This window comes from Echiichthys vipera, assembly GCF_963691815.1.
Source record: "Echiichthys vipera genome assembly, chromosome: 4".
NCBI lineage: Eukaryota > Metazoa > Chordata > Actinopteri > Perciformes > Trachinidae > Echiichthys > Echiichthys vipera.
This window is the reverse complement of record NC_139829.1, coordinates 4,683,432-4,755,520: the sequence shown is the minus strand read 5'-3', so window position 1 is coordinate 4,755,520 and position 72,089 is coordinate 4,683,432. Positions and strand designations below refer to the sequence as shown.

The 72,089-nt window shown below is 40.6% G+C and overlaps 2 protein-coding genes across 2 annotated transcripts; one reads left to right on the top strand and one right to left on the bottom strand.

Moving 5' to 3' along the window:
• Positions 1-19,201: 19,201 nt before the first annotated feature.
• Positions 19,202-51,525, bottom strand: snx2 (sorting nexin 2). Its single transcript, XM_083913079.1, has 15 exons — positions 51,298-51,525; positions 43,261-43,363; positions 42,277-42,437; positions 41,607-41,673; positions 40,923-40,966; positions 40,404-40,545; positions 39,483-39,561; positions 37,799-37,874; positions 34,939-35,052; positions 34,232-34,325; positions 33,928-34,133; positions 30,966-31,109; positions 25,405-25,485; positions 24,476-24,547; positions 19,202-23,635 (listed from the first exon to the last, which is right to left on the bottom strand). Exons 1-15 carry the CDS (start codon positions 51,403-51,405, stop codon positions 23,585-23,587), a joined length of 1,542 nt encoding a protein of 513 aa, XP_083769205.1. The 5' UTR covers positions 51,406-51,525; the 3' UTR covers positions 19,202-23,584.
• Positions 51,526-52,930: 1,405 nt separating this feature from the next.
• rnf214 (ring finger protein 214) lies at positions 52,931-60,765 on the top strand. Its single transcript, XM_083911775.1, has 6 exons — positions 52,931-53,231; positions 57,330-57,559; positions 57,685-57,818; positions 57,980-58,208; positions 58,297-58,506; positions 59,652-60,765. The coding sequence occupies exons 1-6, from the start codon at positions 53,111-53,113 to the stop codon at positions 60,450-60,452; spliced, it is 1,725 nt and encodes a 574-aa protein (XP_083767901.1). The 5' UTR covers positions 52,931-53,110; the 3' UTR covers positions 60,453-60,765.
• The last annotated feature ends 11,324 nt before the right edge of the window (positions 60,766-72,089 follow it).

Below are 72,089 nucleotides of genomic sequence, written 5' to 3'. Positions count from 1 at the left end.
AAATAAGTAACAAGGTAAAAGGAGAACGTATAAAAGACATTTAGAAAATGCTTTGGTGAACAGGAAGGTTTTAAGGTCTTTTTTAAAAGCACCTGTAGTCTGTTGGGCCCTCAGGTGGTCAGGCGTTCCACAACCTCGGAGAAGCCGGAGAAAAGGCCCGATCACCCATGCAAAGCTTGGTTCTGGGGGCTTGGAGGGTGGATCGTATCGTATATTGTATCATGTATAGAATCGTACATCGTAGGGTATAAAGTATCATATATCATATATCATATAATTTACTGTATCGTGTATTGTATCCTGTATCGTATCCTGTATCGTATCGTATTGTATATCGTACCGTATATCGTATCCTATCGTATAACTTATCGTGTCGTATCCATGTAAGAAGCCACTTAATGATCAGACTACAATAAACCCAGCTAATAGTGAGAGGTGCATGAAAGGAAGGACATTATGAGAGGAAAATACAGAGTCAGAAGCCTTTTCCACGTTCTCAAGGTTTCCAAACATCTGGAGGAAAATTTGAGAGCACATTTTGAAGTAAGGGAATTTCTTTCTTCAGTTTTTTCATCTTTCTTTAAATTTTTATACTATTCTGGTTCTAGTTTGTTGGCATCACAATTATTCTGGCCTCAACTATCAGAGACCTTATTCCCCTTTTTTTGTCTGACTCTGCTGTCTCTCCATCTGGAGAGAGATGAACTTTACCGAGTGTCCTTTCACATCCTCATCTTGTCAGGAGGGAGAGAGAAAACTTTGATGGAAAAGGTCTTTCTTTCTCTCCTTCGGCCTTCTGAGAAACAAGGCCTTCACCCCGTTTATTGCTGAGCTGCGGCGTTTTCCAGCGCCGGGGCCCCCCGACAGGAAAAGTGTCAGGCCAGTTTCTGACGTGAATTTGCATCCCTCAATGACGGCTGACAGCGCTGAAAGGCCAGGAGAAAACGGGCGCATCGATCGGCTCGTGGAAACTATTCAAAGAAACAGATGAGCCGAAGGAGCAGAGGGGTTCTCATACCTCCCCTCATCCCTCCATCCCTGCAAACCGCCACTTGCTCTAAAGAACAGAACTTCATTAAATTGTGCCACTCGGTGTTTGTATCACGGTCGTGGAGTGGGGGAGCGGTGATGTGCTGAAGGATCAGAGCTTCGCCACAGAAGAGCTATTAACTCTGTGCCGCCATCAGCCCTGTTCTCCTGCATACCAAAGCAGCAGGTTGTCACGGCGCGTTCCCACAGCGACAACCGGGAACATTGCCAGGTAACGAGGGAGCATACGCACATAAACACACGCACATAAACACACACGTACACCAATAAAAAAAGGAAAGGAGAACACACACATCTAGTGGTGGAAGTTCTTTTACTGCAATGAAATAAAAATACTCCATAACAGGTTAAAGTCCTGCAAAAAAATGAGAGAGGAGCAACGTTTAAGACATTATTTAAGAGTTATTACTGTATACCCCTTGCCTTTTTCTTCTTTTACTTAATAAGCTACAGTTCCCCTGTTTTATCTCCTTTAATTCACACCAAAAGACGACAAGACAACCGGCTTCTGCACATGTTACCCTGAGTGTGCTACACCAACACTTGTCCCCCGCAAACAACAGCAGGTAGGAACTATAGTTACTCTAGTTATTACTACTATATATTATTTACATCTATATAAAATAATAGTTCAAGTGCTTTTGCTGATTAAGTAATAATTAACTCTGTAAATCCAAAATAATAATGAATTATTCCTGCTGAAATATTCATCTGTAACACAAACATTAGCACGGTGACTTGAGAAAATAACCGAAAAATATAATGTGTTCAGTAGCTTTGGTTATACATTCTGTTGGGTATTTCCGTGTAGAAACTAAGAAGTTGTTTAGATTTTTCTGCGTGAATAAACCTAATCTATTGGTACATACTGTATATGATATGATTCAAGCTTAACCTTTAACTAGCAGTCCACGTTAGCGACACAGGGCTCACAACAACATTAAATGAACATTAAATGAGTAGATGATCGTGATAACATTTTGATTATCAAGAAACGATGAAAAAAAATGGAAGAATTCTAAAAAACAGGATTAATCTGTGAGTATTATCTCCAAATAAATAACGATTATTTAGCCCTCATACACCGGGTAAACAAAAATACACACAAATATTCATACACACAGAGATATGAGTGTATACATGCAGCGCACGCACACACACACACACACACACACACACACACACATACACACACACACACACACACAGACACACACACACACAAACACACACAGGGCTGGTCTGACAGAGCAGCTGTGCTCTCTCACTCTTCAATTAATTCTCTCTGCTGCTTTGACCTTTTCCTCCGACAGAAACAAAGAAACTGGAGGCTGCACTGCTGAGCGCACACACACACACACACACACACACACACACACACACACACACACACACAGACACACACACACACACACACACACACACACACACACACACACACACACAAAACATAAACCCTATTTAAATGTGTGTGAAGTCACATTTATCACATGTAGGTTAGTGGTGACCTCCCCGGGGGGTCGGGACGCAACAACGGGTTTTTATCGTTTAAGACGTCTCTGAACATTTGTCAGATAAAAAAGGGAAACATTGAATAGAACGGGTGTCAAACATATGGCCGGAGGGACAGAACCGGCCCGCCAAAGGTTCCAATCAGGCCAACAGACAACAGTGTCCCACCGCAGATCTCCAGGCTCAGGCCCCCCATCCTGCACTGGGACATACGGTGGAAAACCACTGCTGGGGGGCTCTCAATCGAAACTTAAAGGTTGAATATGGAGAATGAGCAGAACATCGCCATCTAGTGTCTCAAGATCGGAGTCACAGCATCAAAAAAATAATTCCAGCAGGCAGGTTGCCAGGTTGGTCAGACCCGACCCAGTAGCCTACAGGAGACCGGCATCTGTTTGAGCCTGTTTGAACCCATCCCCTCCAGAAAATCACACCATAAGAACAAGTATTAGAGGAGTTTGACTGACAGTTAGCGTTAGCGTTAGCTGTTAGCGTTCCAGCTAAGTAAAGATGAAAGTGATGTTAGCATCAAGGAGAAGCGTAGCCATTTGGGCGTGCGTTTGAATGGCGTTTCTCTCCTTTCTCTCAGTCCATGGAGTGAATGCTCGGCCTATAGTGACTCTGGTTTTTGCCCGTCTCCGCTCACTCAGCTGCTGGGACAAATAACGCCCCCTTCACTGAGGCTCCGAAGCAGCTGCAGAATTGGCAAACTCCATTTCAACCAGTGCCAGCCTACAGTAGCTGCACCCAACAACAGACAACCCTGGCAACCAGCAACACCCAACGCTGTTGGCTGCTACCATGGAAACAGAACGGGAAAGAAAGTCATTGTCAAACCCGTTAAAAAAATCATTTAAAATATTAATTCAGAATAAATATACTTTTTATGGCAGCCCTGACACAGGGAGGAAGAAAATGACTTTTCAGTATAGTAAAATGTATCAAATTAATCAAAGTAATTTATATATAGTCAAATTAAAATTCAGTGGGAACTAGAATATTTTAAGAAAACATTTTAATATTTATTATTAAAATGTATAATAATAATATATAATGAAAAAATATATAATATTTAATATTTAACATTTTATTCATGTAATAAATTCACTGAACAGGAAGAGTACATTTTATTAAACGTTTACAAATAAAATTGAAATTGGTTATAGTCACTGCAAATTAACTTTAAAATACCAATTAAATTAAACTCTGAATCCGATTCAGGACTGAATCTTTTTTTTTTATCATGGATGAGTTATTTCTACTAACTGTAACCTTTCCTTCTCATATTTGTGATAACTGTGACGTATCTTTGGAACAGAAGGCCGAACACACTCAGCAGTGGCACCGTTGGAAAGCCCGTACATGAAAACATATTTACAGATCAACTTCCATCTCTCTACGACCTTCTGTTACCGAAATACGGCTGAAAAAGTGTAACTGGAAACTCCCCTAATGCATCGCGGGATATATTTTCATCGATAAAATTGCACTTTTCTCACTATTTACGCATCATAAACACCATCAGCTATCAGAAACATATATAGAATTATTACAAATTTTCCACTGCGACATTGAAGTTGTTTACTAGACTATATCAGAGTGGAAGGGCAGCATGTGTGTCTTTAAAGCACTGGAAGGTGCCCCTGTGCTGAATAACAGCTGTGATAAAAAGAAATACTCATCTTAATAATCATTAATCATCATTAATAATCAAGTTTGTTAGGTAGTATGACTAGAAGTAAGTAACTGAACATGTCAAAATTTAAATAAAAGCATGGAAATCTTAACAGCAATAACCTTTCTGCGACAAAATGTTTTAGACTTTACTTAATTAATTTAGATAAATGTAACTTATAAGTTGATCGGAGATATGTAACATTTCCTTAATTTCTTCACAATCGTTACGCTTAGTACATTACACTTGATATTGTTGAGTGACTTACATTAAGTACTTGATATTCTGCAGTAAAATTTACTTGAAAAAATTGTTACAAGGATTTTGCAAATTTTTACAAGGATTTTATTAAGTAAACCCTACAAACACCTCAACAATTAGCTGAAACTTTGTTATGCAATCTCCTAACCACATTCGTGCTCTGCAGAGGATGAACTCAATCAAGTATAAGGTAAAGAATGGAAGAAACGTTAGCATTTTTCTGACTGTATACAAAATGGATGTAGCGTTCCCGTCGAGGCCCGTTCTCTCAACTTGATCCAATCACCCTCGCCTACGGGAGTCACCATGTCAGACTTTGACTCTGCCTCATTTCCTCTGACCAAAAAAGGGCATGTATGTGACGTTGGGGGGAGGGAGGTACGTCTGTCTGGCTGACCTTTACCTCCGAGGAGAAGAGAGGGCCAGAGGCTAGCTGTCACTCAAAAGGCCACGCCCCTAATTATTCATAAACATTAACCTCCAATAAAATAAAAACTAGTCTGGTACAAAAAAATTCACCCCCTCAGTGTTGTCATGGAGATATGACCTAGACATACAGACTAGAATGTTTTTTGTCCCAGGCCTTAAGCAGGTTTCATTATGCTGTGTAAACGGCCAGTTTAACATGGAGGTCAACGAGAAACTGCTCTATTGTGCAAACTGCTCCTAGTGGACACTCGGAGAACTGCAGTTTTTGGCACTTCTATATTGGCCCCAATCGCTGTGGTGGGGGCTTGATTTATACACATAGTTAACATTGTGAAACAGAAATTTTAGGCAACATAATCACTTGGCTAGGGTTAGGAACAGATCTGTCTTTAAATGAGTGACGGAGATAACTGTGTGATGCTGAATTTTAGTTTCAGATGGGATACAAACAGCTGTCTCCTGGGTGGACGCCCTGCTTTTGTTTGATTTTAATTTGGCACCCTTATGCTACGTTACCTCACTTCCTTATTTTCTGTCAATAAACAGATGTCTGACAATAAACTGTCTGACAATAAACAGAAATATGGGTCGTAATAAACTGCTCTACACTCTACACTTGGAAAGAAATACTGTACTATTTAAACATCAAAAGAGCTGCTTCTCATCTTAAAAAGGAAGTCCCAAATCACAATAACCATTAAAATCAGTCAGTCAAGTCAGTGACTAATCCTCCAACAGACCATCTGAGAAAAGCTCCCTCCAGATTAAAAAGGTAAGTGACTCAACTTGTCTTTTTTCTTTGAATCTCCACAGCAGAGTTCAAACTGAGCAGTTTTGTGTTATTTCATCCAATTTGTCAAAAAAGTCCGGTTGAAATTTGTTACCTTCCAGGCTCACAGCCAGGTATGGCAACACATCAGATTCTGCCTGTTAAATATAAAAAAAAGTATTCTCACTTTTATCGATCTCTGATTCAAAAGAGGCCACTTAAAAGTCAGAATAAAAGCAAATATTTCCTCCGGTCCAGACGGACAGTAATTCAAAAACGACAGTGAGCTGGTCAGATATATGTCAGTTCACGCCTTCTTCACTGAGCAGTAAACAGTTAAAACAGACACAATCCTGGTTGTTACACGTTAATTAATAAATAATGTATTCACTCTAGTCTGTCCTTAAAGAGCAGCTTCACTCAGGCAGGGCTGCCCTCGGCATAATGTCACGTCTGGCTACTAAATCTAGGAACTCACTTGACAGATCAGGAGTGAGCCGTCTCACTCCTTTCCCATCTCGGTGCCAATCAGGTATTCATGAGAAAATGGAGTTTAGCTGACAAGAGTTAATAAAACAGGAGTTTAATTTGGTGGTGTTAGAAGAACATGGTCGTCAAGTTTCCAAAAAAAGTCGTTGGAGTCAGGCTGTCACCGTTTGTACATATGGCTATGAAAAGGAATTCATTGTTATTCGTATGCAATCCACGAATTTACATTAAAATAATAATTCATATGTATGTAAAACACCTTTTCAGACAAAGTTACACCTTTTGGCATCAAAATTTAAACGTCGCTTTTTGTAGTCTAAACTTAATTGTCACCTTTTGTTGTCTAAACTTAACAGTCACCTTTTGTCGTCTAAACTTAACCGTCGCCTTTAGTCGTCTAAACTTAACCGTCGCCTTTTGTCGTCTAAAAAGATATCATATGAATTGTTGTGCATAACTTTTTTGTAAGATATCATTTAAACCTGTTGATGAGAATATGTTGCGTCAAGCTTGTTTCCCATCTCTGTTGAGAACTGCACATCCTCAATCCTGATTCGACCTGAGCTTTAACAGCAGTTTGGGGCTTTTTATGGCCACATTTGTCCAGCTTTATTAAATCAATGATTCGTGACAGGCAGCATGTGGTGATCATATCAGAGCTGAGAGGGTGGCTTTCCTCTCAGCTCTGATATGAGAAACATTCTTCCTGTCGTGCTCTGCTGCTTCCATATACTGTATCTTGACAAATATATGGTTAAAAAGCCCCACGCCACTGTTAAACCTGGCCCCGGATTTTTTTTACAGTGCAGTCTTTCATTCAGTCAGTCAGCAGCTGTCACACTTCATCAAAGCTCCATCACCAATGATAATGTGACCTGGCCGACTCAGCACCGCCACTCCCTGCTGCCCAGAATATTGGCAAGTGTCAGATAGCCAATAGATTTATGTATGCAAATGAGCCCGATCGATAGCGTCTGCCACGGCCCCAGATCTACAACCACGCCACATCGCCTGGAATATTTCCCGTCCGATAGAAACCCAGTGGCAGAGCAGAGGGAGGGCCGGGGAAAAAAAACTTAGTATGAAAGGAAAAATGATTTGGAGAAGAAGAAGAGGAGGAGAGGAAAAGTGCAGATATGATGAAGAAGGTTGGCTGTCAGTGAGACGGCAGACGGCCAATCATCCCAGAGAATAAATGAGTGCAGCGCTGTCATTGGAGGAGGGGAGAGCAGCTTTTATCTACGTGTCCAAACATGTTTTCTTGTCTTGTTTTTCTTCTGCATCATAAACGGATCAATGTGCTAATCTAAAAAAGAACAAAGTTCATTCCAAATGTCTAAATATGACCTGATATGAAACAAACAGTCTTAATTAAAAAGGGGCAAAATATATAGTTTATCTCAGGAAGTTCACAGATTTTAAAGGTTTAACTTGATTTAAACAGGAGATAGTATTTTAATATAATTATTAAGTTAAATAAAAACACATTTTTGGATATCATCCAAACTCATCTGAGACCGAAAATCTAGCTTTCATAAAACATATTTATTTTATTGGATAATTTTTATTGATATTATTTTATTTTTTTAAATGGGATTTTTCAAATATATTTTTACTTAAAGAGACTGTTAAAGAGACTATATATATATATATATATATATATATATATATATATATATATATATATATAAGCGAAAATATATATATATATATACGTATATATATATATATATATATATATATATATATATATATATATATATATATATATATATATATATATATATATATATATATATGTTTTCATTAAAATCATCCAGACACATCTGACTGGAAGAGTCTAAAATCTAGACTTCATAAAAATGTATTTTGTCATTTTTTGATTGATATTATATTATTATTTTAATTTAAATTCTATATCTGTGAGTTTAAAAAGTTATTCATAAGTAATAATAATTTCATAAAACCACCTTAGTTCTTTTTCTGACTGGAACATTTAAATTGACTAAAAATCTGTTTCAAATGAAGAAGCTGATCTAACATTTTAGGTAAGAAAAGTTTATATATTATTTTATGGGATAAGATACTTTATGTTTTTCTTTATTAAATAAAAATCTAGTTTGTGAAGTTAATCATTTTAAACAGCCTTATTTATTGTCATTTAAAAAGTAATATCTCAACTCATAAGGCTGTAATAGTGTATACTTTTTAATTTTATTTTTAAATATGATGAATAATAAAAAATAAATATGCAAAATAAATATTCTTACTCTCTTTTTAGAATGAATTATTTGACTTCCTTCGCCTGCCAAATTGTTATATTTGAATATTTTGTGAGTCATATGTGTGGTTTTAATAACTTCTTTGTGAAATGCTGATATTCTAACTATATTAGTCTTGTAAGTGTAAACACTGTAAAGACATCATACAAGAAAAACACAAATTAAACTATTACTGTATGAATGTTCTGAACTTAGTACCTGAAAAATTATGTAATTCGATTTTTAAAAATTACAAAATTACTGAAAAAAATGTCAATATTAAAATATGATTCTAAAGTCTGTTAAGGATTTAAAGTGTCAACCTTTCTAATTCAAAAAAATACGTCTTGAGAAATATGATGTGGAGCAAAGCATCAAAGATACTTTCAGACAAAATCCCAACTAACGATGATGATTACGATGCTACAGAGTTTTATTTCATAGATAATCACTGTAAGATCACAGTGGTGACTTAAACAGAGACGCTGCTGCTCCTCCTCCTCCTCCTCCACCGTCCGGCAAAAGGCCAGACTAAGCACAAGGAGAAGGGTCGGGTGGGGTGGGATGGACAGGAGCGGAGGGGGCATGTCTGTCGCCTGTCGCCGTGGAAGCAGCCGCCGTGTCACCACCTCCCCCGTGGGAACCGCCCGTCAAACGGAAAGGTTGTGCCACATCTGCATAATCATTACTGCGGCGACAGAAAGTCATTCTGGGAAACAATCAATGTTGTTTTAAGGGATCTTAAAAAAAAAGGGTTGAAGTGTCTTAAAGAAGATCAAGTGTCTCCGCCGGACGAACGGCGGTGCTGGCAGTTTTACCGGAAGCTGCGGAGCGCCCCGGAGGCTTTCAGAGACCAACGGTTGGAGGCTGTTTTTCAGTGAAAACACACAGAGAGAATCAGTGTGAGCTCTGCCAACACACGGAGGAAATACTGCAGCTATCTCCCATCGCTGAGGGGCATTTCTTCAGCTTTAATGAGCACGCTGCACGTCCTCAGATGGATGAATCGCTTTTAAGAAAATACACGGTTCTGTTGCAGCTTCATACGACTCTTATGGTTCAAATCCTTACAGTACGCCTGAAGTCAATTAAACCGAACCTTTAGCATCTGTGTAACAAATAATCAATGTGTCTGTTGACCTATAGGACACATTTTTACCCTACGATTATTCTAGACCCACAACATTTTTGGCTATTCCTTGACTTTCTAATCAATCACGTCCATAGGCTGGGTGAGAAATGGACGTAGCCTCTCCGTCAGGTCAGTTCTCTTAACTTGATCCAGTCGTACTCGCCTACGGGAGTCTCCATCTTGTCAGACTTTGACTCCGCCTCATTTCCTCTGACCAAAAAAGGGCATGTTGGGGGGAGGGAGGTACGTCCATCTGGCCGGCGTATACCGAATTAGCAACATCAGCACCACCGCAAGGAGCTAAGCTATGTAGAGGTTTTTTCCAGGACTGGGAGTCATTTTTTTATTATAACGGGAATGGGCGAGAGTGTGATTTTTTGGGGAGCAGGACAGGACAGGAGTGAAAATCCAGTGTTGTCATGGAGATATGACCTAAACATACAGACTAGAATGTTTTTTGTCCCAGGCCTTGAACAGGTTTAATGATGCTGTGAAAACGGCCTGTTTAACATGGGGGTCAATGAGAAACTGCTCTATTATGAAACCTGCCCCTAGTGGACACTCAGAGAACTGACGTTTTTGGAGCTTCCTGGTTGTGGTGGGGGCTTGGTTGTGCCCAGGTCCCCAGGACCTCGGCTCTAATCGTATGCCACCATGGTCCAAGTGCGGTACTGCAGCACTCGCCTGTTTGTATTGTGTCCTGTGCTCCATTTGCCCATTCACTCCCACACATGTGGGGAAGAGGAGGTCACCTCTGAATTGTTTTTGGATAAAAATCGAAAGGCTCATAATTATCTTCAGACCCCCCCCCCCCCCCCCCCATTCATAATTTTAGACCCTACCAAAATGGAGTTATGGGCAGCAGAAGGAGGGTGCGTGACTAAAAAGAGCCGTAGTGAAACACACTCAGCAGCTTAGGTCCCGTGTCCGTAAAAGGCCCAGAGTAAGGCTCCGGCAGAGACACAACCGGCCACAACTCTGCTGCTCACACTTTAAAAGATGGTGTCCCATGTTTTTATTATTGTTTTCTCATGGACACAGTCAAAGGTTGTTTAGCAGCATGACCTACATGTTTTTGATAGATGTGGTTTTATGCACGGACCTATTGATTCTAGGAGATGATGGTAACATTGTTAGTAGGCTAATATAAACATTTTAACTTGATATGCTAAACCTTTTTTTGTCAGCTATGTAGCCTACAATTTAAGTGTGTTACAATATTGTTATTGAAACCTCATCGTACTACATAGGCCTACTTATTTAGTTAGTACTAACTAAATAAATATATATATATATATAATTTTATGTTATATATTAATATTAATATTATTATTATTATTATCACTCCTCCTTACAGTTTTAAATCACACTGGAGACCAACTCATTGGCATTTGATTTTTTTTCTTTTTTTTAGAATTTGTTCTTTCACTTTATATTAAAAAAAAAAACTTTTAAGACTTGTACCGGGCAAAGATGGGGCTGTTTTAAATATGCTACACACATCAACTTTGCCTTGACTATATATGCTGTGTTCTAACCAATAATAGTCCGCTGAAATTAAATTCAGAGTTTGTACAATTATAACTTGCAGTAGGCCTTTACAAAAAATGTAACTAATAAAAATTATATGAATACAAATATATTTACATAATATTTGCAGTCATATTGCAAATATGACTGCAAATAGGGGCGGCTGTGGCTTGGTGGCAGAGTGGGTCGTCCTCTGATCGAGAGATTGGTGGTTCGATCCCCATCTCCCCCCGTTCCACATGTCGAAGTGTCCTTGAGCAAGACACTGAACCCCAAATTGCTCCCCGTGCTGCGCATGGGTGTGTGAATGTGGTGTGAATGGTTAGATCAGATTAGATGGTATGTAGATGTCCACTGCCATCAGCGTGAATGTCTGTGTGAATGGGTGAATGTGACAAACACTGTGAAGCGCCTTGAGTAGTCAGATGACTAGAAAGGCGCTATATAAGTACAAGTCCATTTACCATATTCAAGATAGTCCTTAGGACAGGGAAGTAAAACTAATATTACTATTTCTTTAGATGGTATTTTGGCACATTTTAGTCAGGGGATTGAAATCTAAAAAAGCTCACTGAAGAATACGAACATCACTTTGCGTGATTCATACCGTTAATACAGTATATACTATTGTTATATTGGCTTATTTGAATACATGTATAACATATGGCGACTACGTATGGGGACAACATTTACTCAATTTACTAACTACTGAGCCAAATTAGACTCACAAGCATTCTGATTCGTTCGCTCGAGAAAGACTCGTGCATGGCGCTCAGGCATGGTCGCCAGGAACGCAAAGATTTCTACATCCGGTAAGTCCTCTCGCGTTTACGAGAATCAAAAATGGCGGCGTCCTTAGAGGAGCCTGCGCCACTGAGCAGCTTTCCATAGGAATGAATGGGCACCATTTTTGGTCCTCTGTTCGTTCTTCACATCTACTACTTTACTCTTTCTCCCTGTCAGTCAACAAGAAAAGGTCTTCTTCTTTTTCTCGTGGCGTCATGTGACCGACACAGAGGGTACAGTTCCACCACGTGACCGCTATTTCAAATGGGCTTTAAAGTCCGACACACTTCCTGCAGTGGATATGAGAGCCAAGACGTCCTCTTCTCATAATTGTTTTATAGTCCACAGCTTGAGGACATGAGAAACAGATATCTGCAGATGAATCAGGCTGCTCTCTTTCCCTTTTCAATCATATAACATATGTATAAAACTATGAAAAGTAATGTGCAGTAATTCACGCGTATTCCCCATATTAAAAGCAGGGGATGTAAGATTAGACCGCTGATCTCGGCTTAAGGACATAGGTTGGGGGGGTGGGGGGTAGATGGGTCTCAAAAAACATGGAAAATGATTCTAACCACAACCTCTTTTCTCACTTAATCCACACCAAACCTAACTGTTGCTGTCATGAACGGTTCAGGGAATAACACAGTAAACCTGAGCCAAATGCAGACAAGGAAACACAGAACGGTTTAAAAAAATATTTAGTAAACAAAGAAAACAAGGGAATCCAAAAACAGGGGAAACAAACAAACAAAACGTGATGAGACGGTCGAGGGGAGGCAGGAACGGGATCACGGGAAACTAAAACGAAAGGGAAAGAAGAAACAATAGTTAACAAACAAACTACGAAGAGCGAAGGTTCAAACAAACAAAGCACGGGAGCCAACCGACGAGAAGTTACCACGTAAATGAGGACAACGGTCTGGTTCCGAATGTGTCCCACATCCGGCCTTTTATGCAGAAGAGCAGGTCATCAGTGGAACTGGATACAGCTGGAACCACGCCTACCAGCTTCAGACAAACAAACACCAAGAGGGGAGACACATGCAGGGAACAACAGACAGAGGGAGACAAACACAGGCACAATAGGAAAGGGAGAGGCTGGCAGGACAGGGGTCCTGACAGCTGTGGTCCACGTCGGGTCCGATATCCTACGATTTGTTGATGAGAACACGTTGTATGACTGCAGATATATAAGATCAAAAAGCTCCTGAGAAGCTAAACCCCCAGTGGGTTCTGAGATTGCATTTCCTCCTTGTTTGCTCTTCACATGGACTCTTTACCTGCATGCAACCCAAGCATGCTCAAACCTGATTGGTCGATACTACACGGACTACAAAGAGAAACCGGATTCTGTATTCACGTACAGAATCTGTTTTAATATTGGTTAGCAAAGGGGTGAAAAGGAAACGAAAAAAGGAGTTGAAGTGAGAAGTGGAAAAGGTGACGATAAGACGTGAAGAAGAGAAAAGAAAGAGGAGGAGAAAAAACAGCAGATCTGTGACAGAAGGAGAGGAGATGAAGAGAGGAGACAAAAAGGAAGAAGACGAAAGGAGCAGAGGAGAAGACAAGAGGTAAAGGATGGCAATGATGAAGAAGCAAAAGGAAAGGGGTTGGAAAAAAAAAAGAGGGACGGAGGAGAGAGGAGAGGAGAGAGAGGGTCCTCCTCTATCAGCAGATAAGAGGCAGAAATGGATGGATCCCATTGGCCGGCGAGCCTCTCCCAGCCTCTTATCTCCTCGCCTTGGTGAACTCAGGACACATTTCATAGAAATTTGCGAAATCAGGAAAGCTGGGTATCGTGTCATCTATCACCGGGCGACGCGGGCCCATACATCCTCCCGGCTTCACAATAAAAGCCACAATTGACACTTTTTTCTTAACAATTATATGCCGCCGCAGATACAAAGCAGTTTGTTGTTTTCAAGGTCAAACTAACTTGGGTTGCATTGGAGACTTTAAAAGCGACTGAAGGCGCTCGTAAATCATCACCGTCTGTTATCACACGTGTTTTTAAGCTCCAAATTTGACTGTTAGTTGTGTCCGACGCATCAAATGAAATTAAATGTGACACGAGGTTTGAGCCGTGGACAAGAAACAGATTCACACTTTCTACACGGAACAGAGACAGAAAAACATGAATAAACAGGGAAACGCTGAGATGGGAGAGAGGAAGACACAGAAAAGAACCACAGCAGGCCTGAGGAGATAGCATTTGTGTTATATGTGCACAGGCGCAGACATGGACGTATCTGGAGCCGACAGGCCCCTGGGCACAGACACGTAAGAGGGCCCCCCTCTGTGTGTGCACAGGAACAAGACACCCACATTCAAAGAGTTGACCTTTCATCATTTTATTTCTCTTTGTGCTCATTTTACATCCATTTTCAGTTGTTTTGTATGTCTTTGTAATTTCTTTCTTCTATTTTTAGTCATTTTGCATCTTTTTGTGGTGGTTTTGCATCAATTTTGGGTCATTTTGCATCTTTTGTAGTGGTTTTCCATTTGTTTTTAATAATTTTGCATCTTTTTGTAGTGGTTTTGCATCTATTTTTAATCATTTTGCATCTTTTTGTGGTAGTTTTGCATCTATCTTTAGTCATATTGTATCTTTTTGTGGCGCTTTTGCATCTATTTTAAGTCAAAATCAGACTTGATAATAAAGATGGTTTTCTGCTGTGAACATGGAGCTGAAACATGGTGGTTTTGCATCTATTTTTAGTCATTTTATGTTTCCTAAAATCATTTACACACATTAAAATCCAGTGAGACAAGTAAGTGAATTAGAAATAACATAAATGAAATATCAAATAATACAAATGTTTTCTCATCAGCAGTGACTGAACACACAACGTCTTTCTCTCTCTGGTTTCCTGCACAGACAGGATTTAATCTTAACTCCATGTTAGTTTCAGCTCAGCTCATCTGAAAACTTGACCGAGGTGGAAAAAAAACAGGTACGATCCACAACTATTGTTAATGGAAAACCAAAAAAGGGCAAGTTGAGTCAAATAGTGTTGTGAAAAGGTGCCAACACACCGTCCTGCTGCCACGGATACTCACTACAGCACCAAATGGGGATTAATCCGCCGCTGAAAATAGTCCCCATGAAATGCACACTGTTGGTTAGACACAAACTACAGTAAACTGCTGTTTTAGGAAATGACTAATCGAACTTATACATTTGTGTTTTTACAGATTCACGTCTTCAGTAGAGCCCTTCACTATGTCAAGTAGTTGATTTCATCGACAATTATCTTTGGTTTTCCTCCCTCCTCTGTCTGTAATATACTCTGTAGTTTCTGCTCAGGGGGTTTGACTCTTTGGACTATTTTGTATTAAAATATTTATTAACGGTATGTTTGTGAGAAACTCAGTGTACAAGTGTCAGGATGCGGAACATGTTCGAACACATTTTTCACACATCTACTTGTGAGGATTTCCTGTTTGTGTGCACCCAGTAAAGTTTGCATTAAGTCCTGTACGGAATCTTAGATGCCCGTTTGTGTGTGTGTGTGTGTGTGTGTGTGCGTGTGTGTGTGTGTGATTGTGTGTGTGTGTGTGTGTGTGTGTGTGTGTGTGTGTGTGTATGGCAGCCCTGTGCATGACAAACTGGTCCAATTTCAGGCGTGTCGCGGCGGCTGGCTGATATTTGTCTCACTGGTGTTGTAGTTGTTGTTGCGGCCCTTCCTCCTCCTCCTCCTCCTCGTCGTCGTTTTAGTTTCCCCTCAGATTTGAATCGGCAGGGGGGCAGCGCGGTCTGTTCCCCCCTCTGACAGCGCAGAAATAATTACAGTACAACCTTCCCCCCTCGCTCGCTGTTATATTAGCCCTCTTATCAGGCTGCTGAGGGGGTAGTTGATCAACTAAGGTCACTGTATCCTGACCACAGCACAACAGCTACACCGCCGTTTGGAGATATGATAAATAAAAGCTGGGGGTTACACTGCAACAACACTGTTATCTGCTACAGAGTGCTTTTTGTTTCATTCCCTCGCTGCACCTCGTCTGTGTTTGTGTCTCCAGGAAAGAGGAGAAAAGTTAAAGCAGCCGACGGAGAGAGTATGGAAGCCTGAGAGCGCGCGGAGCCATTTGGCCTAAATGATGAGCTGAAATAATAAATAACCTCTGCAGGATTTTGAAGCTCAAAGCAGAGAAGCTGCACTTTGCGTTGTTGTATTTATTCCCTGACCCTGCAGCGATAGCGCGAGAGGCCAGCTCCGGTTGTAAACGCAGCTACATTATTCTAAAAACGGGGGTCGGGGACAACGCTGTGGTGCGGGCGGAGATAATAGATGCACCTACATTATCCTGAAGTGGCGGGGAAATCGAGGGGTTAGGAGGGTGAGCGGAACAGATGTGCCTACATTATTCTAAAGCCAGATTGATAGCGACGATGGGGGGGTCGAGACGGAGAGCGTAAAAATAAATACATCTCCATTATTCCGGAGTCATGTGAGAGCAAGAGAGGTTAAGAGTGAGAGAGGAGAAAAAACATGCAGATGCATTATTCTGGAGTCACAGTGAAGGTTTTAGAGGTGGAGGTGAAGCCAGGGAGTGGGTGCACCATTACTCTTGGGTTTAAGCGTTAGCGGGAGGTTAAGGATGCAGGTTTACCGACATTATTCTCAACCTAAGAGAGACGGGAGGACCACAGGGGGAATGGTGCTGCATGTTTGCAGGACTTACAGCCTGTAGAGAGGACTACAACCAGCGCCAGGATTCGGACCAAATTCAGGGGGAAATATTAAATATTCAACCTTGATACCCAAAATAAAATCTGAAGAAAAACCTTGGTCTCCAGCAGGGGGCGTCTGTGAAACGCTGCCTCACAGTCTCGTTGCTCGTCTCGTTGCCCAAACGTCTTTTCCTGGACGTTGGTCTGTGAATGTCTGTGTTTTTCTTTTATTTATTTGATTGCATAATATTGTTGCCTTTATGTTTTCATTAAAGTTGTACTCTGTAAGAATTGAGATGTGTTGTTTCTAGCGGCCTCTGTGGCAGTAAGATGTAACTGCAGGTGAGCCTGTTCTTTCAGAGCCTCAATGTTGTCACGTTCCAGATGTGTGTTGACAATTTTTTTATTTATTTTGTGTTTGTTTTCCGATATCAAGTGAACACAGCATAACCGTTGGTGACGATCTGGGCCGACAGACCAACCGCTGTCAGCAGCATCACTTACATGAAGACTTATTTTCATTTGGAGAGGGAATGTCTCCACAGACACAGATATTTTAATACTTAGCAAAGAGACAAGTGTTTTCATTGGTGGATCACATGATCAATCACCATTGATTTAACTCACTCTGTGATGGATTGGAACTTAAAAGACAATTAAATAGATGAACATCTGAAAGAGTACAACTTTAAGTGTATGAGTGCAGTGTTTCTCGAATGAACACCCCCAGGGGGCTGCAGGAGAACTATGAGATCTTTTAAAAAGTACATTTAAGAAATATCATTCATGCATCATTCCTGAAATAATTATAGAATAATTAGCACAATAAAAGTGTAAAAATGTAAATTTAAGTTTGACAAACCTATTTTCAACCGTCAAATGTTGCAACAAATGCAAATCACAATTGTTTTTTCCACTGTCAGCGGGACAAAACAATCAAGAAAACAGATCTGTGCTTAAATACAATAAAGCTGAAAAAAACACAGAATGATAAAGATCCTCAGTGAAGCACAAACACACGTTTCCCATCAAATTAAAAACTTATTAAAGAGATGGACTTTAATGTCACTATAACAAAAAAAATGGTTTGCCATTGAATTGAATGACAGATTCTGTCGTTCAAGTGTTTAGTTTAGTTGTTGTTTAGTAAATCAGTCAAATGTTTTGCACATTTTTACACAGAGCACCACTGTGTAAAAATGTTTCACCTTCTTTTCCGGCCTGCAAGCCTTCACTTCATCTATCAAATAAATCAAATGTAGTGCTGGTGTGCAGGACTGCATGGTGTATACACACACACACAAACACACTCTAAATATTGCTCTGGAGCCTCTTCATAAAATCAGACGTGAATTTGTTCGTCTTCCACAGAAACCTGCAGAATGAATATGACAGATTGTCGATGCTGTGACAGCCATGATGCAAAGTAACGCACAGCCCACCGTCTGACAGCGCTCTGCCTATATGCTCACTGTGTGTGTGTGTGTGTGTGTGTGTGTGTGTGTGTGTGTGTGTGTGTGTGTGGTATATGCAGAGCTGATGTGAAGCCTCCTGACAGTCCCTGTGAATCGTTTCCAGTCTCTGATTATCACTTTGAGGTTCTGACAAATTGGATTCAAAGCGTAGAGCTGGATAAGAGACGGAGGACGGGTGACGGCATGAAACTGTTCTAATGTCAATCCATCGGAAACATCTTTTAAAGGGTTCTCTACTCACGTCTTTCAGAGAAACTAATAACTTTAACTGTAAAATAAAATCTCACTGGATTCTTGCTAATATTCCTGTGATGATTATAATAATAAAAAGCAGGGAGGGATAATAACAGAAAATAATATATATATTAAAACTGATCAATACACAAAAGTATATCCTACTTAAAAGTAAGTAAAAGTTACTTTAAAAGTCTAAAGAAGAGCTTCAAATATTAATGATGGTGATAAATTCAAGTTCATGAGAGCATTATGCCCTGTGCAGACTATTTTTCATCTTTAACTTGCAATTATTGTAAACCCTTTTTGCATAATTACAAAAAAACATTCATAACAAACTCTAGATAACAGAAAGGCTTGAAAAGGTGAGTTTGATTGATTCGCTGCCTCAGTCTTCAACAGATGCATGAAAGTTATATTCCAGCATAAAATCATCCAATGTTTTTTTTTCTGCACTTACATTCATCAAATAAGCCATCAGGACAGTTTTTTTTCATGTGGCTAACAGTGATTAGCTCGGGGCAGTACGGTGAAGGCATTTAAACGTCTTTTTTAACCACTAATACTGCTGAAAATAACAGCAAACCTCTGCAGCAGCAGGGAAGAGTCCCTACACAGAAAACAAAGCACCAATGGGCTCCTTCCTTTTGGATTGACTTTGGTAATCCATTTAAATGGACGTTACTATGAGAGGAGCTGGTACAGGGGCCAGTAGGTAAGTCTTTAAAACAACGCTGTCTGTGCTTCGTTCTGTCTCGATGGCTTATTCTAAGTATGTACAGTAAGTGCTGAAAAAGACCATGGGATGATTCTGCGCAGGAATTAGACTTTAAAGCAAACAGAAAAAATGAACAAATCCCAGTGCAACCATAAATGAGATACATTCCTTTATTGTTATTAATGTGTCTTCTCTGCCGCGCGGCAGGAATGTCACATGGAAACAAAAAGACTTTTTTAAAAATCTGCTCGGATAAAGAACAAAGAAACAAACAAAATGAAATCGACTGAAATTTCTCGACCATTGCACATAATTGAGGCGGAAAAAAATAAAACATGGAATAAAATACAAAAAGGTAGCAATCAATACAGTGTCATGATTCAGGATGGGGGAAAAGTGAGGATGAAAAAAACAAATCCAGTTTTAATTTGATAAGAGATGAAAATGTAGCTTCTCTGATAGATTTTAAACTCAACTGATGAAGATCAAGAACAAACTTCAAATATTTCTGCAGCCCCTCACACTGATCAATAAGAAGAGAGGCTGCTCTCTGGACGGACGCACCTGACAAACACTCACTTCCTTCACATTCTCACACTCGGTCTCCTTTAACAGGAAGTCCTTCAACAGGAAGTCCTTCGTCGGCCGTGGAATCATGAAGCTTGTCGGCTTTGCATATTTTATAGAATCTATTTCCTGCTTAAGTTAATAAACAAAAATTCAAAAGTCTTCCTCTTTGAGGGGCAACGAACAGGAGGAAGAAACACACTGAGGTTCTGTTCACACTGCAGGGTTTATAAGATATCATATGTTTTTTCACAAGATATCATCGTAAGATAACTCAACCGCATTCTCAATTAGGTTTCAAAGGGAAACATATTTTGTCCTGGATTTTTATTATTTTTTTGGACTTTCACAATACCTTTCTAATCCTTCATTTAGGCAAGAACGCTGGGTTGGATGGAGGAGTCAAACAAATACATCAAACCATTAAAAGTCAACGTTGACGCATCAAACTTAAAAAGCAATTCTTCCCTTTCTGGCATGTTTACACTGTTTCTTTTGTAATGCTCCTAATACGTCTATGGCACACTTAAATGTAAAAGAAATCCTCTAGTTGTTGAAACTCAAAATTTGGTCCTAATAAAATGAATGGCCGAGCTTCTTGCCTGTCATCGTCTCAGCGCCTCTCTGCAGAGCGACAGAGCAGACTGTGAGAGAGCGAGGAACGGCGAAGGACTGATGCGTCCAGAGGCAAGACGCCAGTCAACATGGGGTCTGTTTTCCAGAGATGGTGGAGGCTGATGCAGCTTCATCTGGAGCTAAAAAGAGATGAGATGGTGGAGGCTGATGCAGCTTCATCTGGAGGATCTGGAGGTTGGGACTTTGGAGGGAGTTGTTTTTGACCAAGTACTGTGAGACATGCCAGAAAGGGAAGAATTGCTTTAACTTACGTACATAACCTTAAGAGATTTTTTTTGTGGATTTGAATCCAGCTCTGGGTCATGGCAGTGTGGCAGTGCGGATGAAGCCACACTTTTAAATGATGTAACAAACTTACTTATTTTTTCCAAAATCAGGAATATAAGCTTAATATTTATTTTCATTAGCCATGTAAACAACTTAATAGCAATATTGTCTTTTTTGGAAAAAGGTGAAAAGCCGGATTGTTTTATGCACGCAAATGTAGTCAGTGTTTACAACTGGCCTTGATTTGGTTTAATAACTTCTAAACACTTAATATGGATTCATTAAAGTGAGTGCATCTAAGGAAACTCAAAAATCTTATGATGCATTCAAAATAAAGTCAACTCGTATCAACGATGAATATTAATAAAGCTATTTCAGGTTAAAAGAAAGATCTAAAAAAACAACAAATAAATAAAGCTTTTACTTTGGAAATCTTCATGAGACGGCAGCAGTGAACTGAACCAGGAAGTGAGATTCTTCCTTCTCTGCTCTCATTGGTTCAAAGAGGATGCAGAAAACGTTGCCTTCACTTACGATCATGCAGCAACACAAATAAGGACTCTTGTTTTGAAATCTAAGGGAGGGAGGAAGTGAGGAGCAGGCGACAGGAAGTACAAGAAAACACAAAGTAACCAAAAAGATGCAGTCAACGTCCTTCATCACTGACTCCACATCAGTTTCACAGCTCATGTTCCAAAATAAAACCGCAGATATTTGGAGTTTAAGGTTTGATTTTAGTGGTTTCCATAGTTACCTGCTGCTAGCACGGTTAGCATAACAACTGAGTGTGTTCAATAAAAATGTTGAAACGTTATTTATGGATAAAATACATCAGCCAATTGCAGAGGTCGGGTGCAGAGACCCGGTTAACGGCTAAATCAACCGTCAGCTCGTTAACCGCCTATTCACAATAGAATGAATGAATGAACCTGGAACATTACGTTTTCTTCCCGGATCGTGATAAGCCTTTAATGTCATGTAATGTATACTTTGGGAAACTTGGTCACACAAACAATACGTTTTTCCTCCGTCTTTCTAACCGGCTTGATGTCACTCTCTGGTTGCCTAGGAAACGTAAACATCACACTCGAAGCTTCTATCTCATTCGTTGCCCGTTTGAAAGTTCAGCGGCAACTAGGTCAAAGTTCAACTGATTTGAGCTTTGAGCGCAGCGGTAAAGAGGCAAATCTGAGCAGTGCGCGCCGCTACATTGTCCTCCATAGCAAATGAATGGAATGGCCGGCGCAAAGCGTTGTTACCGCGTATCATGTGTAGGAGCCTTTAGGAGAGAACTACAATTCCCAGAGAACTCTGCAGCAAGAGACATCCGATCGGAGAGCTTCAGGTTTTTGTTGCCAGGCAGGAATTGGTAAAGAGAAAAGTTTGAATCAATTCACCTTAAAATTTCTCTGAATATACGAAAACTTTACAGCTTCGACTCCAAGAGCAGCAGCCGCCGAGGCTCATGGGTACTGTAGTATTTAGAAATCAGGTGTGAGAACCATTACTTTAAAGGCCTTTACACATCTGGGGACTTATTTTTAATGCAATTAATTCACTGAGAATTTGTCACGAGTGTTTCCACAGACTGTGAATATTACGCGGCAGTGAAGCAACTTTTTTTCTTCCTGGAACAAGGTCGATTTTCTGAGAATTTGCACCGCGAAATACCGGAATGCGGATTATAAAACAACACAAAAGCTCCGTGGTCCCATTTTAAGACGTTCCTCATTTAAACCTTGATCGGCATCACATACCAGATCCACTTCTTCCGTTCCTACCTTTCACAATAAAAGTCCTAGTTAAGTCGAGTTGTGCGCCCCGTCTCTACGCCCTTGCATTGACTTTGTACGTTAGCGCGGCCAAAACAGTCCCCCTATTAAGCATTCATAAGCAGTATACAAACATTTAAAAAAGAAAAGTATTTTTCAAGAATTATAACCTACATCTTATGAACACCAGCCTCCAGTAAAGGGTGCACATAGTTTTTGAAATATAACTATTATTTCTGCTTACAACTACATTATAGAGTGTTATCAGCAACGTATTAGTTGTTTAAATACTTATTATAAATGCTAAATAGGGGGACTTAAAGTGACGTTGCCTGTATCAGGGAGAAAAAGTGAATAAGTGAAGAATTTTTCATCACAGATATTGCACTTAATTCTTAATTATCTGGCATAAAATGAGGGGCGACTGTACACACTTCATGGTCAATCTAACCTAAAAACATTTTTGGAGATTGGGGATAACGATAAACAAATCAGGTATCGACATAAAGAGATATGGGTCTTTAGTGTCTTTTGGTAATTTTTTAGTTTGTCAGAATTTAAACCTCTCAAATCTTGTTTGTACAATATTTCCAGCATGATTTTCTCATAAAATATTAATTTTTCTTATCATTCCTAACTTTTTATGGCGGTAACGTGCTTCCATACATCCAAAGACCAAACCGATGAAAGAAGATAGAAAAAAAGAAAATATTTTTACCTTAGAATGTGGATATCCGTCTTTGTTGAGGGACATCGAAGTTAATCGTTAAAAAACAAACTCAAAAAACAAATTCACAGAGTGAGATTCCTCCGCCAACGTCTCCACTCACCGTCAGCTTCGACGGGGAAAAACTAAACCGACAAAGGGCTCCAAGTTGTAAAAAACGGACACCGTGTCAGAATCTGTTTAGAGAGGAAAAGCCATCACCAGGGTCAGAACTCATGCTGCGTTCAAGTCGTACGGGATTACGAGCTCTGCCTTGAAAACAACATTGCACTTAAAAAAACAAATCCCACACAAGAACTCAGATTTTGTCGATTTTAGAAGACAACGCTAGGAAGGAAATAGCATGAATAGTGCAAAAACTGTTGTTAATATTACAGTATTATTGTGAAAGCATCAATCAGGAGAACAATTATTCTGACAGGACATGAACGCAACACTGAGTTCAGCAGGAAAAAAAAGTTGGAATTAAAAGAGAGTTTTCTTGGTGATTTTTTTTTTTTTAAACTGCAGAAAAGTTCCTTGGAGCTGATTCGCTGCCGTCAGAGTTTCTTCACCTCTGGACATAAACAGGCGGAGGACCGGTGCATTATGGGTAGTGTAGTTTGACCGGAGCCTATGAGATGGCCTTGGCCTCAGGTAAGAAGGCGTCCCAGTATTTTATCAGCTGTACGAGAAAAAAAGACAATTATTTATTTATTTATTTGTATTATGTGTCACAAATGTACTCTGGTTCTTTTAATTTCATACGGAAAATAGCTTGAAATGTCATATTCCAAACTGAATGTGTTGAACTCTAGGACGGCAAATAGGGACTATTTTGATTTAAATGTTGATGATCATTACTATGAACTAAACTAGAGACAGTGATGTGGTTAAAGTGCCACATCACTGTCTCTCGTTTAGTTCATTTCAAACATGTTAAAGGTTTAAAAAAAGAAAAAAACAAATAAAATGCAGCAAACTCAATATACAAATGATCATAAACAAAAAATGTTTAATAAACAACTAAAATAAATAAAGAAGTTTTCACTCAGCTTCTCCTTTTCAGATATGAAATCAAAAATGTAATATTTATTTAGTTGTACAATTTACCATGCATACGTTTTTAATATTTATAAAAAAAAGTCTGTGGATCAATAAAGCTCCTTTTCTGAAATTTAAGTTCAGAATTTAAAGAACTTCTTGGAAAAGGTCCATTGACGTGCTTCACAAATAAAAAACATGCACATTATGGCGTCCATATTTGATTGTATTAGCTTTTCATTCTATCCTAATTTTATTATTGACTTCTCACAAAAGAGCGCTCAAGAATAATGCTGTTATGAACATTTTTATTTAATATAGAGTAAAGACTGTGGGCAGCCGTAGACTTCTGTTAGATGATTTCTATGATTTTATGTTGAACTCTAATGTTAAACTGTAGCAGTAAGAGCATATAAACAGTAGTTTGACTATAATAATAATAAAAATAATATAATAAAAGTCAAAATAATATGCTCTTTACCTGCTGTTGTGTCTGAACCAGGGACTCCAGATATTTAATAATGATTGTTTTAAAGTCCTTCACTCGCTCTTTCTGTCGGAGAAACAAAGGAGGAAATTCAGACATTTGTATTCATTTATATACGAAGAGAAAGAAGGATTCACCAGATTCATTCTTTCATTCACCAAATGATTAGTCATTGATCCAGCTCTTTATCTATCCATCCATCTGTTCATCCATCCTTCCATCTGTTCATCCATTCATCCTTCCATCCATCTGTTCATCCATCCTTCCATCCATCTGTTCATCCATCCTTCCATCTGCTCATCCATCCATCCTTCCATCTGTTCATCCATCCTTCCATATGTTCATCCATCCATCTGTTCATCCATCCATTTATCCTTCCTTCCATCTATCCATTCATCCATCCATCCTTCCATCTGTTCATCCGTCCATCATTTCAACCATCCATGCATTTATCCTTCCTTCCATCTAGCCATTATCTGTTCATCCATCCTTCCATCTGTTCATCCATCCATCCTTCCATCTGTTCATCCATCCATCCATCCATCCATTCATCCTTCCTTCCATCTATTCATCCATCCTTCCATCTGTTAATCATCCATCTATCCATTCATCCATCTATTCATCCAACCATCCTTCCATCTTTTCATCCATCTATTCATCCATTCATCTATCCATCTACTCATCCATCATCTGTGCATTCATCCATCTGTTCATCAGTCTGTTCATCCGTCTGTTCACCCATCCATCCATTCATCTGCTCAGCAATCCATCGGTTCATTCATCCATCCATCCATCCGTTCATCCATCTGTTCATCTATCCATCCATCATTCCATCTGTTCATCCATCTATTCATCCATCTATTCATCCATCCTTCCTTCCATCTGTTCATCCCTCCCTCCCTCCCTCCCTCCCTCCTGCTCACCTCAAACCTGCTGACTTCTTTACGTATAGTTTTGGAGATTTGTTCAAAGTCTCTCTCTCCTTGTTGGACTTTTCCCTCCAGCTGAAACACACAGAAGAAGAAAACAGGTTGAATTTGAAGAAAGTCCAAATAAACCAAAGTGAAAACCACCGATACCCATGTTTACCATCACTGTTTCTTTTCTATTTACTTTGTGTTGTTATTTATTCCCTCGTACAGTATGTGCAGGGAAAGAAACTCTGAGCAGCACCAACTTTAAACTAATAAGAAGTCTGTCCCTGTAATGAGCTTTAGATGGAGCTCATTAACTGAAGTGATTGTTATTTGTTATTATATACAATGAAATTAGTCACAGAATGAAGCTGCTGTTGATATGACTTTCAGAGAGCGTATCCAAAAGGAAAACAGCTTCATGTGACGCCAACAAAACATCAAAAACAAACAAACCTTAGCATGGAAATGTTCAAACTAACAGAGCAAAGAAGCAACAGAGAGGTGTGAAGCAGACTGACGGACACACAGACAGTCAGACAGATCTACAGACAGACAGACACAGAGACGGACAGACAGACACAGAGGTAGACAGAGAGAGCTGTGGACAGACTGACAGACAGACACAGATACATACAGACAGACAGACAGAGCTGCAGACAGAAAAAGCTGCAGACAGACAGACAGAAAGAGCTGCAGACAGACAGACAGACAGACAGACAGACAGACAGAGCTGCGGACAGACAGGCAGACAGAGCTTCAGACAGACAGACAGACAGACAGAGCTGCAGACAGACAGACAGAGCTGCGGACAGACAGACAGACAGAGCTGCAGACAGACAGACAGAGCTGCAGACAGAGCTGCGGACAGACAGACAGACAGAGCTGCAGACAGACAGACAGTGCTGCAGACAGAGCTGCGGACAGACAGACAGACAGAGCTGCAGACAGACAGACAGTGCTGCAGACAGAGCTGCGGACAGACAGACAGACAGAGCTGCAGACAGACAGACAGAGCTGCGGACAGACAGACAGACAGAGCTGCAGACAGACAGACAGAGCTGCGGACAGACAGACAGACAGAGCTGCAGACAGACAGACAGACAGACAGACAGACAGACAGACAGACAGACCTGCAGACAGACAGACAGAGCTGCAGACAGACGGACAGACAGACAGACAGACAGGTCCTACCTCCTCCATCTCCTGGTTGCAGGCAGGCATGGCAGGGAAAATGCAACAAAATGTAAAAGAGGCAGGAAAAATAAAGTTCAGAGCTTCCAAAATCATAGAGGAAGATCCAGAGACATGAGGGAAAACCAAAGCACCGAAGCACAGGCCTCACTATTAGAGCCCAGACATTATGGGATGTTACACACTGAGACCATTTGTTTGAGGGGAAAAACTTTTATAATAAACTTTAGAGCTGGAGGGAATTCAGCAAATGTACTAAGAAGGCTGCTTTCTAAAGAAATTACTGAATATTTCATTTGAATACGATTTATTACATCGGCAACAAATGAACTGCAAATGAACTAAAGAAATAACAAAAAATAACATGAATATCTAAATTGACATTGTGGTCAGTATCGGTCAATTGTCGACAATTTAAACAATAAAAAGGGCAAAAAAGCTGAATATTACTTTACATTTAGTATCATTTGATTGCTGAACATTTAAATAAGAATAAATACAAAATAAAAAAAATGGCTTAATAAACAGCATGTTCAGTATCAGTAAATATCAGTGTTGTTGCAGACATCAGTGTTTGTTACTCTGGCTGTAGTTCCTGTCTGCAGACCACAGGGGGCAGTGTGGACTCACACTCTGACAGCAGAGACTGAACACACCGCTGTGTTCCACATCACTGACAGCACAACTACTAAAAGAAATACAAAATGACTAAAAATAAATGAAAAATGACTAAAAATAAATAAAAAATGACTAAAAATAAATGCAAAATGACTAAAAATAGATGCAAAATGACTAAAAATAGATGCAAAATGACTAAAAATAAATACAAAATGACTACAAATAAATACAAAATGACTACAAATAAATACAAAATGACTAAAAATAAATACAAAATGACTACAAATAAATACAAAATGACTACAAATAAATAAAAAATGACTACAAATAAATACAAAATGACTAAAAATAAAATACAAAATGACTACAAATAAATACAAAATGACTACAAATAAATACAAAATGACTACAAATAAATACAAAATGACTAAAAATAAATACAAAATGACTACAAATAAATAAAAAATGACTAAAAATAAATGAAAAATGACTACAAATAAATACAAAATGACTAAAAATAAATACAATGCAAATCAGAAACATGAAGAGCCTGTTTCATGTATCAGGAACTATATTTAGTTATTTTGCATCCCTTTGTAGTTTTTCTGAAACTATTTTTAGTCATTTTGCTTCTATTTTGTCATTTTGGATCCTTTTGGTTATTTTTGCTTCTTTTTTACTCCCTTTGCATCCATTTTCAGTCATTTTGCATCCCTTTGTAGATGTTTTGCATCTATTTTTAGTCATTTTGCATCCTTTCGAAAAAAAAAGGCATCTATTTTTGTCATTTTGCATCCTTTTAGTCCCTTTGCTTCTATAATGTCATTTTGGATCCTTTTTAGTTATTTTGCTTCTGTTTTACTAATTTTGCATCCATTTTCAGTCATTTTGCATCCATTTTGTGGCCTTTTTTTAAAGAAGTTTTGCATCCCTTCCTAATTGTTTTGCATCAATTTTTTGTCATATTGTGTCCATTTTTAGCCCATTTATGTTTCCGGACCTCAGACCTTACAGTCATCTCTTTGGTCAGATGGCAAACACGTCTAGAATAAGCTTAATTGAATGTATTATGGAAAATGTTGAGGACTGAATCAGATTTCATCGTATAGTTATATATTCAAATGTATCGTTCCCTGAATCGGATCATAGCTCATGTTTGGGATTGTCTCCTAAAGGACAGATGGACACCTGCAATACACAGTATGACAGGACCAGCACAATCCAGCCTGAACCATCCAGGTCAGGTGTGATCAGGTTTAAACGCTTTAGTCTAAATGCATTCTCAGTGTAAAGAGGTCTTTCTGTAGCTTCCTTGTGTTGCAGCTGTTCACCACCAGCAGCAGGGTGAAGTAAAACTCTTTTTTTTTTTTTGGGCTTCAGAAAAAGCCTGTGTGTGTTTTCTGTTTGCTGTTGTCAAAGCGTGAACCGAAAGACGACTCCTGACAGGCGGCAAAACTCTCGTCGGCTCCAAATAAATGTTGGTTGTAACTCTACTGCGATCTGTCCTCGTCTGCAGCTTCTGACAGCCTCCACCTCCACCCCCCCCCCCCCCAAAAAAAACCCCCACATCTGACAGCTCCTCTGCTCTAATACCAGACCCCCGACCACGCTGGCTGAGTGTGTGTGTGTGTGTGCGTGTGCGTGTGTGTGTGTGTGTGTGTTGTTTCCTGACAGAGAAGATGAATTTGTGTGGTGACAGCTTCAACAGACGCTCTAATAAAGTACTTTTCTACTCTCTCCTGCTCTTGTTTGTCGTACCGACTTCATGTGAAGTCTGCAGACTGGAAGAAAACAACATTTATATATAAAAAAAGTTTTCACATGACTGAGCTGCGAAGGTGCGCTTGTTTTATCTGACTGGATGCACCGACAGACAGAGAGAGAAAGAAAGAGAGGGATTCAGAAGAGCTGGATTTTACACCACACTGTATATAAATGATATTATTATTATAATGATATTATATTTCATTGACTGAGCCATCTTCAGATGACACAGAAAAATATTGTTTCTTCTGATTTGCTTGCATAACTTTCAGACTATAAAAGTGAAAAGAAAACATCTAAAACACAGATTAAGTGTTTATTTTACTACTTTGACTACCTGTTACAGAGGCCATGAAGGGTCATGGCGAGAATCTATTTTGGGAGGATTACTGTGGCGCTCCCTCACAATTTATCTCAACATTTTCTGTAACAAATGAAAATAAGCTGATTCTATAAAAGTGTCACTGCTGCTTTCCTGCAAATTGATATATTTCATCAAAGTCTTTTTGACGCTTTACATTCTGGCATGGGAAGAAAATGGAAGAACATGTCACTGTGTTTTTTACTTTTCCAAAAAGGCTTCTCCCCCTGTGAACAAGTGTAACGTATTTACCATGTGACCAAAGACAGGACTATAACTCCACTGTGAGGTCTGAGGTCCTGAGACATAAAACAGGCTGTAGATGACTGAACACGGACGCAACATGACTGAAAATAGATGGAAAACAACTACAAAGGGATGCAAAATGACTAAAAGGGAACACAAAAGAACTTAAAGTGGATGCAAAATTACTAAAAAATTAGATGCAAAAGGATAAAATTAGAAGCAAAATTAGAAGCTAAAATTGGCACAAAATGAGTAAAAACTTACACAAAATTGAGTAAAATAGATGGAAAACAACTACAAAGGGTCGCAAAATGACTTAAAAGGGACACATAAAAGACTAAAAATGATTGCAAAATGACTAAAATGGATGCAAAAGATTAAAGGAAAATGACTTATAAGGAGGCAAAATTACTAAATATTGGTGCAAAACAACCACGAAGGGATGCAAAATGACTAAAAAAGGAGCAAAATGAGGGGAAAAAAAGATGCAAAATTACAAAAAAAAGTATGTAAAATGACAAGAAATGGACACAAACTAATTACTAAAAATAGATGCAAAAGTATAAAATTAGAAGAAAAATTAAAATGAGTAAAAATGAGTAATATAGATGGAAAACAACTACAAATGAACTCTAAAGAAGTAAACTATAGGCAAAATGACTAAAAATAGACCGACAAATTGGGAAGGGACGCAAAATGACTAAAAAGGGACACAAAAAGACTAAAAATAAAATGACAAAAATAAAAGCAAAATCAGTAAAAAGGATGCAAAATGACTAAATATAGATGCAAAACAACTACGAAGGGATGCAAAATGACTCAAAATGGTGCAAAATGAGTAAAATGGATGCCAAAGATAGAAGCAAAATGACTAAATATTGGTGCAAAACAACTACAAAGGGATGCAAAATGACAAAAAATGGTGCAAAATGACTAAAATGGATGCCAAAGATAGAAGCAAAATGACTAAATAATGGTGCAAAAGAACTACAACAGAATTACTGTTGAACTACTACAAAATGGTGCAAAATGAGTAAAAAAAGATGCAAAATGACCAAAAATAGGATATAAAATTACAAGAAATGGACACAAACTGACTTATAGAAGCAAAATGATAAACACTGTAAGGTCTAACGACTGTCGGTGCCGTGGTGACCTCAGACCTCGTCCATTGGTGGCTTCCTGTTCTTGTGCTCGCTGTAACGTTACTAGCTTCCACATAATCCTCCTCACTGGACTTTATATCTACAGATCGGACACATTTTCATTCTTTCTTATCCGTACTTCATCATCTTCTCCTAACCACTACTAACTGTAACTGTCACTTCACTTGTTTACTGTTTCAGTGTACGTCCATCCCTTGGTCCCTCCGTCTGTACCGTCTCACCTCTTTGAGCTCGTCTTTGGCCTGCTGCAGTTTTTCCGGTTTGTTGTTGAACTGCAGTTTGGCTTCAGCTTCTCGCTTCTTCTGCAGGAGCATCTGACTGTCCTGCCACTTCTGCCACGTCTTCATACGGTGGTCAAACACACCCTGCCCACAGAGACACACAAAGACCAGGACAAAGAGACACTTTGAACCATACTATTTCAAGGCACATTATGGTTTCATCATGGAGGAGCAGACGCTTCCTCTGCATGAATATACCCAAAACTGTTCCCGTTTTAGCTAAAGAGTAATGTCTCAACATGTAGCTATGACAACAAGTGGACACAAGGAAAGGACTTTCCTGCCATCCATGGTGAAAATCAGGCATTTTTTAAAGAGTAAATATGAGTTCAAAGATTTTGCCCCAACCCTGTATAAAGCATCCAAATGATTTGTGTTTATAATTGTTATCATCATCATTATTGTTTCTATAAGGTCACATTTGTATAAATATGAGTGGTGTGACACGATTAAAAAAGTTTATCCAATTAATTAGAGGCTTTGTAGTTAATTAATCGCGATTAATTGCATATCAATATTGGACACAAGAAGCAATTTAAACAAATTTTTATATATGACTTAATATATCATAAACAATAAAACAGATCTTAGTACGGTTTATACAAGAAAAGTGGAAATCTAACATTGCAAAAATATTTTGAATAATATCCTTGGCATAAAATCAACAGTTTAACATAGAGTGCTTTTTCTCCATGTTTTCAAAAACAGAAACAAAAATTATCCATCAGCTAATGACAGTCCCTCAGGAGCGTTGTCTGTGCTAACGTTAGCTGCAGCATGTTCAGCGTTGTCTGTACTAACGTTAGCTGCAGCATGTTCAGAGTTGTCGGTGCTAACGTTAGCTGCAGCATGTTCAGTGTTGTCTATGCTAATGTTAGCTGCAGCATGTTCAGTGTTGTCTCTGCTAACTTTAGCTGCAGCATGTTCAGTGTTGTCTGTGCTAACGTTAGCTGCAGCATGTTCAGTGTTGTCTGTGCTAACGTTAGCTGCAGCATGTTCAGTGTTGTCTGTGCTAACGTTAGCTGCAGCATGTTCAGTGTTGTCTGTGCTAACGTTAGCTGCAGCATGTTCAGTGTTGTCTGTGCTAACGTTTGCTGCAGCATGTTCAGTGTTGACTCTGCTAACTTTAGCTGCAGCATGTTCAGCGTTGTCTATGCTAACGTTAGCTGCAGCATGTTCAGTGTTGACTCTGCTAACTTTAGCTGCAGCATGTTCAGCGTTGTCTGTGCTAACGTTTGCTGCAGCATGTTCAGTGTTGACTCTGCTAACTTTAGCTGCAGCATGTTCAGCGTTGTCTATGCTAACGTTTGCTGCAGCATGTTCAGCGATGGGGTGGAGCGGAGGCTGAAGAGCTCCGGTGGGAGGTGAATTTTTACACAGCTGTGCTGTTGTCCATGTTTCCACTTGGTTGTTTCTTAGAACTCAAATGTCGCCCACTGAAACCAGCAACAACTCATCATCTGATTCTCATCCGTTTTATTTCTCTTGTGGTACGTCCTGTGCGTCAGTATTGTGGGCCAGGCGGGAACTCGAGCAATGAGCAACGATCCGCACTGAGTGCAAAAATAAATTGCAATTAATTGCGTTATTTTTTTGTTGTGTTATTTTTTCTGTAATAAATTAATCTTAATTAAAACGTTAAAGTCCCAGTCCTGATAAATGTCTTTAACTGGTTGTCTTGGGTAAAACAAGGTTCAATAGCTGCCGTTAAATACAACCACCTATCCATTATTCTACTCTACTGCAGTTCTCTCTACTCTAGTTCTACTCTAGTTCTACTCTACTCTAGTTCTGCTCTACTCTAGTTCTACTCTACTCTAGTTCTACTCTACTCTAGTTCTACTCTAGTTCTACTCTACTCTAGTTCTGCTCTACTCTAGTTCTACTCTACTCTAGTTCTACTCTAGTCTAGTTCTACTCTAGTCTACTCTACTTCTACTCTACTTCTACTCTAGTCTACTGCCATTCTCTCTATTTTCCTTGCACATCCTGTCTTGTTCGTACCTGTTCTCAGGTGTTTTGTGTTCAGCAGCTCAGTAGTTCAGCAGAACAGACTTTTACTTGTTACTGGTTTTAAATATGCACGTATCAATGGCGCTAAGCTAAACGCTAACAAGAGAAACTTATACTGATCTTCAACTGACCAGGAGATCCAGGTGCTGGTGCAACACAGAGCTGGTTAAAAATCTGCAGTTTCCCTTAAGTTACCAGCTAATGCTAGTGCTAGCTAGGTAGGTTTATTATCAAGGTGCAACTGAACGCTGATCAAGACATTTTCAGGCAACCAAAATGTTCAATTGAAGTGTGCTGAATTGAAAACACACAGAGAAAGGGTCAAATTCCTGAGACTTTAGCACAGACAACACCCAAAAACAAGTTCTCTTGTTCTATTTTAATGTCCACCGTTGCCGTGGATACACATTACTAAACCTCTATCCTTATTGACAGGTGGCCGTGTAGCCCCGCCCTAAAGCATCCCCTGATTTCTGGTCTATTTGACTCTAAATGGAACCATAATTTACTAAATGAACATCATGCTTTATTGAAGAAGACTTTTTCTCATTGACTTCAATACAATCACACTTTAAGTGGATTCTCCCCCTTCTGGACATTAGAGAGAATGCAGCTTTAAGTGGAGTCTCCCCCTGCTGGACATTAGAGAGAATGCAGCTTTAAGTGGAGTCTCCCCCTGCTGGACATTAGGGAGAATGCAGCTTTAAGTGGAGTCTCCCCCTGCTGGACATTAGAGAGAATGCAGCTTTAAGTGGAGTCTCCCACTGCTGGACATTAGAGAGAATGCAGCTTTAAGTGGAGTCTCCCCCTGCTGGACATTAGAGAGAATGCAGCTTTAAGGCACTTCACCATTGACTTCACTTTTCAAAGCTGAAGATACATCCATTACCTTGACGGCGGTGATGAGGCGGACATAGTCGCCCAGTAACTCGGAGAAGAGGTAGAAGTCTGCGTTGGCTTGGTCCTGGTGCAGCTGGTCGATCTTCTCCTCCACCTCGGCCAGCTGGGACAGAGCTCGGGACAGAGCCGTGTGGTCCTCGCTGTTCCCCAACATGGCTGCCGACTTGGCGAACTGCGCCGTGTTCACAGACAGCTCTGAAGAGGAGACGATGGGGGAGAAATTCAAGGATCTGGCGTCAGAACATCATATCTTCTCTTTTAAAAAGAAAAATGAATAGAAATATGTTTCGTACCTTTCCTGTGACAGACCAGAGACTCCACGCTGGCGTGAAGTTTCCTCAGCTGCACATCCAGATTCTCAAAGTGCTGCTGCTTCTCCTCAAACCACTGAGACACACACACGTTTAGGTTTTTAAGCTATATTTAGTCATTATTATTTTATAATAACTCTTTAGTAATGGACTCGGTTCCATTGGGCTCTCACCCTCCTTGCTTCCTTATTTCCCCCTCTCCTTTTTTTCTCACATACTTTCGTAAAAAGAAGTCATGATACAAGAAATTTAAAGTTTGATACGATACTTGTATGAAAAAAATGATTCGATACCTCTTTGGATACCATGGTAAAACAAAAAAACAACCTGCACACAGATCTGGTAGAGAAAAAGTCTCTCCCGTCCTGTAGGGCCTAGAGCTTTACTATTGGTTGTTTGTTTCTACAACTCAACATCATCTATCTCTGCTAAGCTAACGTTAGCTGCATGCTGTTTTGTTTTTTATAGCTTCGGTACTTTCGATACCATCGAACGTACAATTTACCTGCAGATACTTGTGACAACTGTACTTCCTCATTTCCATGTTTACTTTCTTCTTCCTTCTCTCCACTTCCTTGGTTCCCAATTCTCTCCTTGCCCTCTTCTCTACGTCCTTACTCCTTTCTCACTATGTCTTCAACTCATATTCCCTTTCTCTTCATTTATCTTTCCTCCTCCCATTCACTCACAGCGTCTGACTCGTTCATCTTGATGGTCATCTTGTTGACGGCGTCAGCGGCCTTGTTGACCATTCGAAGAAGTCCGGCGCTGCTCAGAGCCTGAGTGCTGACTGCCCGCGGCAACTGGACGACACACAAACAAACAAACAAATAAACAACCAAAACCAATTAAGGGGCTTAACAAGCTCAAAAACACAAACTAAGCAGAAAATGGCTCAACAGTGCCCCCTGACCGTTTTCAAAGTAAAAGCCATAACTCTTAAATTTGACATGTAATATGTGAAACTAAACGGCATACAACAACATAAGACAAAATAGTCTCTTGGAGCCATACCCTGAACCAAACAGAAAGTCGGCCATTTTGAATTTACGGTTCAATTTTAGTGCATTTTTTGCGATTTAAGGGCTCTGCTCTTTAATGAACTCCTGCTTGAGATTTAACCCAATCGACTTTAAATATCTGTCGTCTAAAGGCCTTTGTGATGAAAAACTATGTTGCTGTGGCAAAGAAAATATCGAGATCGCCACAACTTCACCATTCAATGTGCAATCTGCTCCACATTTTTCACGCTTGATAAAAGTCAAGGAAGACTTCTCCATCTCAATATCGACTCGTAGCGCCACCCACTGGCCACAGTGAGTCATCCTAATGCGACAAACATCAACTGAGCTACATGAATTTTACGGATAACTCCCTGGACGCCACTTGCAGCTTTAATTCTCATCGTTTTCTTTTCTTTTTCCCTCGTTGCTGCTTTTTTTTATTTCCCTTCTTTCTATGTCACTCACTCATTTCCTCTTCTGTTGAGTTCATCTTTTGATTCAATTTCCTGCTCTTTCAGCTTCAATTTAATTTTCTATGTTAATCTTTAGCTCATCTTTTAATTCGTCTCATCTGTTTCTTCTTTATCCCTTTTCAGTTTGGACTCCTTCCTCTTTCTTTGGTTGGTTTCTTTCATTTCTTTCCCTCTGTCTCATTTCAAATCTTGCCTGTATTTACTTTATTTATTTGCTCCCATTCTGTTGATTTCTACTTTCTTCTGCAGGCTGATTTGTTCTGTTTCTGTGTGTTCTTTGCCCCCCCCCCCGCTCTGATTGTAATGTCTCCCACATTTTAGCTCCAATCAGATTTAATTGGCCGCTTTATGTGCCGAACTTTAACGGGCCGCAAAAAACGACTCAGAAACCATCGCGTCACTCCCGGACGCCCGTCTGAAAATAGGCTCATTTTTCTTCATTTTGGAAAAGTTTACTTTTTTTCCCGGACATGCAGGGTTTTCCTCTACAGCACATTTACCCCCCATCCCACCCCCCACATCCAATCTCATTTAACAGGAGCAGCAAGGGGACAGCGAAGTCCCCCGGGGGCCTTCACAGAGAGAGAACGAGGGTAAATGAGTGGAGGCGGGGGGGTAAAAATTGCTTTCAATTGCAGCCCGGTCCCCTCCCTCCTCCTCTGGTTGTGTTTCATTAAGCGGGCCGGACGGACCGACACGCTCGGTCAAGCGTCCGAGTGATTCATCTGTTAAATCGGTGACACAAGGCCATTTATTCTGGACCAAACAACTGCCAGCGCCTTCCCAACGCAATCCCACAAACAGTTAGGAGGGGTGATGAAGAGGAAGAGGAGGAGAGGGAAGGAGAGCGGAACAGTTTGAGACAACGGGACGAAATGTTCCGGAGGATTTAGTGGGAGTGGACAGTAAAGCGAGGAAACGGGACACGCCGCAGGCCCTTAAACCCAGAGGCAGTTTTTGGAAGCAGCTGGTTCAATCTTGTCGGGACGTTTTGGCTGCTCGTTGGAAAAAAGAAGTGAAGAAAAAACTCAGACGGAGTTGTTTAGACGCTTGTTATTTCTATCAGTTATTCTGTCAGTCCGTCTCTTTGGATCAGAGTGAAACATCACTAAAGGACCTTACGGCGGATATTAATGGTTCCCAGAGGACGAATCATTAATGACCTCCTGACCTTTTCAACAGGTGTCACTCCCATGGAGCTCCACTTCTAGTAACCCTCTTAGAATAACCACATATCTTCATAATAATGACAATGTTTAGTACACAGCTGTGTTTAATACCCGATTCTCATTCTCATTACAGCATTCTACAGTCTGTTATGTATGACGGCGTATTAGGGCCAAGCATATAAAAAAAACCTGGGGGAGGGAGGTAAGATTTTCAGATACTTTGAGATTAAAAGTAGCTGATCTATGAGAAAAAGTTGCAGATTTATGAGATTAAAAGTCAGAAAAATAGTATTTTGTTTTACACTCCCTGTTGATCTACATCGCTTAAAGTATCAACACAAATGCTGCTGCATGCCGTGCAGGCTCCTATGTCTGCAGCAAACTCTGAAAAATACTGTGTTAGGAAGTTTAGAAGGAATGAACAACGCAACAGTCCAATGTCATCATGTATAACAAGCGTTGTAGATTTTAATCTCATAAATCTGCGAAATTTTTCTCGTAGATTTGCTACTTTTAATGTCATAAATCTGCCGTCGCAACTCACACATAGATTTGTGACTTTTAATCTCATAAACCTGCAAATTTTTCTCAAAATATTACCCCCTTGTAATTTTTTTGATTTATATTTAGTCCATATATGCATAAATGTAGGCACTAATCAATTGATTGACTTTGACATGTAATAATATAAATGATAATAATAAAGCACACATGTGGTCTGAGTTGTTAAAGTCACAGAAACAAACTTCTAACTTCCTTCAGTGAAGCACTAATGAAGAAGAAGTTTCTGTTGTTCTGCTGTTTGTTTGTTTGTTGTTGTTGTTAAAGCCTAGCTGGACGGTTTAAAGTGACATTAAAAAAACATCAGGCTGTGAAACGAGGAGGCATCGTCTTGTGGTTTACCTCTGAGCTCTCCAGGAACTGCAGCACGTCCGGATCCTTCAGCAGGATGGGATGCTTCACTGTCCTCATCAGATACCTGAAACAGAAGAAACATTATTCATTAAGATGGTTTCGTTACTCTCCTTGTTGGTTTTTGTGGGAAACCAGATTCAGCCGTGTGTGAAAAGCTGTAACTAAACAACGCAGCTTCCTGTTGTGTGTCCATCAGTGTGGAGTTCTGCAGCGCTGAGCTCCATCAGCTGTCCCTGGCTGACCTTCCTGTCAATCAAACACCAGCAGTAAAGGGCAGCAGAATGTCTCACACACACACACACACACACACACACACACACACACACACACACACACACACACACACACACACACACACACACACACACACACACACACACACACACACACACACACACACACACACACACACACACACACACACACACACACACACACACACACACACACACACACACACACACACACACACACACACACACACACACACACACACACACACATTCTCGTACACTTTTTGTTGTGAGGACACTCACTGGCATAATGCATTCCCTAGCCTCTTAACCTAAACTTATCCATCACAACTAAATGCCTAACCTTGATCCTTACCCTAACCTAAGCTAAATTTAATTCATACCTGAAGCTTAAAACCAAGTGTTAACCCCCAAAGACACCAAATAAGTCCTCACTCTGCTGGGAAAAGTCTTGGTCCTCACAAAGACAGTTATGCAGGTACACATACACTTTCTTTCCCTCCATCTGTTTGTAATCCCCAGTTCTGACGTTCTGTTATTTAACTCTTGTTCTCCGTGCATATGACAATAAAGATCTGAATCTTGAATCAGGTCAAATAAAACTAAAACTTGCAGGAGATCAAATTTGGGTCGCTAAATAAATGTGTAGAATTGAAATAGTCTTTGATTTCAGGGCCGCTGATGCAGAGGAAAATTTAAGAGGAAGTTCAAATTAGAGCATGTTTATTAAAAATGCATCACTTGGTGTTTAACGTGCTTTATATAGTTTTCAACAACACATGAAACATATTTCTCTTCCTGTTTTACCTGTTTAAGACAATATCAGGAAATGGCGGTAAAAAAAAATGTTCCGTAATGTTCTTTTTTTTTTTAGTGGGTCACCAGAAAAAAAGTTTGGGAAAAACTGCAAGGAGAGAAAAAAAACGCTAATCGTAATTTAATCACTATATTATTATTATTATTATTATTATTATTATTATTGTTATTATTATTTCAATCTAAATTCCAATATTTGGTGTACGGTACTATCCCAAAAATTATCTCGGTGCGTTAAAACATATAAAATGGCACTAAATCATGCTTTTACGTTACATTTTGTTAAAAACACTCAATTTTAAATAAGTATAAACAAATAAATAAAGTGCCCTAAATCATAAATAAAAAAAAAACAGCTTTTCGGTAACTGATGCCAGTTCTCAGGTGTCAGAGTGTCCCTGAAGGCACCGCATGATGAGGAAACTGATGTCACTAAATGTTGACTGTGCTATCATTCGTCTGCAAACGTAACTGCAATTTCCCAGCTTGGGATCAGTAAAGTATTTCTATTCTATTAAATATTAATTTATCACATCACGTAACATGTCAAATCAAACGGGGCTGCTTGTTAAATCCTCCAGAAGCCTCAGCAGAAACCGTACCTCTCCAGTGCCGACCTCCTCTTCTCCACAAACTCGTTGGACGACTGGTCCTCCTTCCCCACCTTCACCTTGGTCATCCCTGCAGGTGAGGAGACGCTCATTAATGCAACAGATTAACAATCAGGATAAGGACTGTTGTGGAGATGGATTTCTTCAATAAAGATAAACAAACAGGATCAGCTTTTACTCCGTGGTTTATTTTGACAAAGTATTTTCCTCTGCAGACAAATATACGTTCACCCCTGCTTCCTCATGAAGCTCAGAGTTTAGCAGGAATGACCCCGAGCCCACTGGTGCTCAGCCTTTTAGAGGAGGGGATCCCCCATCCAGACAGACAGGGTCACAAGGTAATAGATAGAACGAGCTAAGTCTTGGTTGGGTGATGTCTTTAGACCATACAAAACATGCCTTAGACATTACAATCCCCCTCTGAACTTCTCTCATCACAAGGTCTCTAAAACAGGGTCTACACAGGCCAAGGTCTCTAAAACAGGGTCCACGTAGGCCAAGGTCTCTAAAACAGGGTCTACATAGGCCATAAAAACAGTCCTGAGTTATCTGTAGAAACAGGATGTACAGAAGCACAGATATGCCATTATACCATGGCATGAGGCAGTTATTTACATTATCCATTTAGCACAAACAAGCTCTGTACTAGTCATATGATCAGGTTAAACAGAGGAGACACTGAACTGCATCTGACCTGACAGAACTACGATTATGAATTACAAATATCCAAAATTCCCACAACAGGACGCTCACGACTAATTAACATGACACGTGCAGCACGTCCATCTGTCTAACTTTTTACTATGTTCATATCCGGTCAGATGGCTGAGAGGACGACTTTATATGCCTGACTGATCTTGTACAATGTCCTCCTGGACCGCGGAGCGTTGCGTTTGTGTTTACTTTACTTACCCACAATGCTTTTCTCCGGCGCAGGGGGGACGATGTAGCCTACGTGCAGGTACTTGGAGGCCAGTTTACTGTGCAGGCCCAGAAAATCACTGAAACGCCTTTTTACTGCAAAGTCTTGAGTCTTAAACAGAGACATGGAGGTCTGGGTGAGAGACATAAAAACACACAAAGAGATACAGTTAAATATTAGATTTGATTTGTTAAAAAAAAACAAGAATACATTTAACATAATCTATTTTTGTTTTGAGTCATTTTCACTTATCTACCATCTTTTTGTAGTCGTTTGCATCTATTTTTTAGTTGTTTTACATGTCTATGGTAATTCATTTCGTATCTTTCCTTATTGTTATGTGTTCCTTTTGAGGCATCGTGTGTCTGTTTTCAGTCATATAGTGTCTCTTTGTGGTTTGTAGTCGGTGTGTGTGCGTTTGTGTTCGTTAAGCATCCCTTTGTGATCGTTTTTATCTGCAACATTTTGTGAGTCGGGGCCCCTGACTGTCACGGCCCCCAGGGCTTTACCTTGATCGACACTTTGTAGGCCATGTACGCATTCATCCCGTCACCTGAAACACACGCACATCATTATTGACACTAGGCAGTGAAATACACTCACAAACATGATCACACCTGTATCTAAACAAATACATAGAATAAGTGACTTTAAACAGGAAACACACCCCAACTGGTTCAACTGGTTACTTGTGCAGCAAATCTTTGACTGTTTCAACGGTTTTATTTACAGTCTCTTTGTGACCTTGTGCATATTTACATTAGGGGGTATTTACATAAAGGGACAAGTCAAGTGAGTTCAGTATTTAACAGCTACACCGCCTGATGAACAAATTAATAAGCACATTGTTTCTTCTGGTACATTTTAAGTTTGTTTCCTGGCCTGCAGGGGGTGCTGGCGGTGGTCTGGAAGTGTGACGACAGTGTTGATGACAGTGTGAGTGAGCAGAGCGCCTGTCAGTGTCGACGCTGCATTTTTATTTTCTGCTGACCGAAGACATGAAGAGAGGAAAGCTTATGGAAAATGTCACCTCCGACACGTTTATTATTTTCAAGGGGGGCTGATGGGAAATGTGGTGTGAAGTTTGTAGAAACCCTGAAACTTAAATTCAGGATCTCTGTGATCTTTCCTATCCGACATACGCCTCTCATCGTTCCAGGATGATCCAGGAAGATGGGGCAGTGTGTACTCACCCACTTTCTCAGGGTCGGACACTGATATGTGCATGTTGAAGGAATCGCCGCCCTCCTCCTCTTCGATCTGCACAAAACAATTATGAAAAGATTCACTGCAGGTGCACTTTTGAGAAAGTGAGAAGGTTCAACAACAAAGTGGAAAACAAGCAAAATCTTAAATTAGCTTAGCATAATACTTGTATATTATTTCACCAATAAACACTTAATAAAGGGGCGACATCATGGCAATAATTCACACAGAGTCTCCCCGTGTTAAAATAAAGTGGTGTGTGTGAGCGATCTTTGTGAGGACCAAGACTTTTCCCAGCAGAGTGAGGACTTTTTTGGTGTCTTTGGGGGTTAACACTTGGTTTTAAGCTTCAGGTATGAATTAAATTTAGCTTAGGTTAGGGTAAGGATCAAGGTTAGGCATTTAGTTGTGATGGATAAGTTTAGGGTAAGAGGCAACATAATGCATTATTTCAGTGAGTGTCCTCACAAAGACAAGTGTACGAGAATGTGTGTGTGCATGGGGCTAGGGATCAAATTGATCAGAACTTTGCAGGCCAAAAGAAAGGTTAAACCACAGATATTAGATACATCATTATCACAACGCGCGCGTGTGTGTGTGTGTGTGTGTGTGTGTGTGTGTGTGTGTGTGTGTGTGGGTGTGTGTGTGTGTGGTCACCTCGTCAAAGGAGGAGTGTGTGAACATGTCGTCGTGTGGGAGGCCGAGGCGAGGGGTGATGACGGAGGTGGGAGGGGTGATGGGGGTGATGGCGGGCGACGGGCCGTCAGACAGCAGGACGTCTCTCTCTGGACTGTCCAACGACACTTCCTCTGTGGCCTCTGGGACGGGACGGACACAAACAAAGACAGACGAAAAAAACATTTGATCACAATATATTTTCAAAGGGGACCTATTGTCCTCTTTATCAGGCTCATTCGTGTATTTTGTGTTTCTACTAGAACATGTTTAAATGCTTGAATGTTCAAAAAACACTTTTTTCACAAGCTGCTCACGGCTGCTGCACCTGTGGTCACCCTCTGTCTGCCTGTCTCTTTAAAGACGCCCTATTATTCTAGTTTTTAAGGTCAGCTATGATAGGTTTATATGCTTTAATCTTAACAAAACACATTATATTTATCATATTGTCCATTACTGTAGCCGAGTGTTTGGTTGGATTTTCTACTGTAAAAATAAAGCATTTTTAAACCAAACACAACACACCAGGACACAGAGAAATAAACAACAAAAGCAACAAATATTCCAGCTTTGTCTGCCGTTAGCATGTAGCTACATGTGGTAAACAGCAGCACGTCCTAACAAAGCTGTGCATCACTGTACTTCATGGGCGTGTCTGATTTTTCTTAAAACAAGTGACCATATTTGAAAATCCATGAAGGCTTGATATCAGACCGCCGAGAAAGTAGAGGAAAGTGTCTGAAAGGAGGTGTTGACAGCAGATCTGCTCATAAAGGGTTAGACTGGTTACCCATGAACACCTTTACCTCATTATTTAAGAATTTGGTCATGTTAAGCATGAACATCCATAATTTAACACGTGGGTTTTGAAAAAGTGTTGTTGACACTACAACATGGAGCAGTTGCAGAACAAAGAAGGAAAAAGTGCAGATCTAAGTGTGTATGTGTATGTGTGTGTGTGTGTACCTGCGAACAGGTCCTCTGGGTCGTCGTCGAAAAGTGAGTCCTGTTTGGGTCCATTAGAGTTGGTGCTGATGTCTTCAGCAGGCAGACTGGCTGGTTCTGACTGCTATACACACACACACACACGCAAAAACAGATGGAAATTAAAGTCATGTTCAATATTAGACAGAAACGTTTAACTATCGTTGACCAGAAGCATCATTTCAGCTCCACAGTAAAGATCTTAACTCTTAGCAGTGGAGCAGCGGCCACATCTGTACAGTCTCTGTGCAGACGCCACATATTCCACAGAAGAAGAAGAAGAAGTGTGTGTGTGTCATTTGTCCTGCTGAACCACCGAACCTCCTGCTGCCTGCCTTAGAGGAAACCTCCAGCTGCTGCACAGACCATTGAATCCACTGACATCACAGCCTGTTCAGTGGAATCAGCAGCGTTATTAGCATAGATAATATATAAAAGGGATGAAGCCTCTACGTCCATGTCACTTATTTCAAGTTGGTCAGATCGTCCTCGCCTCAAGACCAAAAAAGTCGATCATAACACTCCAGTCCTCAGATCTTTACACTTGCTTCCTGTCTGTCAAAGAATTGATTTCAAAATACTTCTGTTGGTTTACAAAGCTCTGAATGGTTTAGGACCAAATTACATTTCAGATCTTCTGCTCAGCTACAAACCATCCAGACCTCTCAGATCCTCTGGGACAGGTCTTCTCTGTGTCCCCAGAGTCAGGACTAAACATGGGACAGGTCTGCTCTGTGTCCCCAGAGTCAGGACTAAGCATGGGACAGGTCTGCTCTGTGTCCCCAGAGTGAGGACTAAACATGGGACAGGTCTGCTCTGTGTCCCCAGAGTGAGGACTAAACATGGGACAGGTCTGCTCTGTGTCCCCAGAGTCAGGACTAAACATGGGACATGTCTGCTCTGTGTTCCCTGAGTCAGGACTAAACATGGGACATGTCTGCTCTGTGTCCCCTGAGTCAGGACTAAACATGGGACAGGTCTGCTCTGTGTCCCCAGAGTCAGGACTAAACATGGAACAGGTCTGCTCTGTGTCCCCAGAGTCGGGACTAAACATGGGACAGGTCTGCTCTGTGTCCCCAGAGTCAGGACTAAGCATGGGACAGGTCTGCTCTGTGTCCCCAGAGTCAGGACTAAACATGGAACAGGTCCGCACTGTGTCCCCAGAGTCAGGACTAAACATGAAGAGGCAGCATCCAGTTTTTATGCTTCTCAAATCTGGAACAAACTGCCAGAAAACTGCAGGTCTATATGTAATTTTATATTTCTTTCAAAGGTTTTTAAATGTTCTGTGTGAAGCACTTTGAATTGCCTTGCTGTTGAATTGTGCTATATAAAAAAACTTGACTTGACTTAATTATTCATAAATATTAACCTCCAATAAAATACAAACTAGCCTGGTACAAAAATAATTCACCCCCCTCAGTGTTGTCATGGAGATGTGACCTAAACATACAGACTAGAATGTTCTTTTGTACCAGGCCTTAAACATGTTTCATGATGCTGTGAAAACGGCCTGTTTAACATGGGGGTCAATGAGAAACTGCTCTGTTATGAAACCTGCCCCTAGTGGACACTCAGAGAACTGATCTGATTGGATCAAACAGAAAGTCACTGTGGTCTGGGGCTCGGTTGACTAAAGGTGTTGCATCCACAACTTTTGTCTCTGAGGAGTCCAACAGGTTTACGAGATATCTTCTCTCCGTGTAGAGACTTTTGTGCTTTAGTGGTGGGACAATTTAAAGAACTAGCATGTATTGAGCAGCCTGTTGCAGCAGGACATTAACAGAATAAAGTTATTCTATACTATATTCTAACATCATTTAAAGTGGAGACTCCTGGATCCACTGAAGACTTCTCTTCTTTCTCTGCTGCACATCTGCCAACAGTTACTGGATCACATGTGCAGTGTGTGTCGCAACTTTATTACACACACACACACACACACACACACACACACACACACACACACACACACACACACACACACACACACACACACACACACACACACACACACACACACACACACACACACACACACACACACACACACACACACACACACACACACACACACACACACACACACACACACACACACACACACACACACACACACACACACTTTTATGAACAGTTGTTACGAGTGTCGCTCTCACAGAAGTGATTCTTGTGACTGTAAATGTTGGAGATGATTCACTGAAGGAACTCGTTGCATCAGATGGATTTTGTGCGCTGAGAATGAACTGAAAATGGAAATGATGGGTCCGTTTTCATTTCTCCAGAATCATGTTGCAACATCTCCTCACAAGTCAGGGTATGACCGACTGGGAATCTACAGTCAGCTACGTTGAAATTCCCTTTTGCGAGGATTTGCTTTCAAGTTTACAGCCTGAAGAAAACACTTTTCAATACCATAAACTTATAATAAACGTTAGGGTTGTATTGTATAAGTCCAGTATGTCATTTTTTTTCAGAACAGTAGCCAATTAGAGGGAATACTCTGGAACATGCACGGTTCCTGCACCTTTTCCAAAGTCAAATTCAAGCACTTTTCCAGGTGCATTCTCCGTCTTTTCCAGCACCTTCCAGCTGTGGTAAACTCCATATTTGTATCCAGAATTATCCTCAGTATTCAGTGAACTTATTATTGCACTTGTTCATCACATTAAACTAATGTTATTGTCCTTTAAACAACCAACATGATGTTTGGAGGAAAACTAACTCCACGGAAATAGAATCAACTATTCTGATCATCTGTTCATCAGCAAAAGTGATTTTTCATGACAAAATGTCACTGAAGGTTGTTTTCACTCTCCCATATGCAGATCTGCTTTTCTCTTTTTTATATCATATATGACATCATCATCTAACACAACATTAAAAGCACTTCATTCAAAATCAAAGCACTGAAAACAACACATTAAAATGCAAGGAGCACCTGTAAGAACCTTGAACACGCCTCCAATTAGTCTCCCATTTAAAGACTACTTTATTTTGGAATTTCTGCAGAATCTAAAGAAAAAGGCAGAAACCCGTGAGACTACAGGGATGTTAACAGAAGACAGCTTGTCAGAGGGTTGACCAGACTGTTGGTTTTCCTGACTTTTTATATGTATTTTATTCAGTAGTAACATTGCAGCAGCACATATCTTTCTATGATCTTCACTTATTTATTTCAGTGAATCACGTTTTCTTAAAAAAACGACACGATCATCCAAAACATGCAGACATTGCATCTGGTCTAAATGTGTTCAAGTACACTTTGAATCAGAAACTAACCAGTGTTGAAGCATGAAAGTGGGCGATATGGCAAAAATACCATATCACATTTTTTTTTTTTTTTTTTAAAGACAGTGTTGATACAATCTGACAACCGCGTGCTGTTAGGACGGATGTAACTCCTCCGTTCTGTTGAAAATTTCAGCCATGACTTCCTTCTGCTCTCTGAATCAAACAGGATAGGTGATGAGAAATCCTCCTCACTGCCAGTAGTTCGCTATGATTGGTTGATCGGCGTGTCTTAGAGGCGAACTAGCCAATAGTGTGATTTGGCTGAGGAAAAAAAAAAACCTGCTGCGTCTGTGCAGAGTATAGAACAGCAGTGGATAGAATGTGTCCTACAGATGATGTTATGAGCTCTGTGCTTTGGCAGATCGTCAGCATGCTCCAATGTAACTGTATTTAACTTTACTGTATCACCGGTCGGATGCCGTTTGCTGGTATCGTCCCTATCTGAACGGATCCGGTCTGACGCAGTTTCCATTCTATTCGTGGTGCTTTTACTGGGTGATCGCCACCGAAGTGCACGTAGAATTTATTTACACACTTCAAAGAATCTATAGGTGAAATTTCATATTTGTACATGAACATTTATCAAATTAGTAAATGAAAGTGACCTTGATGAGAGAAAGAGGTAAGAAACGTTTGGGCGACGCTCAGCCTGAGCGGCTCAGGTGGTGGTATACTTTAAAAATGGAAATGAAGAAGACTTTATGGTATATTTTGGAGCTGTTAGAGCCCCTGAACCCCCACACAGGTGTTTTCAGTTGCCCTGGTTGATTGGACCTCTTCTCAGGTCTGTGTGGGTGTGTTTACTGTGATTGACTGACATCTTCCTGAGTCTCCTGTTAGCTTTGTTTCACCTGTAAAGGCGGGACAAAGTGCACCTTTATCATTCTTAGTAGTAGACGGACATTTATGACATCATAAATCCCCATCAAATTCTCATCAAAGCTCCGCCCACCTTCAACCCAAGCTGGGGTCTAATCAGCCAGAGGAACTGAAAACACCTGTGTGGGTGTTCAGGGGCTTTAACGTAATTTTATTGTGAAGGACTGAAGTATGTTCCCAGATTTGTTGACAGCACTGATGTTAATGTGGACGACCAGCAGCTCCCAGTGTTTACAGCGAGGAGGTTGGGGTGTTCGACTAGAGAGAGGCACACGGATAATATTGGTGTTAGCGTCCTTTTGACCACTTGTGTAAACACAAAGATAAATCAGGGGGTTAAAACAATATTTGGTTGCAAAGATAAGAAGTTAGACTTTAGTTTAACACCATTAAATTAACTCTAAACATTATAACACCATTTATATTTGTAGGTTCAACAGAAAGTTTGATAGAATTTAGACAAAAACTGTCCGACTGGAGACACAGATCTGTTAATCCTTCATGATCCAATATCATCTTATCGGCCACCCCTACATGAATGCGTCCATTATTGCATTTATATATCTGCAGTATGTGGGGGAATTAGCAGGCTAGCTAGCGCGACTAAGCCAGCCACTCTTGTCACAGCAATCCACCAATCACAGCACAGTAGGGCGGGAGTAGGCGGGACAAAAAATCAATACTAAACTAAACTAAACAAAACAAAACAAGGGCCACACAGCGAGGAAGTAGTGACAATCACCTGGGTAGTTTTAGACGGCGAAGTTAAGCTTCTTTTTGTCCTCATGCAACGCTGTATCCAGCTCTTTTATCCTTCTGGGGCACGTCCCCAGTACAGTGGAGGTGCAGTTGAAAAAAATCTGCTGTCAGGGTTCTGGCTCTTTGGGAGAAATTATTTTTCCAGGAGTTTTTCTTTGAAGCCCCAGTTTTATTGACACATTTAACCTGTTTGACGAGTTTCAAACTAAATACACACACGATATTTGGTCTTTGTAACCATTTCCACTTGTTTCTAAAGCCCTGTTCCACTGGAACACTACATTTCCAGGTTTTCCAGCACACGCCGCGCTGTCTAAAAGGTAATTGTGTAACTGATTTTGTAACTTAGCAAGATCCATTCCTTGTTTCTATTTAATTTTTGTATTTGTATTTTAATGTCATTTATATGTTTCTTTACAATGCCTTTAAAGTTGCACGTGAAGCACTTTGAATGACCTTTTTTATTGAAATGTTTTTTTTTCAGATTTTCTTTTGCTAGTTATCTGTTTAGTTTCATTATTTTCTTGTATGTTTCAGTTTTGCATAATAACTACAGGCAGGTAGAGGACCAGCATGCACCTGGGTGGGTGTTTGTGCCTTTGTTTGGAAAATAAATGAAATGGATTTATTTCCCTGGCGTAAATGTCCACACACACCCAGGATGCATCAGTGAGCGTTGCCACCAAATGACCTCTACAAATGTATTTACCTCATTTATGTTTAACTTCCTCCAGTAAGACTGAGAAAACAAACGGAAACTTACAAAGACAGAGTGTGTTTGTGAATAAGTTTCTCCTCCTGCGAGTGGGGGAAACTTTCACCTGAAGACACAAACTGCTAAAAGTTTCAGCTGACAAAGAGGAAATGAGTGAAGACAGAGAGCAGCTTCCTTCCTGCTGACTCAGCAAACAGACACACAGAGGTCAGAGCGCACACACACACACACACACACACACACACACACACACACACACACACACACACACACACACACACACACACACACACACACACACACACACACACACACACACACACACACACACACACACACACACACACACACACACACACACACACACACACACACACACACACACACACACACACACACACACACACGATGCTTTTGAATATCAAGTTAAAAACATTTTGACGGTACTTTACCCAGAATGCAACGTTATAATTAAAAATCCTTCTTCTTACGATCGTGGTGGTGCCTGCTGCGATGGTGCTGCATGCCGCTTCCTGCTACTATTATCACTATTACTATTATATACTATCACTAGTCCAGTAAACTATAAAATTTGTAGCCATAAAAACACCATCAGTAGTATGTCTCGCTGTATCATAGCTGTTATTGCCGCTACTCATCATTGATCATGTTTGCCACCATAATTATTATCATTGTCATATTAAATCACCTCAGCTGTGCTTGTTTCTACTATTCTGCTGTATTAACTGCTATAACATATAAGTCATATTCACATTACTATAAATATTATTATAGTAACTGTTACTTTTGTGGTTGCTTGCATCTCTGTCTTTGTGTCTTTCTTTGTCTCTCTCTGTCCATCTGTGTGTCTTTTTTCTCTCTCCTTTTCTTCCTCCCCAAAACGTGCAGACAGATGTCCGTCCTCCACAGAGCTGGGTCTGTCCAACGTTCCTTCCTGTTATAGGGAAGGTTTTCGTTGCCACCGTACTCTACAGAGGAATTGTTGGGTCTCTGTAACTCATAAATAAGTCATAGAGTGTGGTCTATACCTACTCTGTAAAGTGTCCTGAGATCACTTTTGTTATGATTTGGCACTATAAATAACATTGAATTGAATTAGAGCTGTGACTAAGGATCATTTTTCTCCATTCCTCCATGTATTTGCTTGGTCCATAAAACGATGGACAATGTGTAGCAGTGTTTCCCAAATATTGGATTTTTAAAAAACATTATTCACATTATATTGTGATTTTTTTACCCTTCCTGACACTGAAGGAGGAAACAGGAGCCAAAGGTCATAAAACACTCCACTTCACCCCGATCCACCTTTTAACATCCTCCATCTGTTTATTGGTCCACATACACACACACACACACGCACTGACACTGTTGTGACACTCGAGGAAGACAGTCATCACCAGGAATGAGATCCAGAGTGCTGACATGAGGAAAACAGAAAAACCTGTGTGTGTGCGTGCGTGCGGACAGTTTGTTTCCGAGCTGAAGTTATGAAACGGCTGAAGAAGAAACTTTTTTTTCAGAATAAAAACACTAATAATTTTCCTGCTGCTCAAATCTTGAAAAGGCCTTTACTTTGTAGCTATGGATTTCCCAGAGATTCTCTATGGGGTTCAGATCTGGACTATGGGCTGGGCATTTCATCGTTTCAGTATTCTCAGCTTAACCTGTTTGCAGTGACAGGGAGCATTATCTCATACAAAATATTATCAACACATAAAAAAGGATATATTGTTATACATTAATCTACACATACAATTAGCCCGAACTTTATCAGCTGCAACATTTACATTAAAATCTCAATAAGTCTACTCTGATAATATAACATCGTGAAACTGGCCACTCTGCATAATGAGTACTTAAAAGTAAAAGTAAGTAAAAGCTCTGAGTACTTCTTCCACCGCTGTCAAGAACATAACAAAAGAAGACACTCAAAATCTCTCGTTTGTCCGTTTTTCCACTCTGCCCTGAATGCACCACCCACACCTGTGTGACTGTCACCTGACGTTGAGCGAAACACACCTATTCTGCGTCTTTTCTCCGCGCAAATATGACCCTCCCGGGCTCCTGTAAGTGTGGCTCTGAAGGCCACCGTGATGACTGTTGTTTCATACTGTGCTTTCAGGTGCTGTTTAAACGGCTGACAGTGCAAGGATGAATACAACAGAAGCTTACACACACACTCACACACACACACACACCGATCCCCATTCAGAAAAGAACCGTTTTTAGGGTCTCCTCCCCGCCTGCTCCCCCTCTTCCATCTGTTGTCAGCCGAAGCATCACGCCCTGCCTGCCTGTCTTCCACAGCTCCCTTCGGCCTCCCTTCATCACCTCCCCCTGCTCCTCCTCACCTCTAGTGTGGCGGTCGGCTCCGGGAACAGGTCCTCCCCGTCCTCCAGCTCATGGAAGTCGGTGTGCTCCGGCGGAGGGTCCCTGCTGCTGGCTGCTGTGTCCGCCATGGTAACACGTCGTTCCTGCGGCTGATTGTGACGGTGGCTAACGGCTGGCTGGCTAACAAGAAACACACACAACACGCACAACACGCACACACACCGACAGACAGAAAACAGTCGACTGACAGTGAGGAGAGCGGGGGAGGAGGGGAGGAGGGGGGAGTCAGGAGGTTTTCCCAGCTCTGTCATGTGACTAACAGAGTCCTGGTGGAAGTCAGAGAAGAGCGGAAAAAGACGAAAGCTCACTCTGTCGCATTTTCACCGCTGGTTTGACCTGCTAATTCTGAGGGTTGTGAAAATGTGTGGGGATGTTTCGAGGCTTAATCTGCTCTGCAATGCAGGCTTGAATGGGTAAGAAAGAGTTCAGAGTGAAATAACATTGTAAATATATATATATAAATATATAATATCGGAACAAAATATGAAAAAAGCTTAATTTTCGGAAAAATATGTAAAGTACTTAATATTTTAAAAAAGGAAAAAGCTTAATATTTGTAAAAATGTTAAAAAAAAACTTTGTATTTAAAAAAATACTTGTTAAAGATTAACATTTGAGAAATATGAAAAAGCTTAACATTTGAAAAAATATGAAGATTTAAAAAAAAAAGTTATTGCACATACAAAATTACATGATAAATATGACTTGGAAATATTATTGCACTTGAAGTATTTCACATTTACACAATTACACTCAAATAACAATATATTGAAATTAGAATAAAATATATAAATCCAATAATTGAATTTAATTATATTCAATAAACAAATGTGTGAAATGTCAAATAAAGCAGCCAAAGGGGACATATCTTTCTGCATTTGACTTTTAATTCTGTAAATAGGGCTGCAACTAACGATTATTTCCATCCTTGATTAATCTGCTGATAATAAGATAAGATATTAATTAATAAGTCCCACAAAGGGGGGATTTCCTTATTACAGCGGAGAAGTGGATCGCCAACAAAGAAGAAGCCTCAATAAGAAACAGTAAATCGTAACAAAATGTAAAATAACACAAACAATATACACAATCATTTAAAATATTATAAATTTACACCATTATTAACACCAACATACACCATTGTATTGGCCATTATTTGATTTATCAATAATACAACAGGAACAGCTTCTCCTCAGTCCAATGGGATGTCTTTAAACGTCTCAAAGATATTCAGTGTAATATATAAAACGGGGAAAATGAGGAAATTTCATTTTTTGAAAACCTTTTCTTTTCAAAACACTTTTGCATGAAAACATTTTGAGCATGAAACGCTCAATGATCAAAATGTATTTTCTGTTTACCAACTAATCGATTATTCATCATTTATAGGCGACAGAGCATCTTTTACAGTGTGGTGATAATAATAGTTTATTCAATTTTACATCAATAACTGTTGTTGTTGCCTCCCTTGTTCGTGTTCAAAAAAAGTTTTCCCATGCTTTGCCTCCTTCCAATAGACGATCTTTGTTTTGTTTCAGCCGGATGAAATCCAGCGACGCACGTTTATTTCCGCGGAGCGAATCAGTGGCGGCAGCATCTGTAAACGGGAGTTTAACGATGGCTAATAAAGATAAACGTTTTATGTAAATATCGTTTTGGCTGCCGGGGTTCACCGTTTCTGTTGATATCTATCTGTTTAACGAACAGGCGGAGTTTATATCGGCTCTGTTCGGCAGAGCCTCACTTCCGGTTTTGTTTTGTACTTCTGTTAGCATGGCTGCTAGCGGGGACACGGCTAGCGTCATACCCGCAGGGCAGGAGCACGAAGTCGGACATTGGACCCGGGAGGAGGAGGAGGACCTGGAGCTGGTGTTAGCAAACATGACCGTGGAAGGTAAATAACGAGAGCGACGTTACAGTGGAGGAGAGAAGGACTCACATGCTTTACCGCAGTTTGCTCCTATTTAATCAGTTTATATATGTTTGTGTTTATTTATTATTATTATTATATATTTAGCCAAATGTATGTTTATGTATGTGTTTATTATCATTATTAGTATATATTCAGTCAAATATAGCTCAAGTATTACATGTTTTTTAGTGAGAGCAGTATTTTATGTATGTTTATTATTATTATTATTATTATTACTATAATTAATAAAATGTTAATATATATTACTATATTTTATCTTAATAGTAAATTATCAATGTTGAAAGCAGTATTTTATTATTTCTTTATGTATTTCTTTATTATTATATGAAATAATGATAATTTATTTGTATTATTATAAAGTCAATGGACAGTAATCTGTTACAGTAAACCTTTTATATATAATCAATCAAACATAGTGTGTGTATTACAAGTATATATTGTCATTCGATCGTTTTTACTCATGCCTTAGTGTGAAAGCCATATTTGTAATTTGTATGTATTTATTATTAATATAATAATTAATTATTATATTATTATTATTATTATTAAATAATATTTTATTTTTGTATTATATTATTTTGTCTAATGATTACTTGTAGTATTTATATTTATACAATATTTTTGATGCAGTCAAAATACTCTGTTACAGTAAAATCTTCATATTTAATCAGTTAAATATAGTTAAAGTATTACAAGTATACTGTACTTATATTAAATCATTAGATAATCATTCACACATGCATTAGTGTAAAAGCAGTATTTAATCTTTATTTATTGATTCGGCCCACAGTGTTTGTTTTGCAGTTTCACATTAATTTCACTTTGGTAAAAGTATTACAAACCCACTGTGATCATACTCTAAGTGTAAAATGTAATTAAGACAACAGAAAAATGACAATAAAAGGACCCCCAGAATCAAAATGATTAAAAAAAATACTTGAAATAATCAAAGTGAAATGTTTGTGTAATGAGGGAAACAACTTCAATCATCAAAATAGTTTCACATTAATTTTCGGTCAATAGATTCATATGAATCATTTCATCTGTAAATTTTCACATTTTGTGTATAAAATTTTAACGCGTAAAGTAACACATGGATGTAGCGTGAACCGAAAGCACCCAAGTAAAGCACCTCACATGTGGAAATGTTCTCAATTCTATCCACTGAACGTCTTTAAACCTCATTTTTACTTTGATCATTTGAAGAACTTTCTAGTTGTTAAGAATCAACAGTGTTTCCCTTAGGTTTGCAGCTTTTGTCTTTCTAAAACGCAGACGTGGGGCGAAACTCCGCCGTGCACGATACAGAGAGCAGAGAATTGTAAACGTGCGACCATATAGAGACAGAAAGCACATGCCGTCATGTAAATAAGAGGCTATTAAGTTTGTTTAAGGACAAGATCTAGACCTGTTCTATAGGAAAGTATCCTTTATAGATATCCTTTATCCTCCTTAAATGACTTCTGTTGTGATCTGGTGCTGTTGGGCCCCTGAAACTGCTGAGTTAGATGTGATTGTGGCCCCTACAGGGCTCCAGTCAGAGGGCCCCGGTCAGTGAGTCATCAGTTGATTTAAGTCTTTTACTCCCAGAGTAACAGTAAATACAATTAGTACAGAGGATAAGCTTGTCAGTGCACGTACAGTTTCTGAAATAAAACACAAATAAACAAATGCATGAATATATGATTTATTTCTTATATCCAGCATTATAGAAGCATTCAAGGACTGTAGCTTAAATCTGCAACTTCTCCACATCAGTATTAAACACAAAAGGTAATAATGTCCCCTCTTATAATGTTATAAAATCACACTGAAACACATTACCTGAACATTTACAGGAATACAAGCTAGCTATAGGAGCTAGCCAGTTAGCTTATCACATAGTGCAACTAGTTTGGGACCAGACTAATTACTGAAACGTGTGTCTTAGAGCAACACAATGAGCAGACTTAGCCCAGTGCATACACTTATGTAAAACAACATCATCATAAAATAGTCATGTCATTGTGCTAATCTTGTCACAGTAACATCATAACTTCCATCATCACCGCGGTCGTCTGCAAGAAAAGTAATGGGACACGCGCATTACCACGAAACGGAAATGCAGCGCGACTTCACAACAAACAGTTTCAAAGTAAAAGTCTCTGAACGCGAAGAATTCACGACACGCGCTACAGAGAAAATAAGTAATTCAAATAACGTGACCTCCAGGGGGGGCTAATATAACCATTTCAACTTGATCAAGTTCGCCCGAGAAGTTTTGACCACTATTAGTCGTTTTGTAGTCATTTTGATTCTTTGTGCTCATTTTACCTAGTTGTTTGCTGTTTTGCATCTATTTTGAGTCATTTTACATCTTTTTGTGCTGGTTTTGCATCTATTTTTTGTCATTTTGCATCCTTTTGGTGGTTTTGCATCTATTTTTTCTCATTTTGCATCTTCTTGTGATGGTTTTGCATCTATTTTTAGTCATTTAGCATCTTTTTGTGGTGGTTTTGCATCTATTTTGAGTCATTTTACATCTTTTTGTGCTGGTTTTGCATCTATTTTTTAGTCATTTTGCATCTTTTTTGGTGGTTTTGCATCTATTCTTGGTCACTGTGCATGTTTTTGTGGTGGTTTTGCATTTATTTTTTGTCATTTTGCATCTTTTTTGGTGGTTTTGCATCTATTTTTGGTCACTTTGCATGTTTTTGTGGTGGTTTTGCATCTATTTTTTGTCATTTTGCATCTTTTTGTGATGGTTTTGCATCTATTTTTTGTCATTTTGCATCTTTTTGTGGTGGTTTTGCATCTATTTTTAGTCATTTTCATCTTTTTGTGGTGGTTTTGCATCTATTTTTGGTCATTGTGCATCTTTTTGTGGGGGTTTTGCATCTATTGTTAATCGTTTGGCATCTTTTTTGGTGGTTTTGCATCTGTTTTCGGTCACTGTGCATGTTTTTGTGGTGGTTTTGTATCTATTTTTTTGTCATTTTGCATCTTTTTGTGATGGTTTTGCATCTATTTTTAGTCATTTTGCATCTTTTTGTGATGGTTTGCATCTATTTTTAGTCATTTTGCATCTTTTTGTGGTGGTTTTGCATCTATTTTTAGTCCTTTTGCATCTTTCCGTGGTGGTTTTGCAACTATTTTTAGTCATTTTGCATCTTTCTTGGTGGTTTTGCATCTATTTTTGGTCACTGTGCATGTTTTTGTGGTGGTTTTGCATCTATTTTTAGTCATTTTGCATCTTTTTTGGTGGTTTTGCATCTATTTTTGGTCACTGTGCATGTTTTTGTGGTGGTTTTGCATCTATTTTTTGTCATTTTGCATCTTTTTGTGATGGTTTTGCATCTATTTTTTGTCATTTTGCATCTTTTTTGGTGGTTTTGCATTTATTTTTGGTCACTGTGCATGTTTTTGTGGTGGTTTTGCATCTATTTTTAGTCCTTTTGCATCTTTCCGTGGTGGTTTTGCAACTATTTTTAGTCATTTTGCATCTTTTTTGGTGGTTTTGCATCTATTTTTGGTCACTGTGCATGTTTTTGTGGTGGTTTTGCATCTATTTTTTGTCATTTTGCATCTTTTTGTGATGGTTTTGCATCTATTTTTTGTCATTTTGCATCTTTTTTGGTGGTTTTGCATTTATTTTTGGTCACTGTGCATGTTTTTGTGGTGGTTTTGCATCTATTTTTAGTCATTTTGCATTTTGTGGTGGTTTCTGCATATATTTTTAGTCATTTTGCATCCTTTTGTGGTGGTTTTGCATCTATTCTTAAAAATTTTACATTTCTTTCGTTGTTTTGTTTCTCTCTGTGGTCATTTTGTCGTTTTGTGTATACGTGTGGTCATTTAGTGTCTCTTTGGAATCATTTTGAGTTTTTTTCAGTAACATTTTCTTAGTCAGGGCCCCTGTGCCTGGTAGACCCGTTCAGTAATCATCTATGGATGCAGCCTGTTCTTGTCTCTGAATGCTACAGTACCTATGCGCCTCTGTAGCTGTTCCTGTCTGTGTCTGGAAATCTTTTGTCCACAGACAGTGTTCTCTCCGTGTTTTAAAGCCTCTCTTGTTCTCAGAGCTGCTGCAGATTGTTCCAGCTGTGCAGATGGAGTGCACCGCCCAAGAGCGTGGCGTGAACACGGAGGCGGACTGGGAGAGGCAGGTGGTGGCCATGTTGGAGCAAGGCTCCATGCTGATGGAGCAGTACAACGGTCTGACGAAACAGCAGGAGGAGGAGGGCGTGGCCCACGAGAAACAAAAACAACAAGTGCAGAAGAAGAAGGAAGAGGCGATCCGCCAGCACCAGGTGACACACAAACACACACACACACACACACACACACACACACACACACACACACACACACACACACACACACACACACACACAGGTTCAACAGATGGTCGTTCTCACTGTGTCTGTGTTTTCAGGCTCTTCTGGACAAGCTGGAGTCTGTGCGAGTGAAACTGCAGCTCAACAACTCCAAAGCCACGAGGAAGAACTTCTTAGTCAAGAAACAGGAAATGACATTAGAGAAGAGCCGAGCAGAGGAGGAGAGGAACAGGTAACTGCAGACAACAGTGGAGATAAAGGACTCTAATATCTGCTGTACAAATGTTTATTTAGACATTAAAGTAGAGATAAATGGAGCAACAGGTGACTGTTCCCCAACACCACCCCTTCATAATAAAAGTCTCCTTCTCCGTCTCTCGTCTTCCTCCTCAGGTTAGCCAAAGAGCTGGAGGAGAGCAAGAGGAAGCTCTCCTCTTTGCAGGAGGAGCAGAGCGAGGAGCAGCGGCGGTGGCGTGAGGAGCTGGACGAGCTGAGGCGGGAAATGGAGCGGGCAACGAAGGAGGCGCAGGAGGCGGAGCTGCGCGCCTTAAAGGACGAGATCGCCGCCGTGGAGAGGCAGAGGGACGTCTCCATGGCTCGCATCGAGGCCTGGCTGAGAGAGGTACGCAAGCCGCCTCGATATAAGTTTCTAAAGCATGAACAACCGCTGCTGCTCTGATGCTGACCTCGTGCTCACCTGCTCCCTGCAGCTGGCTCAGTACCTGAACACGCTCAGGGTGGAGTTCCCGCAGCAGTACCCTCACGAGAGGCAGAAGTGGGAGAAGAAGGAAGGTCTGGTGCGGAGGAACCAGGCGGAGCTCCAGAGCCGCTTCCAGGAGGTTCTGCAGCAGCTGCAGCAGGGCCGAGAGCTGGAGTCCCTGCCCAGGATCAACGTGCCATCTCTGCCGCAGGTCCCCATGGTGAGATCCTCCAGAGAGCAAGGATTTATCATAACGTTGAAGCTACTTAACGGGTTCTTTTTAACAGCAACAGTTGAACTCTGACCGTGGTTACACTCGTCTTATTCATTAACTGTGAAATCTGCACGCAATCCAATCAGGCAGACCACAACCCAGACTGTTTTCTAAGTGTTACAGCAAAGTTTTAAAAGTGGTCCCAGAAACTGAAAATATGGTTGACATTTAATTATATTGAGAGCAATCACGTTGGCGTAATAATTGAAATGTGACATGCTTTAACACGGTACAGATTCTGTAAACGTGTCCACCTTCAGTTTCTGAGTTGCGGAACAGCTGTTTTTTTCACACATCCTTTAAACACAAGTTATTCTGTGCTTTTATAAATGTCTCTCGACACTGGCGGCAACCAAGGGTCAAGAGTTAGTTTCTTTTTTAAATTTATTTTTATAGAATTTTCTTCATTAATGGATCCGTTGTTTGGTTTATAAAATGGGAAGACGGTGTCCTCAAACGTGACAAACATATTCAGTTTACTGTCACAGAGGAAAGAAACCAGGAAAGATGCACATTTAACAAACTGGAATCAGAGGAGTTTGAGTTTTCTTTTTTCTATTTTTTAAATGACTTAAAACGATTTATCGATTATCAAAATAGTTGGCGATTAATTAAAAGTCATAATCCTTCAGATTTGAGATACCTTGTTTCTAGCGTCCTCTTTGGCAGTAAGATGTAACTGCAGGTGAGCCTGTTCTTTCAGAGCCTATAACATGACCTCCAGGGGGGGCTAATATAACCATTTCAACTTGATCAACTTCTGTCAGCAGCATCACTATCATGGCGGCGTATACCCATGCTCACTCTTTGATGGATAGGAACTCAACAGACAAATAACTAGACAAACATCTGAAGGATTATATCTTTAATTGTCGACAACTTATTGATTAATCGACTCATAGCAACTGAGTGAGTGTCGAGCCCATTCTCCAGATGGCTTTGACGCCATTTTAGACACGGGAATAACGTGCAAATCATATCAATCACTGTCCGATCAGTCGTGTCACATTAAAGTGTCACATGACGTCACACTGAACAGGCGTGTGTAACCACCGTTAGCGTGACCTTACAGCCTCTTCTTCCTCCCACAGGCCGACCTGAGGTTCAACCAGCTGATGCAGTCTCTGGTGCGCCCCCAGTTCCTGCCCCCTCCTCCTCCTGTCCCAGTGACCCGGCCCCTCCCTCCCCAGAGACACCCACACTATTACCAGCAACAGTTCCAGCAACTTCCTCCTCCCCACCCACAGTTTCGCCACCGCTACCACCAACCGCCGCCCCCGCACCAGTTCCAGCCGCCTCCCTTCCCGCCGCAGCACCAGCCTCAGTTCCAGCCCCACATCAGAGCGCAGATGAGGGTGACTCCGCCCCCCAGCCTCTCCCCGTCTCCTCCCGTTCAGCCAATCCATCCCGTCGTTCCCTCCCCGCCTCCCTCTGCTGCTGCAGCTGCTGCCGCCTCTGCACCCGCCGGCAAACTCGACAAAGTCCTGGAGAAGCTTGGGGCTCGCTTCCCACAATGCAACAGGGCTCAGCTGACGTCGCTGCTGCAGCAGGTGAAGAGTTCCCGCGGCACGCTGGCAGGCATGTCCATGGAGGAGGTCGTGGAGCAGGTCGGCTTCAAACTGGTGCAGAACGAGAGGTCAGCCCCGGGGCCCATTAGCCGGCCCACACCGCCGGGCCCCATCCAGAGGCCCACACCTCCCCCGCAGAGAGCGGCGGTGGCGGGTGGAGGCCAAGCCGTCGGGGCTCGCAAACTCTGCCTGATGTGTCAGAACCACGTGGATCCAGAGAGCCGCCACCCGCTCAGCTGCTCACACACCATCCACAAAGACTGCATCAGGGTCTGGCTACAGTCAAGCAAGAACAACTCGTGCCCCTTCTGCCCGGGGAAGTGACTGAGAAACCGATGCGACCACGAGCCGCAGGACGCGTGGCCACAGAAACAAAATCCATCGTGTTCAGACGTCACAGCCACAGCCGTTTAAAAGAACGGCTTTCATCTTCTCTGCGTCAACGTTTGTTCATCTCACGTGAAGCCAAAAAGAAGTTTCAAATCGATCAAAGAATAATTAAAAACATGTGAACTTTTTCTACTGTTAAGGTTTTGTATGCCAATTATGACATGCTAATAGTTAGCTTTTATAATGCTAACCATGTCTCACATGCAGAAGTGAGTCTTTTGTTCTTGTGTCACTTTCTGCTTTCTACACATCAAACATATTAAAGAGTTTATAAAATCTGATGTTGATTTAAAAATGTTCTCATACCTTTTTAAAAACTTGTGTATCAGCTAAAACCAGTGCATTGAAAAAATGCATATGAATAGTTTCTAACAGCTCTATGTATTTTCACTGTTGATCAGCGTGTTTAAAACGTCTGTGTGAGACCTGTTGAGATGAGGTCGGGTTGAGGTGTCGGTCCAGGGGCGTAGAAAAGTGCTGTGTAATCAGGACTGTATTTTGCATGGTTGTGATGTGATCATGTTGACAGACAAAGAAACACTTGGAAAAGACTTGCTTCTCACTAAAATATGATCAATTCTACGCAAATAAGTGTTGTGATGAGCTGGATTATGGCTCCAGCTGCAAGTACAGCACACACTTGACTATAAATACACAGTATGAAGCTCTCACACTCAGAGGTAGCAGCTCATAAACACTCCAAGTAACAACCTACTGCCTTTTAAACCTTCAAACACACACACTCTCTCTCTCTGTCTCCCTGTGGACGTCCCAGTCAGCCTTAATGGGAGCGCTGGGCGGTCGATGGGCAAGGTTAAAGGAGCCGTCGCTTCCCAATAAATATCACAACACACACGGTGCAGAAAACGTGTGCAGTCCTGTGTGTAGGGTAATGACTGTGTGTGTGTGGGCTGCTTCCTGTTTACTGTATGAACATCCATCTTTCCTCTAACAAACTCTCGGTTTAAAGGTTAGTCTCTCCCATTTTACTGAGGAGACGAGTCAGTCCTGAGAGGGAGACAAACTCAAAATACTGCAGAAAGCATGGAGGAGTCATGAATAATAAAGAGAAGTCAGTTAGTAAAAACAAGAATTCTGCTAATGTACAGAGGCCCTGGGAGTAAACAAACATTCTAGTGATCATTTTCTAAGTGTGATCCAAACTGTTTGCTGTGTTTATGACCTGACAGTTGATAAACAAAAAAAACAATTCAAAATAGTTAATTTCTTGTTTTCATCCTTGAAAACAGGCTGAAAAAAAAACATGTTAATTTAGATGAAGGATTCTCTGTGTAACGTTCAGAAAACGCAGCAACATCAGTGGCCCACAGGGCCAATGACGACAAAATAACTACAAATAGATGCAAAATGACTAAAAATAGATGCAAAATTATTATAAATGGATGCAAAACCACCACAAAAAGATGCAAAATGACTAAAAACAGACGCAAAGCCACCACAAAAAAGATGCAAAATGACTAAAAATAGATGCAAAATGACTAAAAATAGACACAAAACCACCACAAAAAGATGCAAAGTTACTAAAATTAAATACAAAATCACCACAAAAAGATGCAAATTGACTAAAAATAGATGCAAAACCACCACAAAAAGATGCTAAATGACTGAAAATAGATGCAAAATAATATAAGACATACAAAACAACTAAAAATGGACGTAAAATGACCCATGAGTGATGGAATGGGATGGTTTTAAATCTCCTTTCGAAGTTGAATCCAAATGTAGCTTCTCCAGAGGTTCCTGTTAAAGATGGTCTGCACTGGTTTAAAACTACTTTTGTCTCGTCTGCAGCCTCTGACGGCGTGCTGTTATGGATCAGGCAGGAAGCATCTCCAGGGTCTGTGGGTATTAGTGCTGGTCTGCTGTGTCTCCAGTGGATCCTGTCAACAGCTCTAATGTCGCTGTGATTTACAGTCCGCCGGACAAACAAGCATCATTACAGCAGCCTGTAAACAACCGCTCCCAAAAGTACGGTCTGGGGACCCTCAGGGGGCCCTCGAGTGACTCCCCGAGGGATCCCTCAACAAAATGAGGGTTTTATTCGACTATTATTTCATTCAGGACGTGAGCAAGAACGAGCCTCAAAAGGATAATCCAAACTTTTAGGACACGAGGCTCCAGGCTGGCATCTTTACCATCCACTTCCTGGGTTTCAGCTCCATGTTCACTGCAGAAAACCATCTTTATTATCAAGTCTGATTTTGACTAAAAATAGATGCAAAACCACCACAAAAAGATGCAAAATGACTAAAAAGAGATACAAAACCACCAAATAACGATGCAAAATGACTAAAAAGATGCAAAACCACCACAAAAAGATGCCAAATTACTAAAAATGGATGGATGAGAGAAAAACATAGTCATTATCAAGTCTGATTTTTATCTTATTGGGGGAAAACAAGTGAAAAAAGTTTCCCAGTGCAGGAATCTGTTTCCAAAGAAATTCTACTTCTTTCAAAGCATTTCTTGATCAGGTTTTCTTCATCAGATTGACCGGACGATTTCAGGACTGAGTGTGAAAACCCAGTGGGTCAGCAGCAGTTTTGCACTGCTCTTTCAAAGTTGAGTCTTTTTTGTGTTGTTTGATAACTGAATTCAAGTCTGTGGTTAACGCAGGCCGAAGACATTTTAACGTTAATTTCAACAACATAAAATAGGTCAGTAAACATCTCACTGGTGATCGTTGAAGCTTGTGTCTTTTACAAAAGTGTCTAAATCACGCAAAAAAACACGTACAAGTATCATAAACTCCTGTTTATTTTCTGAGGTGAGTCCTACAGCCTTTTATTTTAATTCTATTCAATTCAATTCAATTTTATTTATAGTGTCGAATCATAACAAAAGTTATCTCAGGACACTTTACAGAGTAAAGTTCTTTGAAATTCTAATGATTTAAATGTTGATACTGAACATGGTGTTTATTTAGCTATTTATTTTTTCTTTCTTTTCGGTTGACAATGTATTAAATTCTATATATAATGTATAATAATGTTAAATGTTCTTTAATAAAGGTATCATTTTGAAGAAAGCAGCCTTCTGAGTTTGCAGAGTCACATCGGGGCACAATCCACAGAAAACGTCTTTTTGGATCCAGCTCAAAAATGAACTTTATCAGCCGACATACCGGTCGGGTCTTAGTGAACATGATGTCATCAAACACACCAATGAAAGAGCTGATGCTTCACTAGAACCCCAGCATCAGGACCGGGCTGCGTGATATGCAGATGGCTTTAAAGTATTGTAGTTGAGTTTTGAAAGAAAAACAGAGTGTCATGAACGCAACTGGAAAAAAACACTGAAAAACTGGGACCCAAATGCAGACACGGAAACAGAGTCGGGTTTAACGAGTCTTTAATGAAAAATAAACTACATACAACAGTGTCCAGTGCGCAAGGGAAAAAAGGAGTGAGGTCCAAGTGAAGGTGCTGCTCTCCTGAGTGTGTCCAGTGTAGGTGAGGTAGCAAACAACAGCGAGACGATCACGGGTAGAACAGAAGCGGGTGGTAGGCACGCAGACCGAAGGGCAAACGGGTAACTGGAGCGAAAAAGAACAAAGAAACAATAAACATCCGAATCACAGAACAGAGTAGAAATCTCAAAGAACAAAGGGAGCCAACGATCAGGATACGATACAACATAGATGATGAAATGATCTGGCGCTATCTCACATCCGACTTCTTATACTGGTTGGGAGGTCCATCCATCCATCTTCAACCGCTTCCCTATCTGGGTCGTGGGGGCTGACATCGGGCGTGAGGCAGGGTACACCCTGGACAGGACGCCAGTCTATCACAGGGCACATAGAGACGAACAACCATTCACACTCACACCTACGGGCAATTTAGAGTCATCAATGATCCATTGGACTGTGGGAGGAAGCCAGAGAACCCAGAGAGAACCCACGCAGAACATGCAAACCCCAGCCCGGCCCAGATTTGAACCATGAACCCTTTTGCTGTGAGGCGACAGTGCTAACCACCATCCACCGTGCCACCACTCAGACAAACACAGAGAGGGGAGAAACATACAGGGAACCACAGAGGGAGACAAACACAGGCACAAAAGGAAAAGGGAAGGGCTGCCAGGATGGGATCCTGACACAGAGTCACAGTTTGACAGATACGTAAAGATGTTTGTTCTTCATTAAAGAGCACCTCTGCCTCCACACAAACAACAGCGTGGGAGAAATGGGAGAGAATAAACAAAGAAAAATCAATCATCTCTTTGGAGTTTAATGCTTATCCAGAACATCATCAACAGTCGTCGTCGTCTCCACAGTTACAAACTGTCAACTACAGCGGCAAATTAAAATTGGACTGCAGCTTATTCATGATACGTCCTGCCAGTGAGCTGCCCCCCCCGGGGACAAACAGTCTGAAGAAACAAACACCTTAACAAGGTGCTGTGGCTGTTTCAGGCTCACGATCGGCTGAACGGAGGAGGGACAAGAGGAGCTAAAGGCCAAAACTGCTGCTGGAGGAGGAGGTGGAGATGTGCTGGCTCCTGGCAGCATGCTGCCCCCCGCTGACTCTGCAGAGGAACTACACACACACACACACACACACACACACACACACACACACACACACACACACACACACACACACACACACACACACACACACACACACACAGAAACAGCATCTTTTTGTGGTGGCTTTGCATTTATTTTTAGTCATGTTGAATCTTTCTGGGGTGGTTTTGCATCAATTTTTAGTCATTTTGCATCTTTTTCTGGTGGTTTTGCATCTATATTTAGTCATTTTGCATCTTTCTGTGGTAATTTTGCACTGTACTTAGTTATTTTAGCATCTTTCTGTGATGGTTTTGCATCAATTTTTAGTCATTTTGCATCTTTTGTGATGGCTTTGCAACTATTTTTTAGTCATTTACATCATTCTGTGTTGGTTTTGCATCTATTTTTAGTTATTTTGCATCTTTTCGTGGTGGTTTTGCATCCATATTTAGTCATTCTGCAAATTTTTTTGTGGTTTTGCATCAGTTTTTAGTAATTTTGAATTTTTGGTGGTTTTGCATCTGTTTTAAGTCCTTTTGCATCTTTTTGTGATGGTCTTGCATCTGTTTTTAGTACTGTTGCATCTTTCTGGGGTGGTTTCACATCCGTTTTTTTATTCCTTTTGCATCTTTTTGTGGTGGTTTTACATCTATTTTGATCATTTTGCATCTTATTGTGGTGATTTGCATCTATTTTGAGTCATTTTGAATCTTTTTGTGGGGGTTTTGGATCTATTTTTAGTCATGTTGAATCTTTCTGGGGTGGTTTTGCATCAATTTTTAGTCATTTTGCATCTTTTTTGGTGGTTTTGCATCTATGTTTAGTCATTTTGCATCTTTCTGTGGGAATTTTGCACTGTACTTAGTTATTTTTGCATCTTTCTATGGTGGTTTTGCTACAATTTTTAGTCATTTTGCATTTTTTTGTGGTGGTTTTGCATCTGTTTTTAGTCCTTTTGCATCTTTCTGTGATGGTTTTGCATCAATTTTTAGTCATTTTGCATCTTTCTGTAATGGTTTTGCACCTATGTTTAGCCATGTTGAATCTTTTTGTGATGGTCTTGCATTGATTTTTAGACTTTTTCATATTATTTGGTGCTTTTGCATCTATCTTGATGGTTTTGCATCAATTTTGGGTCATCTTGCATCTTTTGTGATGGCTTTGCAACTATTTTTTAGTCATTTACATCATTCTGTGTTGGTTTTGCATGTATTTTTAGTAATTTTGCATCTTTTCGTGGTGGTTTTGCATCTATATTTAGTCATTCTGCAAATTTTTTTGTGGTTTTGCATCGGTTTTTAGTAATATTGAATTTTTGGTGGTTTTGCATCTGTTTTAAGTCCTTTTGCATCTTTTTGTGATGGTCTTGCATCTGTTTTTAGTACTTTTGCATCTTTCTGGGGTGGTTTCACATCCGTTTTTTTATTCCTTTTGCATCTTTTTGTGGTGGTTTTACATCTATTTTGATCATTTTGCATCTTATTGTGGTGATTTGCATCTATTTTGAGTCATTTTGAATCTTTTTGTGGGGGTTTTGGATCTATTTTTAGTCATGTTGAATCTTTCTGGAGTGGTTTTGCATCTATTTTAAGTACTTTTGCATATTTCTGGGGTGGTTTTGCATCAATTTTTTGTCATTTTGCATCTTTTTCAGTGGTTTTGCATCTATGTTTAGTCATTTTGCATCTTTCTGTGGTAATTTTGCATCTGTATTTAGTTATTTTTGCATCTTTCTGTGGTGGTTTTGCATCAATTTTTAGTCATTTTGCATCTTTCTGTGATGGTTTTGCACCTATGTTTAGCCATGTTGAATCTTTTTGTGATGGTCTTGCATTGATTTTTAGACATTTTTCATATTATTTGGTGCTTTTGCATCTATCTTGATGGTTTTGCATCAATTTTGGGTCATCTTGCATCTTTTGTGATGGCTTTGCAACTATTTTTTAGTCATTTACATCATTCTGTGATGGTTTTGCATCTATTTTTAGTAATTTTGCATCTTTTCGTGGTGGTTTTGCATCTATATTTAGTCATTCTGCAATTTTTTTACGGTTTTGCGTCAGTTTTTAGTAATTTTGAATTTTGTGGTGGTTTTGCATCTGTTTTAAGTCCTTTTGCATCTTTTTGTGATGGTCGTGCATCAATTTTTATTTGGTGCTTTTGCATCTATCTTGATGGTTTTGCACCAATTTTAAGTCATTTTGCATCTTTTGTGATGGCTTTGCATCTGTTTTTAGTACTTTTGAATCTTTCTGTGGTGGTTTCGCATTCGTTTTTAGTCATTTTGCATCTTTCTGTGGTGGTTTTGCATCTGTTTTTAGTACTTTTATATCTTTCTGGGGTGGTTTCGCATCCATTTTAATTCCTTTTGCATCTTTTTGTGGAGGTTTTACATCTATTTTGATCATTTTGCATCTTATTGTGGTGATTTGCATCTATTTTGAGTAATTTTGAATCTTTTTGTGGTGGTTTTGCATCCGTTTTAAGTCATTTTTGCATCCTTCTCTGGCGGTTTTGCATCTGTATTTAGTTCTTTTGCATCTTTCTGTGATGTTTTTGCACCAATTTTGAGTCGTTTTGTATCTTTCTGTGGTGGCTTTTAGTCATTTTGCATCTTTTTGTGGTGACTTTGCATCTATTTTTAGTCATTTAAATCTCTCTGTGGTGGTTTTGTATCTCATTTCATCTCATCTTCAACCGCTTATCCGTCGGGTCGCGGGGGCAGCAGCTCTGGTAGGCGACCCCAAACTTCCCTTTCCCGGGCCACATTAACCATCTCTAACTGGGAGATCCCAAGGCGTTCCCAGGCCAGTGTGGGGATATAATCTCTCAACCTAGCCCTGGGTCTATCAAGAGGCCTCCTCCCAGCTGGACGTGTCTGGAACACCTCCCTAGGGAGGCGCCCAGGGGGCATCCTTACTAGATGCCCGAACAACCTCAACTGGCTCCTTTCAGCGCAAAGGAGCAGCGGCTCTAGTCCATCGTCCCTTCCCTCGTGAACATGATCCCGAGGTACTTGAACTCCTTTACTTGGGGTAAGGACTCATTGCCTACCTGGAGTAAGCAATCCACCGGTTTCCTGCCAAGAGCCTGGATTTAGAGGTGCTGATCCTCATCCCAGCCATATCACACTCAGCTGCGAACCGATCCAGTGAGTGCTGACCGACGATGCCATACGGACCACTTCAGTCAAAAAGCAGAGACTAGATCCTTAGCCCACCGAACCGCAACCCCTGCCCACTACGACTATGCCTCGATATCCTGTCCACGAAAATCACAAACAGGATTGGTGACAAAGCGCACCCCTGGTGAAGGCAAAACCCCACCGGGAACGAATCTGACTTACTGCCGAGGGATCTGACAGTATCTCCCGAGGGACCTGATCATATGCCTTCTCCAGATCCACAAAGCACATATAGACTGGATGGGTATACTCCCAGGCCCCCCCCTTGTGAGAGTGAAGAGCTGTTTTGTTGTTCCGCGTCCAGGTCGGAATTCGCATTGTTCCTCCTCAATCTGAGGTCTGACTATAGGACGAACCCTCCTTTCCAGCACCTTGGAGTAGACTTTACCAGGGAGGCTGAGTAGTGTGATACCCCTGTAATTGGCACACACCCTCTGGTCCCCCTTTTTAAATAGGGGAACCACCACCCCGGTCTGCCACTCCCTTGGCACTGTCCCAGACTTCCACGCAATGTTGAAGAGATGTGTCAACCAAGACAGCCCCTCCAAACCCAAAGCTTTCAGCATTTCTGTCTCAAATCTCATCAAGCCCTGGGGCTTTGCCAATGTGGAGTTGTTTGACTACCTCAGTGACTTCCACCAGGGATATTGACAATGATCCCCCATCAGCCTCCAGCTCTGCCTCTACAATAGAGGGCATGTTGGTCGGATTAAGGATTTTCTCAAAGTGCTCCTTCCACCGCCCGATTACCTCATCGGCTGAGGTCACCAGCGTCCTGTCCTTATTGTAAACAGCTTGGACGGTTCCCCATTTCCCCCTCCTGAGGTGTCGAATGGTTTTCCAGAAGCATCTTGGTGCCCCCCGGAAGTCCCTTCTCCATGACTTCTCCGAACTCCTCCCACACCTCTGACACAGCAGAGGGTGCAGCCCTTCTGGCCTGTCGGTACCTTGCAACTGCCTCCGAAGTCTTCTGGGATAACATATCCTGGAAGGCCTCCTTCTTCAGTCGGACAGCTTCCCTGACCACCGGTGTCCACCACGGTGTTCTAGGTGTGAGTGTAAGATCTCTCGGACAGGGGCCTCCTCCAGACATCCCCAGTTCACCCGCACTACTCATTTGGGCTTACCTGGTCTGTCCAGAATCTTCCCCCATCCTCTGACCCAACTCATCAACAGATGGTGATCAGTTGACAGCTCTGCCCCTCTCTTCACTCGAGTGTCCAAAACAAACGGCCTCAGATCAGATGATACGATCACAAAATCGATCATCGACCTTTGGCCTAGGGTGCTCTGGTACCACGTCCACTTCTGAGCATCCTTATGTTCGAACATGGTGTTAGTTATAGACAATCCGGGACTAGCACAGAAGTCTAATAACAGACTACCGCTCGGATTTAGGTCAGGGTGGCCATTCCTCCCAATTACGCTTCTCCGGGTGTCTCCATCATTGCCCACATGGGCGTTGAAGTCTTCCAGCAGAACTATGGAGTCCCCTACTGGAGCCACATGCAGGACTCCATTCAGGGTCTCCAAGAAGGCAGAATACACTGAACTGCTGTTCGGTGCATATGCACAAACAACAGTCAAGAGTTTCCCCTCCTACCATCCGCAGGCGTAAGGAGGCGACCCTCTTGTCCTCCGGGGTGAACTCCAACACCGCGGCGCTTAGCCGGGGGTTTGTGAGTATCCCCACACCCGCCCGGCGTCTCACACCCTGGGCAACTCCAGAGAAGAAGAGTACCTCCTGGGAATGGTGGGCCCACAGGATGGAGAGGAGGGTGGTGTCACTTCACTTTTCGGGCTTTTACGTGGCAAACCGGGCCACCAGGCGCTCGCCCCGGGCTTCCTCTTTGCAGGGTCTCCCTTCCTCTTGCTCGTTTGTCCATAGAGTCTTTGTTAACCATTCTTAGTCCGGCCCCTCGCCTGAGACCACTCTGCCATGGGAGACCAGGAGCACCAGACTCCAGACAACACAGCCCTCAGGTTCATGGGGACACACAAACCTCTCCACCACGATAAGGTGACGGTTCCTGGAGAGGGAACCATCACCTTTTTGCATCTTTCTGTGGTGGTTTTGCATCTATTTTTAGTACTTTTGCATTTTTTTTGGTGGTTTTGCATCAAATTTTTAGTCACTTACATGTTTCTGTGGTGGTTTTGCAACAATTTTTTAGCCATTTTGCATCTTTTTGTGATGGTCTTGCATCGATTTTTAGTCATTTTTCATATTATTTGGTGCTTTTGCATCTATCTTTATGGTTTTGCATAAATTTTGAGTAATTTTGCATCTTTCTGTGGTGGTTTTGCATCTGTACTTAGTTCAATTCAATTCAATTCAATTCAGTTTTATTTATAGTGCCAATTCATAACAAAAGTTATCTCAGGATACTTTACAAACCAGGTATAGACCACACTCTATGACTTATTTATGATTTACATAGACCCAACAATTCCCCCGTAGGTAAGGTGGCAACGAAAACCTTCCCTATAACAGGCAGGAATGTCAGACAGACCCAGCTTTGTGGAGGACGGCCATCTGTCTGCACCGGTTGGGGAGGAAGAAAAGGAGAGAGAAAGAGAGACAAAGACAGACCCAAAGACAGAGACAGACAGACTTCCGGTAACTATAATAATATCTATAGTAATGTGAATATGACTTATATGTTATGGCAGTTAAAACAGCAGAATAGTAGAAACAAGCACAGCTAAGGTTATAGATAATAGTAGCAGGAAGCATCATGCAGGACCACGGCAGCAGGCACCACCACGATCAGCAGAGACCTGCGAGACGACAAAGCACAAACAACTCCGGGAAAGAAGTTGAATTAATAACATGCATTGATGAGACATGAATGATACAGACAGAGAGGAGAGAAGCTTAGAGTATCTGGAAAAGTATTATCCCCCGGCAGACTAGGCCTAAAGCAGCATAATTAAGCAGAACAAAATCAGCTTAAAATAACAACATTGCAAAGGGCTTGTAAGCCCTAGCTGTAAGCTTTATCAAAAAGGAAAGTTTTAAGTTTACTCTTAAATATGGGGACAGTGTCTGCCTCCTGAATAACACTTGGGAGTTGGTTCCACAGGAGAGGAGCTTGGTAGCTGAAGGCTCTGCCTCCCATTCTTTTGGAGATTCTAGGAACGACAAGTAGCCCTGCATTCTCAGAGTGCAGCGATCTAGTCGGGTATTATAGATAGATACGACGGAGCCTGACCAATAAGAGCTTTATAGGTAAGGAGAAGGATTTTAAATTCTATTCTAGATTTAGAAGGTAGCCAGTGCAGAGAAGCTAATACAGGAGAAATATGTTCTCTTCGGTTTGTTTTAGTTAGTACACGAGCTGCAGCATTTTGGACCAACTGGAGACTCTTAACAGACTTATTGGAGCAGCCTGATAATAAGGAGTTGCAGTAGTCCAGCCTAGAAGTAACAAATGCATGGACTAGTTTTTCTGCATCTTTCTGAGACACAATGTTATTAATTTTTGCAATATTACGCAGGTGAAAATATGCAGTCCTAGTTGTTAATTTTATATGAGACTCGAAGGACATATCCTGATCAAAAATAACACCCAGATTCCTTACTGTGGTGCTGGAGGACAACACAACATCATCCAGGGTAACAATGTCTTTAGCTATTGAGTTTCAGAGGCCTTCGGGGCCAAGTACAATAACTTCAGTTTTATCTGGTTTAAATTGCAGGTCATCCAGCTTTTTATTTCCTTAATGCACATTTGAAGTTTATCTAACTGATGGGTTTCTTCTGGTTTGTTCGACAAATATAATTGTGTATCATCAACATAACAATGAAAATTTATGGAGTGCTTCCGTAAAATATTTCCTAAGGGAA

What these genes read in the sequence shown, in the direction of transcription:
- rnf214 (XM_083911775.1), top strand. Translation starts at nt 53,111, where the DNA reads ATGGCTGCTAGCGGGGACACGGCTAGCGTCATACCCGCAGGGCAGGAG. An exon ending in GCAGAGGAGGAGAGGAACAG is followed by an intron (nt 57,819 to 57,979) that starts GTAACTGCAGAC and finishes CTTCCTCCTCAG; the next exon opens with GTTAGCCAAAGAGCTGGAGG. An exon ending in TCGAGGCCTGGCTGAGAGAG is followed by an intron (nt 58,209 to 58,296) that starts GTACGCAAGCCG and finishes TGCTCCCTGCAG; the next exon opens with CTGGCTCAGTACCTGAACAC.
- snx2 (XM_083913079.1), bottom strand. Translation starts at nt 51,405, where the DNA reads ATGGCGGACACAGCAGCCAGCAGCAGGGACCCTCCGCCGGAGCACACC. An exon ending in CCCAGAGGACCTGTTCGCAG is followed by an intron (nt 42,438 to 43,260) that starts GTACACACACAC and finishes GTCCCGTCCCAG; the next exon opens with AGGCCACAGAGGAAGTGTCG. An exon ending in AAGAAGTCAGCAGGTTTGAG is followed by an intron (nt 24,548 to 25,404) that starts GTGAGCAGGAGG and finishes TTTCTCCGACAG; the next exon opens with AAAGAGCGAGTGAAGGACTT.